Source organism: Amblyomma americanum, chromosome 5, assembly GCF_052857255.1.
Source record: "Amblyomma americanum isolate KBUSLIRL-KWMA chromosome 5, ASM5285725v1, whole genome shotgun sequence".
NCBI classification, from domain to species: domain Eukaryota; kingdom Metazoa; phylum Arthropoda; class Arachnida; order Ixodida; family Ixodidae; genus Amblyomma; species Amblyomma americanum.
The window spans coordinates 46,921,988-46,994,076 of record NC_135501.1 but is presented as its reverse complement, the minus strand read 5'-3'; the positions used below and the strand labels follow the sequence as shown (position 1 = coordinate 46,994,076).

Genomic DNA, 72,089 nt, shown 5'->3' with positions numbered 1-72,089 from the left:
TCTCGGATTTTACAGGCCGCACATGTAAGAGAAATAGGACGGTAGTTGGAAACAATGGCTGGGTTTCCTAATTTATGTATCGGAATTACCTTAGCTATTTTGCACATTTTTCATAGTTCTGCAGTTTCCATTGATCTCTTATATAAAACCAGCAAGTATTTGGAAATCCATTCAGCGTAACGTTTCAGGAATGCATTCGGTATATTGTCAGGACCGGTCGATTTGTTTGTACCAGTACTGAGAAGTAAGCCAAATGTTCTTTCTTCAGTTAATTTTTTTTCCTCGAGTGTATTGTTGTTGCCGTTAATCTGGTGTTCTATCGCATAGATGGTGCCAACATAAAGTTTAAACACAGATTTAAAGTAATTGTTAAAGAAAGTAGTTGTGAATAGTCCTCCGTTCGGATGAGATTTACTATTTCTAGTCTTTGAGGTCATGTACCGCCAGAATTTATGTGGAGCGAACTACATAAAATTAGATAATGTGACGTTCATATATTCCTGCTTGGCCGCTTTCGCAGCTTGTTTGAGTGCCTGCCAATGGCTGCGGATTTTCACAGCGTATCTGCGGAAGTGATGTCTGTGTTTCAACTTTCTTAATCCAGCAATTCTACGCATAAGATGCATATTTCCTCTTATTATCCATGGGCTTCTACGATGCACTGGCTGGATTTTTGTTTTATATACTTAGATAAGCAATCTTTCACGATAGTTACAAAATATGGCTATAACTGGTTGACAGACACTGTGGGAACTTGAGAACTAGAAAAAAAATTATGACAGTTCCAAATGGTCAAGAATGCGGGTAAATCCGCTATAGACAGGTCAGAAATCTATGCTTTCCGTCTTTGAACAGAACTTTGTGTTCTTAATGGGAGGACACATAATGTAGCCTTGTGATCTGAAAAACCATCTGCTACCTCACATGAATAATTTGTAAACTGAACTATGTCACTAATAAACGTAAGATCAAGAGTACTAGTACTTGTTTTCGTAACGCGCGTTGGGCCGCAGATGACTTGAATGAGAGCAGAGTTAAAAGATATAAAGCAGTGCTTTTGCGCTAAGTATGTCTATGTTATCATCGTGGAGGGTATCCCAATTTATGCAAGCGTGCTTAAAATCGCCTGTAAGAACAACGTTTTTAAATAATCTGGACTTCCAGAGCGTGGATGTCATTTCAATCCCGCTTAGACACATCGCCAACCTTTATGTGGGATGAACCATGTTGATTTTGTTTTTCATGTCCGTTTTCCCCTTCTGTTTCAGGCTTTCAGTGTTACTTCATCTCTGTGTTGTGCACTTGTATAACAATGAATATTTTGGTTTTCCATTTAGTTTTTTAAGTGCAGTTGTACTTCAAGAAAGGCTGTGAAAAACAAACAAAAAACAATAGTGTTTCAGATATGCGCTGTATGCCTCGAAGTTGCTCCTGATGTAAAGATCGCTGGAATGCCGTCAAGGTGCCGATAGATCAGCGTTTTCTCCACCCAACTATTTTCGCTCCTCTTTACTCAGTAGTGAAAATAGACATGACTATTATTATTATAATCTACCATCAGACACAACGTTTCGTCGGTGCCGTCAGGTGGCCAGTACCTCGTGCCTAAGTGAGGTAAGCATTGACCCATGGTGATTTCCCACCAAAGCGCATGAACGTCGTTGATACCTGGGATGGCCGCTGCGTGTATGCTATCTTTTATCAGGATTGCCACTCCACCGCCACGTGTACCTCGGTGCTTAGGCGTCATGGTAAAGCCAGGCGGAAAAATATCCGCATCTGATATGCTGGGAGAGAGCGAGGTTTCTGTTAAGGTGATAACGTCAGGGCTATGTTCGATTATAAAGGCTTTAAGTTCAGTTCTTTTATTCACAAAGCTTCTGGCAGATATGTTGGTTATTGTTAAGAAGTAGAGTGTGTCGTGTTTGCTCAATTTTTTCCTTCGTGTTCTTTTTTTCTTTCTTACAGCTACTTTGGTTAACTGATCATCGCCCCAAGGTATATGCACATCGTTAACTTTAACCTTGTCAAAGGCCAAGGAAACTTTGTTGCCTTTGTCCTTTTTTGGCTTACATCTGTCCCAAAGCTTTTTTTGAATGTTACAAAGTCGTGGTGAGAACTCTTCGCTTACTGATATTTCGGAGTCCTTCAATTTGTGGCAGTTTTGGTAGATTTTTGCTTTGTCTCGAAACTCACATAATTTTAGATTGACAGGTCGGGATTTGTTGGCCTTTGCCGCGCCTAGGCGATGAATTCTTTCAGCCGCAAGATTTTTACGCCAAAGGTGGTAACTATAACGCCCTCAATTACTTCAGTCTCAAGGTCTTCTGTAGTTTCTTCTTTTGATTTTTTTATACCTTATCAAATTACGTTGGATCTCCTACCCCTGTTCTCTGGATCGTTAAGTTGATGTAGTAATTTATTCATGCTGCCTTTAAACACGAAACCTTTCCTTCAACGCCAGCAATTCTCGACTCAAGAAGGGTTAGCTTGTACAACTTAGCGTGGATTGCTTCTAATGATTCATTAGTAGCCTTGTTTTTGTTTTTGATCCCATTCTTATCAGTAGCAATCTTTGCTCTTCACTCAACACATCTTGAAAAGTCGGGCCTGGATTAGACTCCACGTCATCGGCTAACAACAGCAGGCACTTTAAACAGGCGAGATATTCAAAAATGGTAGAACGCATTTGCCGTGCGCACCGCAGCCCCTTCACAAATATGTCATTACTTCGAAAACATTTCTCAGAACGCTTTCTTACCTGAACGAAGAAAACGAGAGGGTTACTGGTCATCATCTTTGCAGTGCCGCCATGTCCAATGCCGGTGTGGGGCGTGTCGCCGTATTTATAGGCAGGTGATATCGATGCCGTTGTTTTTCTTCGCGCGCTTCCGTGTGGCGTGCAGCCGAGAAATTCTAGCTGCCCGAGCATTCCGTCGCAGGTATCCTGGTCCCGTGAATCGCTGCAGCGCTCGTTGGTCGGCAGAATGGATGGTGTCAGCACCACGTCAGAGATCCGGACGCCGTAGACAGTCTGGACGTAATACAGCACAAGACCAAGGGCCTGAACGAAGAAAACGAGAAGGTTACTGGTAATCATCCCAGCAGTGCCACCGTGCCCAATGCCGGTGTGGGGCGTGCCGCCGTATCTATAGGCAGGTGATATCGATGCCGTTGTTCTTCCTCGCGCGCTTCCGGATGGCGTGCAGCCGAGCAAATCTAGCTGCCCGAGCATTCCGTCGCAGGTATCCTGGTCCCGTGAATCGCTGCAGCGCTCATTGGTCGGCAGAATTGATGGTGTCAGCACCACGTCAGAGATCCGGACGCCGTAGACAGTCTGGACGTAGTACAGCACAAGACCAAGGGCCTGAACGAAGAAAACGAGAAGGTTACTGGTAATCATCCCAGCAGTGCCACCGTGCCCAATGCCGGTGTGGGGCGTGCCGCCGTATCTATAGGCAGGTGATATCGATGCCGTTGTTCTTCCTCGCGCGCTTCCGGGTGGCGTGCAGCCGAGCAAATCTAGCTGCCCGAGCATTCCGTCGCAGGTATCCTGGTCCCGTGAATCGCTGCAGCGCTCGTTGGTCGGCAGAATGGATGGTGTCAGCACCACGTCAGGGAACCGGACGCCGTAGACATAGTCGTGGACGTAGTACAGCACAAGACCAAGGGCCTGAACGAGAAAATGACAGGGTTATTGGTCATCATCTTAGCAGTGCCGCCATGCCCAATAAATATGAAATATATGACATTTAATATGAATGTATGACGTTCAATATGAAAATATCTGACATTTTGAACAATTAAGTCCAGCCATACTGCCCTGCCATCTTGACGAGCTCAAGGCACCAGATGAGTTTCTGAGACGAGTTGACCAAGAAATTTACGTGTGGTATGTACGCCTTAATGGTCCAGAACAACTGAAACTCGTAGTACGCACCTAATGTAAACTGGGTGCTTCCGTCATATTCGTGTAGTTCTTTTTCCTAATTGGTTTTTCCTAGTTACGGCGCTCTGTGGTGCTCTTTTTTTGGACATTTCGGCAGGCGCAGAGTTTGATCGCGTTGGATTTAGAGTGCTGGAAGCAACACAGTGAGATGTGGTGTTATGGCGGCGGGTGGACAAAAGAATGTGTGAGAGTTCGTCTGGTTTTGTCCAGCACACACTGCTCACATAGCTTGAAACGTCAGGTGACAACCGCATGAGTGGTGCCTGGAAGCAGTAAAAATACGGGGACTTTAACATTCTGCTTCAGGTTATGACTCGGTACCTTTAATGGCTTCCTTGGCCGGTATTGCTAATAGCTCCTTTCATCAGTATAGGAAGCCATTATGAATTTTGATATGACGGTCAGTGTTCATTATGTTATTATTAATGCAAATGCGTTAAGAAGCCCGTGCCGCAGGGAAGCCGGCATCGGCATTGTTGGCCGTAAGCAAAAAATCTACGAAACGTTCCGAGAGAAGCATCTTAGGTGGCAAGTAGGCATCCTAGGTGTCGTGACCTTGTGGCATCATCCAAACCTGTCCATTGGATTGTGAGCAAACTTTGGTTTAGGTTTAAGGAGTGTAACGTCGCAAAGCAACTCAGGCTATGAGACGCCGTAGTGAAGGGCTCCGGAAATTTCGACCACTTAGGGTTCTTTACCGTGCTCTGACATCGCACAGCACAGGGTCCTCTAGAAATTTGACTCCATCGAAATTCGACCGCCGCGGCCGGGAGCGAACCCACAGACCCGCGTCTTTCGGGCCAACAGCCGAGCGCCATAACTACTCAGCCACCGCGGCGGCGATTCTGAGCAAACTGCCCACCCTGGCAGGTGAAAGTTGAATACATTGTTTCGTCACAAGGGATAGCTAGAAAAGAGCAACCTGGGTCTCAAAAGCTCCGGTGGCAGCACCTGAAATCGCTTTGCTTACCGGCTGGACCACTGGGCCAGCAGTGGTTTTAGGTCTCTCAGGCCCTCAGAGATCCCTGAGACACGGGGGAACTGAATGTAGAAAATCATCAATTCAACATGTATAGAAAACAACCCATTAACTCCATTGCCTCATAGCCTTACGGATTGGCTTCAGTGTACTATATATTTTTTCTTTTTTTATCCTTCTGTTTTTCACAATTTTCATGACACAGGCCACACACGGCGGCCTCCCCTTTCCACGTCGAACGAATGCGCAGCAGTGGCTGAAAGGTATCGTGTTTGACTGCAACCAAACGGTTATGGATGCTATAGCCAAATAATGTTAATAATATTAGCCTCAGAATATTGTCGCCGAGAAATGTAGGGCGACTCAAAAGGGGCTTTTAATCAAATGTCCAAGAAAAGAGCAGCGCGCATCTGAGCGGAAACATCGTCTTCCTCGCTCACTCACGAGCCAAGTAATACCGCTCGGCCGCATAGCGGCGCGGGCAGAATGTGATCAGTGTGGCATTGTCCCCCCCCCCCCCCTCTTTTCTAGAGGCATCGTCTCAGTGCCACCGCCAAGGGGGAAACAGTATACAGGCACCGAAAGTGCAAAGGTACGTGTGGCGTCGGCACTGAATGTGAAACCCCCCAGGGGCTAACGGGAGTAATACGGTTTCATGAGACGACACGAGGACGACTTCAGAGTTGGGCGGTCGGGAAGAGCGGACAGTGCCTTGCGCAAGCACTTCATAGTTCACCTCGCTGATTTGACGTAGCACCTCGTAGCGGCCGAAGTAGGGGCGCAGAAACTGTTCAGAGCGCCCGCGCAAGCGTATTGGGCTCCATACCCAGACGTGCTCGCCGGGACTGTAAATCACCTCCTTGTGGCGGAGATTGTAGCGCCGGCGTCGGTTTCCTGCTGGTGTCGAAATCGGTGTCTAGCAAGATAGCGAGCGGCTTCTGCGTCGCTAACAAATTGGTCAGCGCCCGCGACAGACGAGGGGGCACAACCGGGAAACAGCATGACATCCAGCATGATCAGGGTGTCACGGCCACGCACCGAAGAGAACGGAGTGAAGCGCTTCGTTTCTGTTAGGGTAGTGCATACGAAAACGTGATATAAGGAAGTATCTCATCCCAATTGTGACGGCCATCGTCGACATACATAAACATCATATCTACAATGGTCTTATTCAGACTCTCAGTTGATTCGTTTGAGGATTGTAAGCAGTCGTTTTTCTATGACTGGTGCCACTGAGATTCAAGACCTCATGTGTAAGAGCCGACGTAAAGGCGGTTCCCCGGTCAGTTAATAGAACCGTGGGACGCCGTGGCGAACCACAATGTGGTGAACAAAGAACTGTGCAATTTCAGCCGTGGTGCCAGGGGTAACAGCCTTGGTCTCACAGTAACGGCTGAGATAGGCAGTGGCAACAACATGCCGGTTACCTAAGGACATAAGGAGTACACTGGAAGTGGGCCTATTAAGTCCATGCCGACCTGCTGAAATGGGATTCGCGGTGCATCAATTTAGTTCAATGAGGCCGGCCGGTTTTTTCGCAGTATCTTGCGGTGTAGACACTCACGACAGGTTCTAACCTAGCATTGGACAACCGCAGCAAACCGGGGCCAGTAGTAGGTGTGGCAGAGGCGTCCCAATGTTATTGAAAATCCGAGGTGGCCAGAAGAACGGTCGCCGTGGCAAGCAGTGAGAGCTTACTGACGAAGCGCATATGGGACTACAAGGAGATACGCAGTTTCGGTCGGGCCGTAGTTTCTCTTGTAGAGGACTTTATGTCGTAAACAAAACGATGAGAGTCCACGCGAGAAGAGTCGGGGCGGAGACCGAGCGGTTCCTTCGAGGTACACGATGAGAGGCAGCAGTTCGCAGTCGGCACTCTAGTATTGGGCGAGGGCGGATGTGGTCACAGCGCCCAGGAAAGAAGAATCATCTTCAGACTCATTCGGTGGGCACAGAAAGGAAGCTAGGGAGAGACAGCGTCACTATGCATCTGAGTGGACGTATACATGATTGTGACGTCGAACACTGGGAACCGAAGGCTCCATCGTGCAGGCCGCCCCGATGGATCTTTCATGTTCGCAAGCCAACATAAGGAGCGATGATCGCTCACGACTCGAAACGGGCGGCCGCATAGGTACGGACGAAATCTCGTGACTGCGTTGTCAGTAGCCAGACACTCTTTTTACGTGGTGGAATAATTCGCTTCGGAACTGGACAAAGTGCGACTCGGGTAAGGGGTCACGCGTTCTACACCGCCTTGCAACTGCACAGTCGCCGCACCAAGGCCAACATTGCTGGCATCTGTGTTCAGTTTTGTGCCGGCCTCAACGTCGAAGTGATAAAGAATAGGTGCAGATTGGAGGCGGGATTCAAGTTCAGTGAAAGTTTTTTCCTAATCCGGGCCCCAGAAGAAGGGTTCGGAGTCTTTCGTCAGGCGAGTAAGCGGCTCTGCGAACTTGTAGAAATTTTGAACGAATCTGCGATAATTAATGCAGAGTCCCAGAAAATAAGGCAAGCTTCGTTTATCTGTTGGCTTGGAGAATGCAGAAAAGGCAGCCGTCTTTTCGGGGTCAGGACTAATGTCCTCAGCGCTCACAATGTGGCGAAGTATCTTTAGCTCTCTAAATGCCATGTGGCACTTTTCAGGCATGAGAGACAGAAAAACGGAACGTATTGCCTCCAAAACAGCACGCAGACACTTCAGGTGCTCCTCGAACATGCAGGAGGAAATCACGACGTCGTCGATGTACAAAAGGCAGGCCTGCCACTTCAGGTCAATTATCATGGTGTCCGTCATGCGTTGGAACGTTTCAGGGGCTGAACGCAAGCCGAAGGAAAGCAGCTTAAGACGAAAAGCGCGAACAAAAAAACACACGGACGCAAGAAAGACGCTTTGCGCTTGTCTTTCGTCTTTCTTGCGTCCGTGTGTTTTTTTTCGCGCTTTTCGGCTTACAATGCATTAACAACTATCCCGCACCTATACCTTACGAAACAGCTTAAATTCGTACAGTGCGTCAGGAGTGATGAAGGTGGTCTTTTCTCGGTCACGTTCGTTTACCTCGATTTGCCAATACCCACTACGCCGGTTGAATGACGAAAAGTTGGTAGTATGGCGGACGCGGTCTAACGAGTCATTAATGGGCGGCAATGGATAGACACCATTTTTCGTAACGTTGTTGAGACACCTCTAACCCACGCAGAATCGTAGGCTGCCCTTTTTCTTTGCTACTAGAAAGAACGTGATGCCCAGGGGCTAGTCGATGGTTTATGACGTCGTTGCGTAGCATTTCGGCAGCTTGGCGGCGGATGGAATAAAGACCCTGACATAGCGGCCTCTGGTAACTATCGACGATAATGCGGTGCTCAGTTATTGGCGTCTGACGAACCAGGGAGGTTGACGCAAAACAGTCGCGGAAAGATTCAATTAGGCTTTGCACGCGGCGGTTCTGATCAGCCAGAAGGTCAGCGTTCACGTCGGTCCTAATGGCTGCTGCCGTGCCCTGTTCCGCATCGGGGAGGCTTGCCCGATGGTGCCTTCGGTTGCAAGTGGCCGGAATACTCACCAAGTTCTTCAAAATGGGCAATCACTTTGTTTTTCGTCAAATGTTGGGGATCCCAACTAAAGGTGATCACTAAGAGCTCGGTACGCGCATCAGCAAGGTCGACAAAGGCGCGAGTAATGCAAAATTGCCGAAGCAGTAGCAGCGATATGTTCGCTTGGGCAATGCCCCGAGTACCGAAGCTGGTATCACTCTGGACTGTGACAAACTTGCTTGCTCTCGACGATATCGTTATATAGTCGTAAGAAATGCATAGTGCTATGCGACTCGAGGTCAGTATCAACGGCTTGTTATGTCGAAAACGATACCAATTGCTCCTGCAGGTTGATGACCGCCCCATACTCATTAAGGAAGTCCATGCCGAGAATCACTTCTTTGGAGCATTTTCGTAGCATGGCGAAGGAGCGAATAAAAATTGCACCGCGGATCTTTATACGGCTGTGTGCAGGCGCTAATCGGCATTATCACACGGCAACCAGCTGTGCGTACCTGGTGCCCTGGCCAAGGTTTTACAACCTTTCTGAGCGTCGTGGCTAGCTGGCTTCTCATGACAGTAAAGACTGCTTCCGTATCCACTAGTGCTGTCACGTCATGGCCTTCGGCGGCAACTAAAATTTCGGCGGCGGCAACAGTTCTTTTACAATTCATCGGTGGTGTCGTCGGTGTGGTCATCGGTGTTGTCGACGGTGAGATCGTCTTTGAGGTCGGTGGGTGAGGTCTTAGGCGTGTGGGTCGTCGCATCAACTAGTCGGATGGAGGCTGTTCACTATCTGCGGCAGCGGCGGGACGTGCCTCTGAACTGGCCAGAGGGTAATGCGCGACTGGGCGAAGGAACCCGTCTGAGACGGCGACCTAGACTGACGTCGTGGAGGCGTTGAGGGCCGCACATAATCGGCCAGGTGCTGTTCAATGTCCCGCTGTCTCTCACAATAGCGCGGTCGAGGTGCGCCCGGTGGAAACCCTCTTAAGCCCATCCGCCGATATGGGCAGTTGCGGAGGACATGACCTGGCTCCCCGCGGTGGTAGCAGAGCGGCCGGTTGTTGGGTGTGCGCCACACGCCCGATTTTCGTAGAACAGGGCGCAGGTCACGCAACTCGACGGGGAGAAGGTACCCCTACATTGCGTCAGCAGCAAGACGGTATATATGCGGCAACGAGATTGGTTTCGTTAGTGCTTCGCTGTAGTTCATGATTTACGGCTCCCGCTGTGGATTCTGTAGGGCTTCGCTGTAGCTCATGGAGTACGGTGCCAGCTGTGGTGGCGGTAGTGGCTGCATAGCTTGCCGAATTTCGTCACGGACGACATTGGCTACAGCTGCAATAATTCCAGGTGGAGCAACTAAGCGGAGGTTGCGCAGTTCTTCACGAACCACACTCCGCTCAAGCACCCGAAGCGCCTCTTCCCCGGCGACAGGCAATGACGCACACTAGTTGTTAGCTGCAACACTTCCCTGACGACCGTACGGCGCACTGTGTTCCTGGAAAGAAAGTTCAATAGCTGTGGCTCCTTTGGCGAAGTCGCCGACGGTTCTTGGAGGATCGCGTATGAGGCCAGCAAAGAGCTGCTCCTTCACGCCATGCATTTGGTGGCGACCTTGGTTGCCTCGGGCATGGCAGGGTCAGCACGATTGAAGAGGCGCTTCATATCTTCGGTAAACATGACGACGTTTTCGTTGGACTGCTGTGACCTGGAGCCAAGAGCGATTTCGTCAATTTCTTTTCGTTCGTTTGTGCTCAAAGTGGTGAGGAACTCACGGCGGTACGCTTCCCGGTTGGTAAAAGAAGCCTCATGGTTCTCGGACAATCTTTGTCGAGCCTTTAAACGCGAAATACACCTTTCGTGGCATTCGCTGGTTGTCCCACTGGTTGAAAGTGGGCACACGATCAAAGCTGGGCAACCAGTCCACGACATCCTAGAATATATCGCTGTGGAAGAATGGCGGCGTGCGAGGTGTAACGAGCACAACCGGCGAGACAGTGTCGAAAGGCTGACCTGTCTGTCTGCCGGTAATGGATGTCATGGTACGCACTGGCTTCGTCAGTGGCTGAACTCAGGTTCCAGGCCTCGCAGTCAGCGGCTCGCCTTGTGGACGGGTGTTGTTTCCAAGCTTCGGGGATCAGCGTCAAAATTGTCTTCGTGGTGAGCGTGCACGGGGCGTTACCCAGCGGCTCCACCAAAATGCCGCCGACAAACGTAGGGTGACTCAAAAAGGGTTTGAATCGAATGGGCAAGAAGACCAGCCGCGCGCAACCTAGCGGGAACGTCGGCTTCCTCGCTTCCCCTCGAGCCAAGTCATGCCGCTGGGCGGCATGGCGGCGCCTTCAGAATGTAAGCAGTGTGGGAATATTTTCAGCGAATTTCCTTTTCTACTTCCTTACATGTCATAATCACATTTCAGTCACGCTACGATGTCATAATCATAATTTAAAATTTGAATCTGGATTTTCCGCATAGATCAGCTACGACGCCAATTACGTCGGGTTATCCGCTGAAAGGAACCCATAACACTATCGCTTTACAATTGCGCGTAACAGTTGATAGTCGCGGTAGCTAGGCGGCCGCTCGTTAAGCTGAGCAGTTCTAGTGGACGCTTTTATTTGCCTCAGAGCCGAACGTATCTCTGAGAACGAAAAAAAGCGTATTTCTTCCCTACCGGTGCCATAGAACGCTTTGCGGTAAAAAAGATTAGCAGCGGACGAAACTTTGCAACTGTTGTCCCCACAATATGATTTGCTGCACTCGAAAGGCAGGTTCAGAACAGTGCGCGTGACGTGGCCTAAGGTATCAGCAGCAGTGATGTTTTCTAGGGGTCGTATTTTTCATCGCTTCGTCACTTTTTACTTTCATTCCGTCTCCTGCATTGGTTTACGCTGCTGGTAACAAACGACGTAAGGGACGTGATCGCCTTGGTCGTGGCGAAAAAAAGCCAATAATGCCTGTGGCATCCATAATGCTTATGCCAACACATGCTCATGCCAATGCGGTGGAATAACTAAACTGCACTTTAACGCGGCTGACGAGGCTTTTTGGTGTCACGCATTCCTCAGGGCAGAAAATACGCAATAGTTGTATGATGTCAGGGAGGACAGTCTCTCCGACAAGACCGATTCGATGCTTGGCGTAGGACGGTCCAGTGCAGAGTGCTCATCTTGAGCAGGCGTGGTCTTCATTGCTTCTTGATATCCGCTCCTCATGATGGCATTAACGCGGGTTGATGACATTCTAGTCTAAACCAAGAGGAAGAAATGGTCTTGGGCAGGGCATGCATTGCCAAGGCAAAATAATCGCCCCTACTTAAGAGTAATAGAGTGAATTGCAAGAGAATGCAAGTGCAGCAGGGGGCGGCAGAATATTAGGTGGGCGGATCAGATGAAGGCATTTGCGAGGATACAGCAGCCGCTGCTGGTAAGGAACAGAGTTCATTGAATTCGCATGGGAGAGGCCTTTGACCTGCAGTGGGCGCAGTGATGCTTCTGATGATGATGATGACTGGTATCTCAACCAACCGAAAAAAAGATGCGAAAGTTTACAATACATGGACCCTGATTTGTTGATACGAGAAAAAGGTGTGTCGAAGACACAAAGTTTTCATGAAGCTTCAGTGGTTGATAATGTTGCAGAAAAATTTATTCGCGATTTTAAAATCTTTGATGCGCCTAATCTGAATACAGCATTCCTCTCCTACACTTAGATGCCGCATTCTGGAAATTGGGTTCAGGCTTCCCATTCCCTTTGTCTCAGGAATAATACAAAGAGCGTATGACGACGACTATAAATTGTTCAAAAGAGCTGACAGGATACCATACGACTTGTTTAGACAAATGCGACAACTTCGACATTTAGCTTCTCGGTGTCGCTAGTAGCTGACAGGGATCTTGTTCATCACAATGGCTCTGTCGCCAAATTCTTTGGTGTTGCGGTCGCCATGCACGGCGGGCTGTTTCCACGGCGTCTTCCCCATTACAAGCTGAGCACGAAGGAACCAGATTCGACATAACGCACGTCTCAACGCTTCGAAAGCAGCAGCACAATTGACCCTATGTGACGCGGAAGCAGGGACGCACACGGTGATGACACTGTAATTTATTGTCGCGGCCGTGAGAAGCCCTCCGGGCACCCTTAACACGGTGACGTCACGGCATGCGTCAGCCGGAGCTTCTCGTTACGAGTGCCGGGCTTTCCGCTATGGGCGCTGTGGAAGGAAAATTGCAGGAAAAGCGGAAAAACGACAACGGCGAAAGTGGTCCATAATGGTTTTGCAATATGAGAAACAAGCTTCAACAGCTTGTCCTTTGCCTAGAAGTAGCAATAATTACAATAATACGCCTTTTGCCCATGATAGCTTTAACAACATCGCTCACTTAGCCGCGCCCTATTGTGTAGCATGTCCACAGAAGGAGGTTTCTGTTTTTCCCTCTGACAGATTCAGCTTGATAGTAACCTCATTGGACAGGATAATGCAAACACTTTAATAAGGAAAGGAAAAGAACAACGCTGCCTCTCTCTCGAACACGGGAGTAGGTGAGGGGGGAGGCAAGGGGTGACTAAATGATTAAGGGCACAGGGTAAGGTAAAATTAGAAAAAAATCGTTTTTTTTTTCTTTTGGAATTTTAGAAGTTCAATTCTTTCTACACATGTTCCATGATCGCACTTTCCTCAGAAAGCCATATTTACGGCTGAAAAACGCTTTTTCCGCAACCAAGTAGTGAGCGGCCACGCCCCCTTTCAGGATTAACGTCAATTTTTTCAACCAAAAATCCACCACCTGATTTCAAAACTTGTCTAAAATCAGCTACATATAAAAAATTGTCTGTCAACTATTGTACAGCTCCTCTTTTTTAGCCAAGACAATCCTGAGACGCTTTGCACGTTTTTCCACGTTTCTGCAACCTTCATGCAGCTGCGTCCGAGTGCTATCCCTTTCGATCAGTATTGTAAATCGTGCCGGTGTTGGTTGCTGCTGATAAGTTGAGATGCCCAGGGCAAAGAAGGCCTTCGTCAGGCGTGTATTTCACGGCAACCGCTACGCTCATCGCGAAAAAGCAAAAGGATGTCCACGACCGAATGAGATCCCGAACGCCGAACGCGCCACCTCCTCGACATCGAAGCTTTCAAGATTTTCTCTGTGCTTCCAGGAAGAGGATGTGCTACAGAGCAGCAGCCAATATGCCTTAATGGACATGGACGGCATTTGTGCCGCAATTACACAGATTTGTGTGTGCAGAGAGTGCGGTGGAAGTGTTGAGCTCATCGAAATTGTGACAAAACGGGTAGGTGTTGCAAGCGTTTACAGTTTGAACTGTGAAGTGTGTAGTGCCGCACAACGATTTGAGACGTCGAAGAAAACTACTTCTGGCCTCTATGAAGCCAACCTCAGGTTACTGTATGCCTTCAGGTTCATTGGTAAGGGAATGGCTGCAGGAAATATACTCTGTGCTATGCTAAACCTTCCTAAGCCGCCGACAAAGTTTGCGAAATACAATCAAGAGCTTCTAGGTCACATCGAAGCTGCTGCACAGGAGTCGATGAAAAGGGCAGCTGACGAAGCTGTGCAGCTGAATGAGGGGGATAACGACATCGCAGTTGCTCTTGATGGAAGCTGGCAGAAGCGAGGCCATACTTCCAATAACGGCATAGTCTCTGCGACCAGTGTAGACTCTGGGAAAGTGCTGGATGTGGAGGTTTTGTCTAAACGTTGTCCAAAGTGCAGCATCAAGGGTACAAACAGTGACCCCCTTCATAGAGAGGTGTGCCAAAGCAACTACCAAGGCAGCAGCGGTGGAATGGAAGTCGCAGGAGCACTGAAACTTTTCGGCAGGAGTGAGGAGCTTCACGGCGTTCGATACGTCAAATACCTTGGGGATGGTGACAGCAAGGCTTTTATGGCTCTGAAGGCACAAATGCCATATGGTGATTCCGTTGAAATATCCAAGGTTGAGTGCATAGGGCACGTGCAAAAAAGGATAGGCACAAGGTTACGAAGGCTAAAAAAAGGAAACAAAGCAGGAAAACTCTCTGATGGAAAGAGCCTCTCGGGCCGAGGCCGACTGACTGATGCAGTAATAGACAAGCTCCAGACGTACTATGGTTTGGCCATCAGAAGAAATGTAGGAAACCTGGATGAAATGCGAAAGGCCGTTTGGGCAACCTTCTTCCACTTATCGGCCACAGACGATGACCCATGCCATGGACTTTGCCCAAAGGGACCTGATACGTGGTGTGCCTTCAACAGAAGTCAGTCAGAGGGCAAGCCATTTTTCCACAAGGAGAGTTTGCCTGCATCTATCTTGGAGGCTATCAAACCCATTTATAGGGAGCTATCGAAGGCTGAGCTCCTAGAGAAGTGCCTGCATGGGCGAACTCAAAATGCAAATGAGTCGTTCAACCATGTTGTTTGGGAACGCGCGCCAAAGAATGTGTTTGTTAGGCTTCGGACCCTACGGATGGCAACACTGGATGCTGTTCTTTCATTTAATGATGGTAGCATCGCACGGGCCAACGTTTTGATGGCGTGTGGATTGAACCCAGGGAGCAACACCATCAAGTGGCTGAGGGAAGCTGACCATAAGCGCATGTACTTTGCGGACCGAGCAACACGACAGCTTACAAATGAGGCCCGACAGTCAAAACGACAAGCCGAAAAGCGAAAAAATGACAGCGACAGTGACTACGAAGCAGGGGCTTTTAAACCAATTACTATGGAGGCGTTTCTGCGAATAAAGAATGGTTTTTCACATCTTTTTTCTCTTTACGCTCTATTATCTCAAAACAGTGTTTTTTCTTACAAAGGTACCATTATTTCCAATGCCTTTCAAGACAGACGGCTGATTATTTTTTTGCAATCATCTACATAAGTGTTGCCAACTACTGAACTTGAATTAAGCAATTTCACTGAGCAGTTATTCTGTTATGAATATTGAAATGCGCAAAGAAAGGCCAGATTTGTGTACTACCGGAAACAATTTTATTAAAAATCGAATTTTCAACACATTTTAAATATTCTAATTCAGTAAAAAGAGCACAAAATTTGGCAAAGAATGATATATGTATTATTAGGCTACTGTTATTAGTTAGCGAGAAACATGTACCTCAACATGGCCTAAAATGCATGGGAAGTATAGGGCTTACCCTGTGCCCTTAACAGAAAGAGGCGCCGCTTGGTAAGGCTGCTCTTTACTTTCGAACACTTGGGTGGCATTTACGGGGCACAGCGCGTGGCGTTGATTTCCATTTTTTACCGACTAAACTGTAAGCGCTGTAGACTGAGTTTTATTCCGCATCCTTGCGCCGTGACCATTTAGCCACCACTGCGGGCGCAGCGTAAGGTGACAGCTGCACGAAAGGAGGGCAGTTTAGTTAGTTATAGTTGCATACAACTTAAGTCTGCAGTGAAGCTCCGCCCATATTTAGGACCGGCGCACAGGATTCCTCCACGACAAAAAAAGTAGTCCGTTGTTAAATCTTCTCACGTAATCTAAACAAGAAGCTAATCAGGAGAAAAAAGTTACAAGCTCTAGAATTTTCATACCTGGCTCGTTAAATTGATTCAAACATTAAAGAGCTTATTTCGTTTAATTTTGTGACTGGCTAGCGGAGTGATGCAGTACGCCGCGGATCGTGGCCCAGTGTTAACAACTGCTGTTTATTTTAGATGTATCTGGCTAGTTCGTTGGGAACAGGCCAAGTTAGTGGGAAATGAGCATTGCGAGTATGAAATAATGACCCTTTACTATATGTGTTTTTTGTGTGGTCAACGGTTCCGAATCGTTTTTCATACACAGAATAAATAAATAATGAACGGAATCCGGAATCTTTGGACGAAAAAATATTGTTTCTAAGGGCGCCAACTTGAAAAGAGCTCTGAACGACTTGTGGGAAATATAAGTTCGCATGACATCGATTTAGAGACGTCACAACTTCCACGCTAAAGATCGGCAGTTTTCTTTTGTAGGCGTATCGTTGTCTGATGTCAAGGCCAATTCTCTTTTATTACTTATGCAGTTCGTTCCTTTTTAGCAAAATATACATTCATTCCTACTTTCATATTGTCATTCTTTCCCTATGCAGCTCAGAAGACTCGTTCGGTCGAAGGTGCCTACTTTACCTGCTGTGCCTGCTGTGGATTTTGTTCTTGGCCGCTGTGCTCTTCGTCATCGCCGCCACCTTAGCTGCTGGTACGAAGCAGTTTCGGGTACTTGCGTTGCCTACCCACAAGTAGCGTGCTTTCTTTCCCTGATAATAAAGGTATTTCGTTTCGCTCGAACATAGCGCTTTGCTTCGGCTTCATAACGGCCAGCAGAAACAAAGTGTTTGCAGAGAAAGCTTTCATCTCTCAGAGCTTGCTCAGGATATATTTGAGTGCTTTGACATCACATATCACTTAATTCGTTACACCAGCTAGCACGCAACCTCCAGAAGACCTTCCACTAGACGTACCCTGTTGAGAGCACTGAAACGGGAAAAAATGTGTAATGAAAAACTGATTAAAACTCTGAAATATCGAAGAAAACGTTGCAAATGAATTCTTATTCAAATCAAACGGAGTGAAGTGTTCATTTGTCCATATCTACAATATGCCCCAAGGGAGGCGAATGGAGGCCTACATCCAGGCTTACGTATCATGACACAGATTAGCAAACGTGAGCACACATGCACAACTCTAAAAAAAACGCCTTTCAAAGAAATAAATTCCTACTCTATTCTAAGAACACTAAAGAGAGAGAAAAGTTAATGACACTCTTATAATACCAGCAAAATCTCAACTTCACAAACTAATATTCGAATTCCCTAAACAGAGAAAACACGTCCACAACTAGCCAACAGGAGAACAAAATCTTTTGTAAAATGAAAGTGGTTGCTAGAGTACCAAATGTAAAGGCATACGGTAAAATTTCTCAACCTATATAAAAATTGACACAAGACGTACAGAGCTCATTGCAGCGGCAAAATGCAAAATAGGAACGAGCAACTTTAATTTCCTCTTTGAAGCGATAACATTATCACTTTATTCAGCTCTTTTTGTTAAATGTAGATGCACATTACAAAAATTGCATTTTTATTAACTGCACTTTGTGTTCCATATTTGTTCTCGGCCACGTAGCAAATACGGAAACCACTCGTAAATGATGTGCTATGAATATAGTTATTGCGGAAACAAATTAAATCCCCTTCGATCTTATGGAACGTGTAGCTCACTAATCTGTATTTGTAACAGCTAAGCAAGTTGAGATAGGTAGATAGATAGATAGAGAGGAGGAGGGAAAGGCAGGGATTTTAACCAGAAAGGCGTTCCGGTTGGCTACCCTGCACTGGGAATGAGGGATTAGGGGACGAAAAGGAGGAAGAGACAAGGGGAAAAAAGCATATCACACACACACGGACAACGCTGTCACAATCTGTCACTCAATCCAGTCGCTTTCAAGGAGGCAAAAGTGCCTTGAAATTTAAAAGGTTTGAAAAAAACTTTTCCCCCTGTTGTGCTTGTACATCAAGCACGCAACAATCTTTTATGGAAGAAAATAATTTTAAAATACCATAAGTGACAGTGAACCCGAACAAAATATGATTGTTTTTTATCTTGCTTTGGCAGCACATATCTTATACCATGAATCACATATAGGGACGCCAAGGACATGAAAAATTACAGACCGACCATGACCGATTACGAGAAAACTTTCGGCTCAGTGGAAACATCAGCAGTCATACAGCTATTGCGGAATCAGAACGTAGAACTGTTTCATGTCAAATGCTAGATAAATATATATATATATATATATATATATATATATATATAGCATCTGCACAGCTACCATAATTCTTCATAAGGTCAGCCATAAAATTGAAAAAAGGAAGTACGTCAGGCAAGGAGACGCGATCTCGACAATGCTATTCAGTGCCTGCATACATGAGGTATTCCGAAGCCTGAGTTGGGAACAGTTGGGGATTACAGTTATGGAGAATACCTAAATAACCTGTGATTTGCTGATGACATTGTCTTGCTGAGTCACTCAGGAGATGTATTGCAAAGCATGATAAATGAGTTAGGCATAGAAGAAAGGTGGGCCTAAAGGTTAACATGCACAGAACTAATGTAGAGCAGTCTAGCAAGGGAACAGCAATTCAGAATTGGTAGCGAGGTGCTGAAAGTGTTAAGACAACACCTCGTTTAGGGCAGGAATTGACCGCTAAACCGGATAATGAGATTGAAATAACTAGAAGAATAAGAATGAGGTGGAGTGCATATGGCAGGTTCTCAGAGTTTATTAATGGCAGCTTATCAATATCTCTGAACAGGAAAGTATACAACAGCTGTACATTAACAGTATTCACCTGCGAGGCAGAAAAGGGGAGGCTAACGAAAAGGGTTCAGCTTAAGTTGACGACAACGCAGAGAGCCATGTAAGGAAAATTGATAGGTGTAACGTTAAAAAACCGGAAGCGGGAAGAGTGGGTGAGGGAACAAACACGTGTTAATTATATCCTAGTCGGAATCAAGCGGCGGAAATGGGCTTAAGCAGTACATGTAATGCGAATGCATGATACCCGCTAATCCTTAAGGGTAACGGAGTGGATTCCAAGAGATGGCAAGCATAGCAGAGGGCGGAAAAAGGTTAGGTGGGTGGATGATATTAAGGAGTTTGCAGGCATACGGTGGGCGCAAATGACAAAGGAAAAGCTTAATTGGAGAGACATGATAGATGCCTTTGCCCTGCTGTGGGTGTAGTAAGGCTGATTATTATTATTATTATTATTATTATTATTATTATTATTATTATTATTATTGTTATTATTATTATTATTATTCACTTGCTTTGTCTACCCTGCACCACTGTTGAAATACGAACAAAGAGAACGGCACCTATCCGTTCCCTCTATTTTTTGTGTTAAACTGTATTCTTATGTTATAGTCTATTTTTAAATTTTGGGTGGAAAAACAAATTTCGTCTTGGAGATATTCTATTTGAATAAGAGAGAGCTAAATCAATAACTCTTGAAGCCAGGCATTTGAGTGCAGTTCAAGAGGTGTAAGGTTAGCACATGTATCATCCTGATTCAACACAGCATAAGTAGTGCATGGAATGTCAACAATTCTATCCACATATAAAGTGAACAAAAAACTTGGCAAAATTAAACCTTTGTGACCACAAATTGCGTAACGCGATGAGTTTTTACATCATATATCCTTGTGTACTGCCTCGGGGCACATAATTTACTCTCTAATAATGTACTGATAAGTGCACTGATTCAGTACATCTCTTCTTCCCTCCTTCAGTACGTAACTCAGTATAAAATTGATTTTCGCAATATTGAATTGATTGTTTTAATGTACAGTAGTGCTGTTTCAGTTGATTTCTTGCTTTGCGTTGAATTTGCCCACATAGCGCCTTGTAGTTGTAAATAAGTCATTTTTCATCAGATGCTTTTATTTTGCACGATCCATGAGCGCTGGATAAAGTACGTAATGCGTATAAACTCAAAGAAAACAAAGTTTCTGCTTAAAACCTTATCATACAGGTGCTGCTGTAGTTGAAGCATGGCGTTGCATAAAATCATGTACTCAAGCATGTGATATCACTATGAACACCTGATATGCTTTCATTAACAGAGATGTAATGAGATGAAGAGGAAGGTAAGGCTGCGCAGGTATCGGTCAGGCATGTCGGTGCAAATAACATCTTAAGGCTTTCCCTCGCGTTTTTAAACTACAATCACTCCAGTAGCTTAAATAATGGTACATCCGATGCTATACGCACTGCTTCTGGTGAGCAGTTTCGAAAAAGGCTGCTGTAACGGTTCTACAGACCAGTCATTACATAAACGCAAACTCGTTCAAATGTGAACAGCGTGAATCAGTAATCGTACACTGCTCTCTACAGGGGAGGGCTAAGTGCTACTCAGGAGTAAGCGAAATGAACGCAAAGAACTCAAGGATGCGTTGACTTAAGCAGTGCAGTAAACTAAGGATTGTGCTTTTTGGCTTTGCTCTTTTTGTTTCATCTTTGCACTCCTACATGTGCCATTAATAATAAGACTTGGATCAAGAGAAGAAACTTTTACCGCAGCTGTGGTCCACCGGTTCGAGGATCAGCGCCGCCGGGCAACGCCGGCGATACAATGAGTACAAGCTTCCTCCTCGCTTGGTGCTGAGCTCCTATGATATGAAATGCTTGAAAAATAGAATTTTGTCCGGTCCTGTGTAAAAAAAAACCTCGTCCCAGGCGCCATTCAAATTCTACATCGTTAGAAAACTTTTCAATGCTATTGCGGGCAAGGTTCTAATTCCCATCAATAAAAACCCCATCAATAAAAACTCACAGAAATTTGCATTAATTTACAATCATATGCGTTAAATGCACCGAAGCGCACTGCTCTTCAAGAAACTAAGAAAGGATGAAAGCATCGCCAGCCTACCTTGTCGTCCTCACCTGAAATACCGAGCTGGGCTTCTCTGCTTTCTTGAGAAGACTAGTAGAACAGCGTAAGGGTTTCAGCGCAGTCTTCAGGGCTTGATGCCAGGGATTCTCAGCACAGCTACACTAGTGGCCAAATGCACGGGGAGAGAGCTGTGAAAAAAGGGAGCACTCTCTGGCGTCCAGTTTAGCCGTAATGGCTTCAAAGCACGATTCTTCGGAGCTTCTCTCTCAGGAACGTACGCAAAGGTATGCCTCGAACAACTATGTCGTTCTCAGGGTAATGGACGCAGGAATACCCAGTCATTTCTTTCCACAGCACTAAAAGATTTATTACAAAAATGCACTGATGAAAACCAGAGTTAGAGAATGCTTGCCACAGAAAACTCTTCCTCAACTGCCGTGGCCGTATAGTGATTTGAATCACTTGGTAATATCAGTGTGTCATGACGTCACATCTACATCTTCCATAAGGGGCGGCCAGTTGCGGCCGTATGGCCCAAAATTGCGAAAAAACATTTATCCTGCTTATTCTTCCACAACATACTCAGCATTATCAGACAACAATTTTGAAAATTGGAAAATTTTAAGACAGTGATATGAAACTGTTTCTTTACAAATCCTCTTTTTAATGTTTTTCCGCCAATCGCATCGAACAGTTAAGACTGTCATAAAAAACCAATGAGGAACGCTTTTTTAGGATAGTAAAAAGTTAGAAGAAAGAAATAAAAGACTATCGTCAGTGAGAGGGGGATATAATCATTGTTATAGCTAATTCGTCTACCTATATATGATAAAACTGGGTTCATAAACGGTATGCCACTTAAAAACGCACTTGTTCAAAATTGTTCGGTACGAGCGTGTCGTATTCCTTATTTTTAGCACCTGTACTTTCATTTGCATTAAAAGCTACAGATGCAAAATACTCGTTCAGCATCCGTTAAAGAAAGAAAAATGTATTATTATATTCTGGCAGCTCGACGGCTAACGGTCGAACAGTCAAATTTTCCAACGCGTAGTTTTTTCATAAAAGCGTTCGAAAGTTCCTGTAAGACAGTACCCACAAGGTAACTTCTCAGGCCCTGCTTTATTTCTTATCTACACAAATGAATCACGCTGTGATAGTATATCAAATGTTTGACTATTTGCTGATGACTTAATCACCGCCAAATTAATAATCCACATGATATAACCATCCTTAAAGAATATCTTGCACATGCATAGGAAGGGAGTATACCTGGGCTCACATGTCTATAAAAAGTGCTAACATATCTCTTCTTTCTTTCTGTCGTCGGTGCAACAACCAGAGTACTACCTACATAATTACCAATATCACTGTTAGGCCTACCTCGGTTCGCTCCAGCGAGTACATTAACAAAGATACTTTATAAAGATTTAGCATGGCGTAGCTTATTCATCCCGCCAATACTTCTGCTAATCAAGTTTAGGCTATTACGTCGTAACCTTTCGTTAGACCCCCGTTCCACAAATCTTCTTGCTTTCCTAACATCTATATGCTCAAAACTAGTGTTCGGATTATCCGGTTATGATCTGTACTGCCCTAACTTCACCATGCTCGAATCTGTCCATAACGCGCTACTAGATTTATATACTCCTACTAATCCATTTAAGCTAGCGTTGCGGTATTAAAATCTCAGCTCCATTGCTTTCACTCACCTAACGTCGCAAAAGAGTCTGTCTTTCTTTGTAGCAATTTTTGTCAGGCTTCTAATCGCGAAGCTCTCTGTACCGCTCATTGGATTTTACGTAATTGTCACCCAAATGGTGTCTATCTCAAAACAACATGCACAGCAACATATCATTAGTCTTTTTTCCTTAGAACAGCCAGCGACTAGAATGATCTTTCTTCCGACTTTTGGGAAATCACCCTCTTCATGCTGATACCCTTTTTTAGCACACCCGTCATGTAATATACCTTGTGGACTTTTGAGGGAAAATAAATAAATAGCTATAGGTGAAGTGAAGGTGCCAACAGCCGGAATCAGGTTAAGAACATTAGTTATGGCGATTTAGTCTGTCACGAAACAGTGCTAAATGGGAGCCTTCAGAAGATTTTGGAAACTTACAGGAATGCCTTTGATGCCGGCTGAGCCGTTTTCTTTTTGCTCATGCGCCACGAAAAATTAGACTTTAGAACCTGCAGAAACGAGACCAAGGGCGCTTATACTACCTTTGAGAATAAGCCAGCTTTTTTGCCCACAATTAATGGACCGCTTTAACACTGCAAGGCCGTTGTATTCAGCAGTGTAGTGGGACAAAGAAATAATAGTACCACGCATGCACTATGAGCGCTGTGTGGGCGGATAATATCTGAAATTGCTGGACAGATGATCGAAGCGACCTACAATATAGAGAAAGCAAGCATCCCTGTACGTGACGAGTTCAAGAAAAAATATTACCTTGATATTTCAAGCAACACTCCGAGACCAGCGTCCCTATGATGAAGTACATGTGATGTCTTTGTGATGGCCTGTTTGTTTTGATTGTATTACTGGAATAAAATTTTTCTTGACTCTGCAGGAAAAAGAGAAGCCGTAAAGGGCGCGAACTTCACCAGAATTACCAGACCTGGTACACCGGATGAGAGCACAACAGAAACGACTGCTTTAGGTACCACACCCCCTACAATTACTACAACCACAACTACTACCACCACAAAAACCCCGCACATATACCAGGGCCACTGTCCCAGCCTCCCGGCCTTTGCAAAGCGTTTCAGCATGCTGTTTTCCTTTCTTCTGCGCGTGTCTTGATATAAGACCGATGATTTCAAAACACATGTTTGAGGCGATGCTGGTACAGAGGCAGTACATTAGCTGTCAACACCGAAAGTGCGGAAGGTGAGATAAACTAAATGGCTTTAAGCAAAGCTACACAGAATTATTCAGTTAGTGCGATCTGCCGGTGAGCTTAGCTCTTCACGTTTATGTGTCTGGCAATCTAAGCCATGCGGAAATTGAAACACTAGTCGCCTCAGTATATGACAGGAAGTTTGGCTCGCAAATACTGGGAGCGTCGTTACGCAAAGGAACAAACGCTTGTTCTAATGCATATAAACGCCTCCTTTCAAGCCCTAGTGGACCGTCAGGGCCTGTAAAGCCTAAAAAATAATTTTACACTCAGGAGGCTACTTATCCTTGCACTCTGCCACGTTCTTCCTGCATTCGGCAGACAAAAAAATTCCAAAGGGTGAACCTATAAAACAGTGCGCAATTAGTATCACTGAAACTTAGCTGCTTGACATGATATTGACGGGCACACCGTGGCTACCAACAGAATGCGCGTGAGCACCTGCTCCATACCGTCAGTAATGTCCACGGGACAGGCTGGAAAATGTCAAAACACAAAATACAATCTTGTCGTTTTTATGAATTTTTTAAGCTGGAGTCTTTTTATATGTAATGTGTATGTGTGTCAGTTCTCGTACTTTTGTTGTACGATTGGTTATTGCGTGTTCATTCCTTGCTTCAGGCCTCAAGTTACTCATCTGTACGGTGGGCCCCCACGCCGTACATGCGGAGATGTATGCTCCCGATGGCGTCTGTCACTACATGTACTACACGAACGTCTTCTTGGACGAAGAAAACTTCATGGCAACTGAGCTACAAGTCTCATTCCAGAGGTTCAAAGATGTCTTGAAGATGTACTCGAAGACCAAAGGAGGCTTATCCTTCGATATCAAGTAAGTGCACTTGTTTTGGATATTCCATCCATCCCATTCAGAAGAGCCGGAAGCACTCACCGATAGGCAATACAGCTGGTTTGGACGAAGTATTTGGGCTTTAAAAACGTTACTTTCTTTGCAACTCAACATAACTTCTGCCTCTGGCGCGCCAATCTGGACGTGCAGTGAAGTTTTCCAGACGCAGTAGCAAAGTAACGCGGGAATATGAAAGAAAAAATTAAAACTGGTTTTGAGGATGGGAATGTCGCAGTTATTGTCTCAAGTATCTTGGTGGACACCCGAACCACGCCGTAAGGGAAGAGAGGAAAGTGGGAGTGAAAAAAGAAAGAGAGAGTCGTAGCGGAGGGCTCCAGAATAAATTCGACCACCTGGGGATTTTTAACGTTCACCGACATCGCATAGCACACGGCGCGTTTTGCGTTTCGCCTCCGTCGAAACGTGTCCGCCGCGGTCAAAGGCACTTTTGTAAAATTTTCAAACTGAATTTCTCATACTTTGTGAACCAGCGTTAAGCTGTTTGTTCAATCTCCCAGCTCATTCCCCCGCCTTCGTCCAGCCCCGAGCAGTCAGCCCTGTGATCGGGGGCTTACATTTCTTTGTAGCAGTTGTGGTATTCTTCATTAAAATACCACTTGAGGGAAATTTTTCATTGGGGGAAATGTCTTCTACAAGTCATGGTGATTCGGCGGCTGTGACTTTCCGCTGTAGCGACTGATGTCAGTTGTGCTATTCATAGCTCTCGCCATCGCACCCGTACACTCATTGCCGCATAGAGTCTTGTACAGCCTGCCAAAAAGCCTACGCTTGGCTTTTTGTTGTAATTTCTCACACTGGAGCATCTGATAGGTGCCAAGTGTTTCTTTGCCTTGTTATCTGTCATAGATATGTTGACCTCAACAGCATCAAGCAAAGTAAAACTGCTATCTTGACACTTGCGTCCAACAACATCGGCAGTTACGGATTTCTTAATATGATAGCGCCCATCGACATTTTGCAAGGCTGGGTGGAAAAAGCCAAGGACCTTCTCAAGGTGAGCCTTCTAGTTGAGTGAAATCTACTACGTAGGAAACCCCGAGCTTCGTGGCATGGACGGATGCTCTGCTTCGGGACGTTTCTGGTTGCTGGCTGCGTGCTAGAAGGTCGCTTGTACGGTGCGGCGGTAACTTTTCAAACTCGCTGAACTTGAGCCGGGAACCTTTTAGACCGCTGAAAGAACGTGCGTGTGCCGTTGTTCGATGGTACTATGATATCAGTAATTGTAAAAACTACGACGCGGGTAATTTTATTCCTGGCATATTGTGCGGCGTGCGGCGCTACCGCTCGCTGCATTCGCGACGAAAAGTCAGCCATTTTCTCAAAGTAAAATAATGCGTGACGCCGCTGAGAAGGTAGGGATGTTGGATACGGGTGCTGATGACGGAGGTCGAGAGATGAAGTGCGCAAGTGTAAATTCGTGCAGTTGCCTTAAGCGAACACTAGCGTTATGATCGCTAAGGCACCACTGGGATCCTGGTAAGTATGAGATTTTTATGTCGCTTCACTATTGGCTTGATCTAAATCAACGTGCTGCGCTTTTTTCTGAAAGGAAGCTTTAAAATAATGTAGTTCATTTTTTTGTGAACGAAGTCCGATCGAATAAAATAGTTGGAATCGCGCAAGGCCGTCAAAGTGAGAACAAGGTAGGGACAAGGTACTCAGTTACCAATGATTTTATTTAGCGTTTCTTGCTTCTTACATCATATACCTAGCAGAAAATTTCCTCTGAAAACGCACAATAAACACGAACTCTGCGCATGGCAATGGTGACATATGAACAAATGTGCAAATTTTTTCTGTATCTTTTAGAAAACGAAGTTCTTTTTTACCGTGCTGTCGAGTGGGTGCTTTGAAGCCCTTGAAGTGTGCTTCGTCGTGAAAGCGCTTCCTAAGGAAGGTATACCTGCGATGGGACGTTGAAGGCGACTATCGCAAGTCGACTCTTCAGAATCGCTTTGTCGAGAACTTTTGCGACTTTTTAAGCGAGGCTTGAGGAATGAACGCTGGTGATAGGATTGAGCGGGTGCAGCTTGCCTGCGCTCCGTGGATTTCTCGTCCTGTGCGCGCAAGATCCATTCGCAGTTCCACATTTTTGTCCGTATCAGACGTATAACATCGAGAATTACTCGTGGACACGCTTCGATCCCAAGAAATGACTTTCTTGGCATTATGCGGGACTTTAAAGCCCAAGCCAAAACGTGGGATCGCTAAGCCTCGCAAGCACTTCGGCACCGGGCCCGGCGTCCTTTGCCGCGTTCGGCCTGACCAGCGAGCAGCTACTCCGCTACGGCTTCGACGATGGATGTGGACCACACCCATGGCTACGACCCCGAGTCTGTAGGATTCGGAAGTGTTCCGAGCTGCAGCAAACAAGGCGAGGGGACCTTTGATAATTCACAGCCAGAACCTGGATGGAAGACGATATACCTCAGGGCAGGACAGCGTGCACAAGGGCACTGGGCACCGAAGACATACGATGACGACCTGAAGTCACCAGCAGCGGATCCCACGAGCCGCAAAAGGCCCCCGAGACTGCCTGACCTCGACAAGTATGAATTTAAGGGCACAGGGTAAGGTAAAATTAGAAAAAAATCGTTTTTTTTTTCTTTTCGAATTTTAGAAGTTCAATTCTTTCTACACATGTTCCATGATCGCACTTTCCTCAGAAAGCCATATTTACGGCTGAAAAACGCTTTTTCCGAAACCAAGTAGTTAGCGGCCACGCCCCCTTTCAGGATTAACGTCAATTTTTTCAACCAAAAAGTCCACCACCTGATTTCAAAACTTGTCTAAAATCAGCTACATATAAAAAATTGTCTGGCAACTATTGTACAGCTCCTCTTTTTTAGCCAAGACAATCCTGAGACGCTTTGCACGTTTTTTCCACGTTTCTGCAACCTTCATGCAGCTGCGTCCAAGTGCTATTCCTTTCGATCAGTATTGCAAATTGTGCCGGTGTTGGTTGCTGCTGATAAGTTGAGATGCCCAGGGCAAAGAAGGCCTTCGTCAGGCGTGAATTTCACGGCAACCGCTACGCTCATCGTGAAAAAGCAAAAGGATGTCCACGACCGAATGAGATCCCGAACGCCGAACGCGCCAGCTCCTCGACATCGAAGCTTTCAAGATTTTCTCTGTGCTTCCAGGAAGAGGATGTGCTACAGAGCAGCAGCCAATATGCCTTAATAGACATGGACGGCATTTGTGCCGCAATTACACAGATTTGTGTGTGCAGAGAGTGCGGTGGAAGTGTTGAGCCTATCGAAATTGTGACAAAACTGGTAGGTGTTGCAAGCGTTTACAGTTTGAACTGTGAAGTGTGTAGTGCCGCACAACGATTTGAGACGTCGAAGAAAACTACTTCTGGCCTCTATGAAGCCAACCTCAGGTTAGTGTATGCCTTGAGGTTCATTGGAAAGGGAATGGCTGCAGGAAATATATTCTGTGCTATGCTAAACCTTCCTAAGCCGCCGACAAAGTTTGCGAAATACAATCAAGAGCTTCTAGGTCACATCGAAGCTGCTGCTCAGGAGTCGATGAAAAGGGCAGCTGACGAAGCTGTGCAGCTGAATGAGGGGGATAACGACATCGCAGTTGCTCTTGATGGAAGCTGGCAGAAGCGAGGCCATACTTCAAATAACGGCATAGTCTCTGCGACCAGTGTAGAATCTGGGAAAGTGATGGATGTGGAGGTTTTGTCTAAACGTTGTCCAAAGTGCAGCATCAAGGGTACAAACAGTGACCCCCTTCATAGAGAGGTGTGCCAAAGCAACTACCAAGGCAGCAGTGGTGGAATGGAAGTCGCAGGAGCACTGAAAATTTTCGGCAGGAGTGAGGAGCTTCACGGCGTTCGATACGTCAAATACCTTGGGGATGGTGACAGCAAGGCTTTTATGGCTGTGAAGGCACAAATGCCATATTGTGATTCCGTGGAAATATCCAAGGTTGAGTGCATAGGGCACGTGCAAAAAAGGATGGGCACAAGGTTATGAAGGCTAAAAAAAGGAAACAAAGCAGGAAAACTCTCTGATGGAAAGAGCCTCTCGGGCCGAGGCTGACTGACTGATGCAGTAATAGACAAGCTCCAGACGTACTATGGTTTGGCCATCAGAAGAAATGTAGGAAACCTGGATGAAATGCGAAAGGCCGTTTGGGCAACCTTCTTCCACTTATCGGCCACAGACGATGACCCATGCCATGGACTTTGCCCAAAGGGACCTGGTACGTGGTGTGCCTTCAACAGAAGTCAGTCAGAGGGCAAGCCATTTTTCCACAAGGAGAGTTTGCCTGCATCTGTCTTGGAGGCTATCAAACCCATTTATAGGAAGCTATCGAAGGCTGAGCTCCTAGAGAAGTGCCTGCATGGGCGAACTCAAAATGCAAATGAGTCGTTCAACCATGTTGTTTGGGAACGCGCGCCAAAGAATGTGTTTGTTAGGCTTCGGACCCTACGGATGGCAACACTGGATGCTGTTCTTTCATTTAATGATGGTAGCATCGCACGGGCCAACGTTTTGAAGGCGTGTGGATTGAACCCAGGGAGCAACACCATCAAGTGGCTGAGGGAAGCTGACCATAAGCGCATGTACTTCGCGGACCGAGCAACACGACAGCTTACAAAAGAGGCCCGACAGTTAAAACGACAATCCGAAAAGCGAAAAAATGACGGCGACAGTGACTACGAAGCAGGGGGCTATTAAACCAATTACTATGGAGGCGTTTCTGCGAATAAAAAATGGTTTTTCACATCTTTTGTCTCTTTACGCTCTATTATCTCAAAACAATGTTTTTTCTTACAAAGGTACCATTATTTCCAATGCCTTTCAAGACAGACGGCTGATTTTTTGCAATCATCTACATAAGTGTTGCCAACTACTGAATTAGAATTAAGCAATTTCACTGAGCAGTTATTCTGTTTTGAATTTTGAAATGCGCAAAGAAAGGCCAGATTTGTGTACTACCGGAAAAAATTGTGTTAAAAATCGAATATTCTAGTTCAGTAAAAAGAGCACAAAATTTGGCAAACAATGCTATATGTATTATTAGGCTACTGTTATTAGTTAGTGAGAAACATGTACCTCAACATGGCCTAAAATGCATGGGAAGTATAGGGCTTACCCTGTGCCCTTAAAGTGATTATCAAGCCGAAAGACCGTTTGGACCAAAGAATGTGGGGTGGGAGTGTACACCCATTTAAAGTCGCGTTCGAAAACGCGTTACGTGGCAAGACGCTACGCGCCAAACCTTACATCAGAGTTATTGAACAGCAAAATATCATCATCGCGGCAACTTTCTATGTCGAAGACGCGACAGTACTTGCGAAGATCGTTCACATCAACCTACACGGGAAAAAGTACCACCTCAATGCCTACGTGAGAACACCGCGAGACTCATGCAAAGGGGTGGTGCACGAGATTGACCCCAACGCATCAGACAGAGACCTAGGGAAAGACTTTTCCTCAGAAACCCACAAAATATTAGGCATCCGAAGGCTCGGCAGATCCAACTCGGCGGTGATACTGTTCAGTGGATACAAAGTCCCTTTCTTTGTTACGTACGGATGGATCGAGCGCAAATGTTTTCTTTATAGGAAAACTAGACCGCTTTGCGTACTGTGCGGCAGGGAAGGACATAGACCGGACGTCTGCCTCAGCCCAGCTGAATCGAAATGTGACTCGTGCGGCAAGCTGAATCCCGGGGAAGCTCACGATTGCACCCCAACTTGTGCTGCATGCCAGGGGAATCACCACACCTACTCAAAGGAATGCAAAGCAAAGTTTCTGTATCCCATCAATAAGCCTAGGAAACATCAACATTTCGATCATCAGGAAGAGAAACCGACAACCAGTGGCACCAGCAAGAGCTACGCGTCCGCTGTACGCACCAGCCGAAAAGAGCATTTCGACAAGAAGGAATCCATAAGAGCGGCCTCCAATTCTACGTCCAGGTCCAGGTCAAGATCTAAGTCTAGTCAACGTCGCAACTCATCAGGCCGATCTGGAACGGAAGAGTCAAGAAATCATAAAGAGCAGGGGACCACCAGGTCGGTCTCCTTTGCACCTAAGGGGGATCCACCGGCACTGGCGACGCCACGCACCCGAGAACGCGGACCGTCTTCGGAGAAACAAGAAGACTCAAGACACATCGTAATGGTGGACTATACTGGGTTGCCTCCATCCCTCCCGGAAACGCGATATTTAAGGAGTTTAACGACCTGAAAGCAGAAATTATTCAGCTAAAAAAACAGAACGAGGCGTTGCGAGCTGAACTTAAATTGGTCAGGCTGCAGTCACAAACAACTCACGACAAAACACCCGAAGCCCGGCCAAACTCACAGTCAGTTTATGAGCGCGTCATTGCAGAGCTGAGGGCTGACAGAGAGGAGCAGGATAAGAAGTTCCTACTAGTTATTCAGATGGTCAAAAACGAGCTCGCAAACGAGTCCGCCAACACTAGGAAATACATAAACTCTGCCATTGCCACACTCCGAGACGTATTCAAATCGAAACTCAACGAGTGCAACTTCAGAAATAGGAAATCCAAATATGCCGACAGGCACCCCCTTCCTGAAGAGGACGAATAAGGACCATGGCACATAGGGGACATGAAACAATTATTTGGCAATGGAATTGTCGGGGATTTAAAAAGAAAAAAGCAAGCCTTCAATTTTTCATCGACACGTCGGAGGCGCCACCTGCTGTAATAGTACTTCAAGAAGCAAATACGGTCATCAGCATAAAGGGGTACAAAACTTTCCAAGACGAGCATAGTCTAGGAATACTTGTTCACAAGGAGATTACCGCAACGCTCCAAGAACCGCTAGCCGAAAATATAGAACATGCTTACATTAAAATTCTTCCCAAACACAGGGGAAAACGCAGTTTGGACATACTGAACGTGTACAGTCGCCCCAGGGACTCATGCCGTTAGATAGCCACGCTATTTATTAATTTTGTCAAGAGGGCAGGTAAGGACCCCCTCGTCATAGCCGGTGATTTCAATGCGCCCCATCAAGCATGGGGATATCACTTTAACAGCCCGAAAGGTAGGAGGATCCTTGAGATCGCTAACAGAGAAGGGCTCACAATCTTAACGGATCCCCTGCAACCCACCAGAGCGGGTAATAGCATCAGCAGAGACACCTGTTCAGATCTCACGCTTGTGAAAAACTGCCTGCAGTCCAGATGGTCTAACACTGGCGAGTCCCTGGGCAGTGATCACTTCATCATCTCCTGCACTGTTCAGGGAGTTAAATGTCGGAAACCATTTGGCAAGGTTAAGATTGTGAACTGGGACAAGTGGAGAGAGGAACTCGCACGTCTCCCGGACGAAGAAATCACAGATATTGAGGAATGGACAGCGCTGCAGATAAAAACTGTCTCCAGGCATTCTGCGACAGTGAACACCACGGAGGAAACTCCGGCAGTTGACCCGCACCTGTTACATCTGTGGGAAGCCAGGAGATCTCTGACAAGGAGGTGGAAAAGACAAAAGTTAAATCTCAAGCTGAAGACCAAGATTGCAGAACTCACCAAAGAAGCGGATGACTACGCACATAACCTCGCTAACCAACACTAACTCAAGCTGTGTGATGAGCTCAACGGTAGAATGGGCACAGCTAAAGCATGGGGACTCCTCAGATCCCTTATCGAGCCGAACTCAAACCGGAAAGAGCAGACACGCTCTGTAACGCCTTGCACAGCTATAAAGGGGACAACGAAGCCCTCATTGCAGAACTTGCACGGAAATTCCTCGATCTGGGATCCTCGTACCCTCTCCCTGCGTACACCGGTGCACCCAATGGACGAGATGGACCAAGACGTAACGGTTGAGGAACTGAGGGCGGAGCTTGACGTCATGCGTAAGAACACCGCTCCTGCACCGGACCAGATAAACACCAAGATGCTCTTTAATATGGATGACATCTCTTTAAGAAAATTAGTGAAATACTTCAACACGCAGTGCTGGCACAAGGGCCAGATCCCCGACTCCAGGAAATTGGCTTTAGTGCGATTTATTCCCAAGCCCAATAAGCCATGCGATATTGATCATTTACGACCGATCTCCCTGACGTCGTGTCTGGGTAAACTGTTCTAGAGGGTCGTGAACGCCCGACTGAAAAGACTCCTGAGGAAGACTGATATCCTCCCTGACTCGCTGTACGGGTTTAGAGAAAAGCTGTCTACACAGGATTCTCCTCCGTATCAGAGAGGATATTCTGGACAACCCCGGCAGATGTCAGGTCAAGGCCATCCTTGCGCTCGATTTAAATGGGGCATTTGACCATGTCAGCCACCAGGGAATACTGGATGAGCTTAACAGCATCAACTGTGGTGACCGCACATATAATTACGTGAGGGACTTTCTCTCCAATAGAAAAGCGTTAATAAGTATTGGTGATCGGACCTCCTCTCCGTTCTATCTAGGTTCCAAGGGCACCCCGCAGGGAGCGGTCTTGTCTCCGCTTCTCTTCAACCTGGCCATACGTGGGCTACCATAGAAGCTAGACCGCATCCAAGGCATTGAGCACGCTATATACGCCGACAACATTACGATCTGGTGTTGCAGTGGTAATGAAGGGGAAATTCAAGGCCGGCTTCAGGAAGCAGTGAATGTCGTGTGCCAGCATGCGGCGAGGCATGGGTTAACGTGCTCTCCCGAGAAATCAGAGTTACTCCTGATCGACCGTGGCAAGAGGCAGAATACGGGGCTTTTGCCGTCCACTCCTTCTGTCGCCATTACGGCCCAGGGTATGAGCATTCCGATCAAGAAAGAGATCAAGATCCTGGGAGCCATCATACCCAGCGGCAACACTAAAACCACTACAATCAGACAGCTCCAGGCCTATTCCGAACAAGTCTCTAGAATGCTACGCCGGGTAATCAAGAAAAGAAATGGGCTAAGAGAGAAGGAGGCCCTAAGATTAGTTCAGGCTTTCATTCTCTCTAAACTAACATACGCCACCCCGTACTTACGGCTTAGCAAAAAGGAGAAAGACCAACTAGATGTTATTATTCGAAAGGCTGTTAAGACGGCGCTTGGACTCCCTTTATGCACATCCACTAAGCGCTTACTACAGCTGGGGATCCATAACACCATCGACGAACTAATAGAGGCCCACCGTGTAAATCAAATTGTCAGGCTCTCAACATCTAAGCCTGGCAGGAAAACATTACAGAAGCTGAGATTCAGTCCACCCCGGGAAGTCGCTGACAAGATCGACATGCCCATGCAGATGAGATCACACATCACGACTCGCCCCATACCAAAACGCATAGATGAGGAGTACAACAGAGGACGGAGACAAGCCAGAGCTAGACACCTCTCTAAGCGCTGGGATGGAAACAAGGACACGATCTACGTCGATGCGGCTGGACCCGTTAACGGAGTCGCGGCAATTGCAGCAGTTTCACCCCGGGGGGATATCGTTGCAAGCAGCCTTATCCAAGCGGTGGATACCACAACGGCTGAAGAAGCAGCTATCGCACTAGCGATATCAAAGAACAGCGAGGCGACGGTTATGTTTGACTCACAAGCAGCAGTACGCAATTACCTCAGAGGCCGCGTTCGCGCTCCGTGTTGGGAAATTTTGGAAAGGTCTAATTCTTCCAAATACAGATCTTCTGGACGCCAGGGCACCTCTCAACGACGGGCAATGAGGCGGCCAACACAGCTGCTCGAGCTCTCCTCCTCCTAGCATCTGGCACGCAGCCTCTCTCTGACATAGTTGACAACCCCTCACCCTTACTAAGCTACGCAGAAATTACGGAGTACTATAAGATCACAAGAAGGGAATATCCTCTTCCTCACAAAACCCTAAGTAAATATGAAGAGCACATAATCAGGCGACTACAAACTAATACTCTGCCCAATCCTTACCTAATGAGTAAATGGTACCTAGAAACCTACAATTCGTCCTGCCCCTTCTGTGGAGCAGTTGGCACACTCTTTCACGCGGTTTGGGAATGTCAAGAAAACCCAGACTTGGACAGCAATCCCGATCCGACTCATGAGCGCTGGGAGGCAACCCTTCATTCGACCAGAAATTGCTGGTTGAGAGGGGCCGGATTATGATGACGACCAATTGGTTCTCGTACTGAACCCACCCAGTTTTGTGCTCAGAATAAATGTTTTCCCTCCTCCTCCTAAGCGAGGCTTGTCTGCACTCCTCCTCCTAACTTTGTTCCATATCCCCTCTCCCTTTCTCATTATGCCTAATGGCAGACATCTCGAATATAAAGCAAGTGGGCCACGAAGTGGATGGGAGCTTCCATTAGTTCTCTTGTTTTGTTGCGACTTTCTGTTAACACCTCGCAGTGGCTGAAAATCAGATAGCATGCTGCTACCCTATCTGCCTTTATTTTCTTTTGTGCAGTCTCTGCAGTGAATGACCAGATCACGGGCCACAAAGGACCTCACGTTGTTATTGTGTTCCATTAGACTGGGAGGCGTCTGGCCGCACTTCTCGTGTACTGCTTGTCATGAGGAAGGCATCCTGCGCGCAGCCTCTAGCACAAGAAGCAAATCTGTTCTGGGGTGCTTCTTGGTGCAGCCCATCTTTTTAGTGTTGCAGGAGTTTACAATGTTGCATATCACTACAGCCTTTGGGGTGGATAAAAAGCAATCACATGCGCACCTTAACCCACCCTCCTGAAGTTGCGCGATAATGATGCCGGTAGGGCATAACGCGACCTGCAATTTTTCTTCTTTGTGTTTTACAGTGCTCCCTCCGCGCCCTTGACTTGAGCACTCGCTGAACAAGTTTTCTCAGGGAGATTAGTCGCATATTTGATACCTTGCTGTCTTCGGGCGCTCTACCTGATTTTCAAAGTTGTCTTGTAAAGCATGACTGCACGATTTTCGAAATGTGTCGCAAAGACATAACTTGACAGCTGCACTGTGCATTGTTTTGTATATGCACAACAGAATTATGTGAGAGGCTTCTGGCTCCATAGCTCGTGTCAACAGCACAAATGACAACGCGAGAAATGCGGGCAGAGATCTAAAACTTTCAGTCTTTCTTCTCAAAGAAATTTGACGCGTCGAAACGAGCTGTGCAAGGCGCTAGGAAAAATCCCACAAACTTGTGAGACCACCGCTCCGGTGATAGCTGCTGTAGATTTCATAAAGACCAAAAAGTCATCAGCAAACCTAAAACAACGCACCACGAGGTCTTCTTCAAAAAGCCTCTCATTTTGAGCGAGCTAAATGTCAGTTAAGGACGGAGCTATACATGAGCCAGTACAGACGCCTATATATATATATATATATATATATATATATATATATATATATATATATATATATATATATATATATATATATATATATATATATATATATATATATTGCAAGTAAATCAAGTCATTCTAAGAATAAAATATTGGGTATAAGATAATAGGAAACTGTTGAAATTTGTACAGTCAGCATTCTGGAATGCTGCAGAGGGCAGAGTCAGGCTCATGATAATTAGGAAGAATGGTTAAAAGCTTCAGCTTGTTCTGCAGGAATACAGGCAAGCTTTTGCCATGTTCTATCTTCAGTCACGCTTGCGCGAAGAGGACAATCCTGCTTAAGCGTTCTTGCTGACCAAAAGATTCTCAGCCATGGCTCAGTGCATTTGTCTCCAGAATTGTCATGCTTTTAAAGGTTCATTCTTCTCACAGTTTTCGTGCCGGGATTGTTATCTTCGGCAGCAGAACAAGCAATTTTTCAGGTAACACGATGAAGCCAGCTTTACCTGCCAGCAGTGAAGCCGGTGAGTTTTTTATAAGGTATGGTAAAGCGAATTCAACCGGAGGTTTACAACTGGGGGGTTTACACTTACAAACACATCGGTCATTTTGAAAGGGCGCTGGCAGGTTGGTCTAGCAGCTGGCAGGTCATATACCTGAGACCACTGCCGCCATTTCCTTGCAGTATTTGTTGAGGACGAAGCATTATGCTTGCGTGTTCTGTAGATACAAGATTGCCTGTGCCGTTCCAAAGGCAATATCTTGCATATACTTATCCTGTGGTTTCTAGAATGTCGAAATCCCGACAACAATGCCATTATCTCTGGTGGCAGAACTTTCGCTCGAAGGCAGTAGGAAAGTTTACAAGCGCGGCACACTGAGAGGGCGGAAAAAAGAGCCAAGCCGCACGGTTTCAAATTGAAACACTACAGAGAATGCACGAAAAAAGAAGAAAGCATGCTATCTGTTTTTAAGCCAGTGCGAGGTCTTAACAGGAAATCGCGACAAAACGAAGAAATAATCTCAGCGCACGAGATCGAGAACACCAAGACAAACTTGTAAGCACCTTCTTGGTAGCACTGATCGAGCAGAAGCATAGTTTTGTAAAAGATGTAAAACCGAAATTGCGCTAAGTCCTCCAAATGCCACCATTGCCATGCGCATTGTTCTTTCCAGTATTTAAGTCATTGCGGTTCGCATTTTTTCTGTAGTATATAAGCCATAGCCAAAGAACCAATAAAATCAGTTGTAAGCCATCCCTCTAATATGTCTTGTCTTCATGTACAGTACTCACGGATTGAAATAGGACATTCGGAGCGCGTGGCCGTCGCTTCATGGAGCGCCGCCCGTAGACGCTCATGGAACCAAGGTGGTGCATTGTGGTATGGCGTGAGAGGGAGAACATCTACAAAGCAGAATTGTTCCTTCCAGTAGCCAATCAGCCGGCCTGTGGTTTACCACATGCCTGCGTGGCACTGCAAGGCTAGCGCTCCGAATGTCCTATTTCAATCCGTGAGTACTGTACATGCCTTTGCGCTGTTCCGGTAATATCACACCAACTCGCCCGAGTTTCACTTTGATCACATACACGTCTCAATAAAGCTGAGCGAAGACATGTGATGCCAGATATCCTCAAGTAGAGCCTACAATGCATCGGTGGTCACGTGACGCCACGCGAAGCATCTAGGTTAAGCATGCAGTCTTCGTCTTTATGGCGTACGTATCAACGGGATGATATGAGGAAGCCTAATTATTTATATATATTATAAACGCTGAAAGAATAAAGTCTTATACAGAAATGGATCACTAGACAAACAGTGCAAATGTCAAAGAACAAAAAGTACAATGAGTTTCAATAATTATTCTGAGCAAAAAGAAAGAAGCGAGCAGGCAAACAGCTCAGCGACGTAATTGCAAAGAAGATAAAAGAAGATAATGTTGTGTGAGAGAGTCATCGGGAAAAACTCAACTGACAAGGAATGCAACAGCGACAAGTGCAGACTTGAAAGATTCGACGCTGAACAAAAAAAAAGCATACCAATGCAATAAGAATATTATGTAAAGGTATGCGGTGGGGATATCAGCCAGTACTTTTTTGAACCGCGAAAAACACAGGCTGTGGATGAAGTCTTGAGGCTGAAAACAGCTTAACATTAAATCTGCTTCTGGCGCCTACTCCTACTTTCAAGTCGTGTTTGCACTGACGGCTTGGAGGTTGAGGTGGCTGCTTTGTGAGTCTTACAAAATTCATACAATTACTGGTTTGTAAGATATTGCGGTTAAAATGGCACACGGTCATTAGCGCCTACAAGTTCAAAGTCGTGGCTCAACACTGCGTTTCTCAAACGGGTATGCATTAAGCACTCATCCACACTCGAAATTCAGTTTGGTGTGAAGGTTCTAAACTTCTAGTTGTCGTTAGGAGGAGCGGCTGACTTGAAATAACACTTTAGTCATCTTTCCAGGAATTGAAAGGCCTTCAAGGCAAGGACCCAACCAGAAGGACCATCATAGCGATCGGCACGTTTCGGTACAGCGAAGGCGCCACATGGACGAAGTACAAGGATCTATTCAAGACGGCCATCGCAAGAGAGTGAGTTCTCCTACTTTTGCCACATGCGAACCTGAACACAAAAGGGAGATTTCGCAATGATTGCTACTTACCAAAGGCAGATAGCGCTCTGTGGTTTAGGATGAATAATTTGGGGGGTGTTTCAATGGAATCGTGTTAAGCGTCATTTTGAGCGAAGGACTCTGCGGGCTAATGGCAGTTCGAAGAAGTGCTTATTGGTCAGAGGGATGTCCCGTCGCAGGAAGAACAGCGCTATTAAAAAGGAATTAAACCACTAAATAAATTGTAATTATATGGTCGCAACATGACTCGAACGTCACTCTAACTTGTAAGAATGCAAATAAATTCGGCGGAAAAGAAAATTCCAATCATTTGATGGGAATCAAAGCCTTGAGTCGCAAGTCGGACGCGCTACTCCTATGCAAATCAAGGCACTTTCCGTAGACTTCGATACAAGGAAGCCTTGTGTGTTTTGTAGTAACCAAAAATAAGAATGAGAGTAAAAGTAGGAGAAGAAACGAAAATAAGTAAACATATTAGGAGAACACAAAAATAAAATAAATTTCAAAGAAGGTGGCCGAGATGAGGTGAGTGATAGAGCACTATTTATGTGATGGGGAAAGAAAAAAGTGTCCTGGTGTGCGTGAATAGATATGTAAAGAGAAACCCAACTCGCTGAAGGCACACATTAACCCTATCGCGTCAGGCACTTAACGCGGAGCGTACGTGTCCCTCCAGTTATTAAAACGAAAGCGTTATATGGCTCATCGGCAAGAAAACCCGTGGTCGGGCGTGATTTTTCAAGCTGCAATGGTCGCAAAAACCTAAGATGACGTCAGAGTGGTCTCGCATGACGCCCGCCCTACACCATAAGATAAAGTGACGTCCTAAAACCCATTGACGGCGTCAGCTAAGAAAGGTACACTAGGCGATCGAGGCGGTAACATGTACCTATGCCATCAATCGAAGAAGGCGGTCCCGCGCATTAAGTAGGGCCACGTGGCTGAAGGCGGACTTCATAGCCAGCTGCCGGACAGTGAAACCTCGGGCGCCGGCTTGAGCCATCGCTTTACCATCTAGGCCCGCGTGTGCGGAGGTTCAAGGAAAGTTGACACATTGGGATGGAGGGTGTCTTAGGAGGAGGGACGCGGAAGGAAGGGATATCCGACTCGCACCTAAATTGTGGATGGCTGGTTTAGAATCACTGACAATGGCAGTAATGTCGGCAGTGGTCAGTGCCAGAGCGAGGGCTGCCTCGTCCTCCTCCTCAGAGGAGGAGGTGCGTAAAGTGACAGCCGTTTTATGGAGGCCGCTGAAATCAATAGCTGAAAGGGCAAAGGAGAGGCCGGTGCGATATTCAGCTGCGTCGACATGAGCCCTAACTTGGCATATGAAAGGCTTTATTAAAGGGCTTCCGCCTGTTCTTGACCTCGTTGTGGACAGTAAACAGGGTGAATTTTCTTTGGTAAAGGTAAGTAGGCAGGTTCTTGGGTATGTGTAGGCTTTGGTGAATATGCTAGGCAATAATGTGTTTGGACTGGGTAGTCGAGATAAAATCGATTGGCAAGGACTGAAGTATAAGGAATAATCACTGACGCCACAGAGGCCGCCATTTTGCTGTCTACAGACCACTTCGAAAGGCTGCAGGCGTGTCTAATAGGGTTATGGCCTCCGGCTCCCGCCAGCACTGTTGAAGCTACGTGCTGGAAACAAAACGGCGCATGTGATGTCTCATGAATACCCTCTATATGCCGAACACTGGGGTGGGTGCTGTGCTGAGGAATGCCGCTTCGAAGAAGACGTTCGGTGCATGCATTACAGAGATACAAAGAGATTATTTATGGACACGACGGAGAAAGACGCCCACGGCGTCAATTTCCGCACGGCAGAGGTAAATAAACGGTAGTGAGCCCTTCGCACTGCTAAGGACAAACACCAGGAAAATACGAAGCTCCGACTCACGGAGACCTCCTTGCTTGTTGGACACGCTCCCTAAGAGGTGGAGGGTGCGATCGACCGCTCTACGAAGGGCCTCAAAGAAAAAGCTGAGAACCCGAATTTTAGGGACCTTGTGAATGGCGTGATTAGAGTGTCGATAACGGCGGCATGAGGGAAGAACCAAGAATTCTGATTTGTTAGCGGCACAGTGCAGGTTTACGGTGGCAATATGCTCTACTACCATGTTTGTAGCTATTTAGAGGGTATCTTGGATGTGACCACCAGACCATCCGAATACCCAGAGAGAAATGTCGTCAGCGTAGCCAGAGAAATTGAGGGAGGGGAAGAACGAAGAGAAGTAGGTACGGACAACACAGCGAGATTTAAGAAGAATGCTGAAAGGACAGAACCTTACGGAGTACCGAAACTTCTCATGGTGTAGGAGGGGCATTGTATAAAACCGAAGATGAGGGTAGCCGTACGAGGTGAAAGGAAGCCGCTTAAGTAACAATAGGTTTTGAAGCCGCAAAAAATATGATAAGACCAGCATAAGTGGTAGCAGAGGCCTTATTGTTAAATGCGCCATGTAGGTCGAGACCAAGTATGGCTCGTGTATCCATGCTGCCATTGGGGACAAGGATGTCGAGCTAAAGACAGAGCATGGCATCTAGGCATAGAAGAGACTGGCAAAAACCAAGAATTTCAAAGGTATAGAAGAGATTATCCGCCATATTTGGTAAGGCGCTCAGTATAACATGCTGAAACGTCCTAAAATAGGCCGAAAGCTGTGAAAATTGAGAGGTTTGTGGGTCTTGAGGATGGATATGACCCTGCCGTCCTTCCACCAGGGTGACCGGTTGCCAGTGTCTAAGCAGTAGTTTAAATAGTGACAGCTTGGATAGAGGGGATATAGAGATTTCGGAGGATTTTATTGGTAATATATTCAGTGCTTTGTGCAGATGTAGTTTTGAAGTTTGCTAGGGCGCATTAAATCTCTGTCTCTGGGAGGGGGCATCAAGAACCTCGTTAGTGTCTCCGGCGTAGGAAGGGATAGGGGTGTGATTTGTCCGTGGTAGGTGTTGGGTACTGAGGGTAGTGAAGAGATGATACAGCTGATTAGTATACTAGTGAAGAGTTTAGTGATGTGGTCATCTTTTACGTACTGTTCGTAGACATTTTCCTTAGTTCTGGAAGCGCAGCTAACACTGCTAAAAGAGCTTCGCTTGACTTCAAGACATTTTGTGCGGGCCAAAATTTTGTTGCATGTGTTGTCCCTCTAAGTTGGGAACAGAAGCACGTTCCTTAACTTTTAATAAATACACCAACATTTATTCCGACAGTGGTATTCCTGTGCGTAGTTAAGACAGATTTTGCGCGCTGCATCCTCTGCAGCTACGGTGCGGACGTTGTCATCGCTGTCACATCCACCCACATCCAAGAAAACATCACCAATTGCAAAGTGCTCCCGCCGGCTATTGTAACGGCTGTAGATGGCAACTTCCCTTCATTCGTGAGTATACGCAAACCTCCTCTTGCTACCATAGGTAGCGTGAGTAGCAGAGCTTCACATATTGAAAGAGTATAATGCGAAAAACTTGTTCGGAATAATGAGAGATCTTCAAGCCGGGAGACAGCCAAGTTCACACACAATGATGCGAAAGCTTATGTGAAGAATTTTTTCCTCCTGGCAAAAAGACAGTGTTACTTAGATGGGAATCTTATGCTTTCCAATGAGCTTTAGAAAACTGTTTGCAGGCATTCATAATAAGCATGGTGCTCAGTGATGGCGTCTAGGCACTCTTAAGTACCTGCATCTAGAAGCGCCACCATCGGGATAAGCAGGAAGCACACATTAACTGACTGAAACATACCTGACGTGATTCAAATAATTTATTTGGTTTGCTGCTTGTCGATGCAAAGTAGGTAAAAAGCTCAATTTATACTGAGAGACCTCCTGCAGAATTACGAAGTCTCATTTATTGGATCACCGATAGAGTTTTTTAGACGTGATCCGCTGAGCCCGTGACGCCTAAACATAATAGCCCTCTTGAATATTGGTGCAAAAAACCTTTAGGTCCGAACACTTATTAGAGCAGCCACGCTTGCCTCTCTGTCTGTCGGCAACTCCCCTGGTTACTCCATAAGATGAAATGGTGATAAACGCCGTGCTTAAGAAAAAACAACAAGTTTAGACAAAATTCTGACAACTTTTTGTTTTCTACACCTTTTCGGTTCCCGACCAGCTCATCTCATCAGTCTGCTGTTCTAGGCGCCTGGCGTCATCGCTGACTCTCTCCTCAGGCGGCACGTTTCGGAGCAGCTGCCGCAAATTGATCGTGCTACATTCTGCTATACTCGCCATATTTCTCCTCCTGTTTTCAAATAACCACCCCCGAATGTTTTTTGTGGTAACCACCTTTTAGTTACGCATTCCTGCGCTGTCACTCTACTAGCCTCCCTTTTCTACGGCAACCACCCTACAGGCAAGGTTTCCTATGTGTTCTCTAAACTACCCTTCCTCCACGGTGAAGAACCTCCTGTACTACCGCCACATTTTTCCCCTTCCGAGGTAACCACCTTTCGGACTGTGAAAATGGTAACCGCCCTCCGTTTGCGCCTTCGAACGTTCTCGCCATGCCCCTTTTTCGGTGTGTAATCCTCCTTCTCCTACAGAGTAACAGCCACCAGGGTGATCTGAAAGAGAACGAGGGATGGAAAACCTTATGGTCCTTTCCAACTTTTTTATAAGATATTTCTTCGTCTGCGGAAAGCGCTCATTATTTTGTCGTGCATCTGAAACGCATCCCCCACTGCGGAAGGCGAACGCCTAGCGCGCAGGCTCAAATAAGACAAGAAACAGATCAGACAAAAGAAAACGAAGCCGTATTTATAATTCAAAGGAAAAGAGCCAAAAAGAAACGAAAAACACACACTCACCACGCATAAAACACTACAGATAAAGGAATATGTTCACCAGATATTGAGCGTCCCAGTTAAAGCGGGGATGCCTTGTAGACAGGACGGACGCGGGTAGATGAGCTGCAGGGCGTCACTGGCGTTGCGTCGAAGGAAGCGACAGAAGAGAGCCAGGTGGTAGTAGGAGCGGAGACGACCACTGGGAGGCGCCGGTGGACTCCTGTCCGCAGCCCCAGGAACCAGGCACCAGTAGGAGAAGCGAAGCTAGAACCCGTCGACGGCGTCGGAAAACGCCGTAAGCTTAATGCAGGCTATCTAAAAGAACCTCTCGGCAACACGGACTCTCTGTGCATCGGCTTCCACCTCTACGCTTGAAAGCAACCCAGGAGGCTCGCGCCGGTGATGCAAGGGAAGTCCACGGCAGCACGGACCCAACGTCCGGCGGCTGCCACGTTCATGCTTGAATGACCCTACCTCAGCTGCGCTGTCTCCTTCCACACCTCGGTTTTCTTACACTTCAGCTCTTCGCTCCTCGTGCTCGTCACGCTTCTCGTTGTCGTCACCTTGTCAACATCATTCGCACGTGCACTCGTGCAACGCTGGGCTGGCACGCGCAGCGCTCCGCTGTCGACGAACCACTGTCAACGCACTCCCCGTGTCCCGTAAAACATGTACGGGTAGGCCTCGGAGCTTTCCCGCTGGGGCAGGCATGTCTTGTGCGTCTGCGGGCTTTTGACAGACAAGTACGACCACCACGTTATTCTCAGCTGGTTCAAGCCTGCATGGTGTTGAGCACACCACTTCAGGCACAACACTCTCTGGCTGAACACAACAAGACGACTGCTTCTGTTTTTCATGCTTCCTTGAGCAGGAACTTACAATATGCCCTCCCTTTCGGCAATAAACGCAATAAAGCTGTTTGACTTAGAGCGACAGCCGGCAACCCTATGTCCAGGTCGATTACAAATGAGGCACCTTCCCGACTGTCTACTTGATCGAACATCCTTTTGTCTCGAGAGGCACAGCTCAAACGCTTCTTTGAACGAAGACACGCTTTTTTGCCGCTGGGCATCTAGAAATTTTTGTGCTGCCTCAGCCATTTTATCCAGCGTCTTGCACCATGTTTCACCAAGGAAGATCTCCAGATGACGATAACAATTCCTCATGAACTGTTCGGCCACCTCCAATTCTCGTAATTCGTTGTACGTTGTGGCTGTACCGGACATCTTGGCCCATCCATCAAAAAGACTGAGCAAGCGCGCTGCCTATTGCTTGCCTGTTTCTTTATCAAGCAGCTTGCATTTACAGAACCTTTCGCGATAACTTTCTGCTGTGAACCGAAAATATTGGAGCAGGGCTAGTTTTGCCGTATCGTAATGCATTTAATCTGCTCGAGACAATCGACGTAACACACGGAGAACCTCCCCAGTCAAAGACATACTGAGTGCACTAGCCCATTTTTTTCTTGTGCCTGCTATGCCCTGCTGCGCTACGCTCAAAACGTTTGAGGTATGCACCCAAGTCATACCTAGGATCGTCAAAAGGCGGGAGAAATTTGTGTGGGCTAACCGCTACTGAAGGCAACGGTGTGGGTTCTCGATTACTTTATCAGCTTCTGCGAGCCTTAATTGGATTTCCAGTCTACGCTGTCCAGCTTCTGCCTGAGTATTCTCAAGCTTCCGTTCAGCTCGCGTTCAGCTGCACTTGCAACGCGTTATTTCTCCCGCTCATCGGCAACTCATAAATGCAGATTGGCATCTCTCCACCCCATTCGTTCACCGCACTTGAAGAAATCCTTGAAGAAGGGTGGATGCAGCTGGCAAAGGATAGGGTTAATTGGAGAGACATGGGAGAGGCCTTTGCCCTGCAGTGGGTGTAGTAGGGCTGATAATGATGATGATGATGATGATGATGATGATGATCGTATATTTCTACGGACCCACGAAAGGAAACAAATAAAAACACGGCCACGTCCTATCGCAGACGCCAGTTGTGAAATTGTCACGCATCCCCAACTGCAGAAGGGTAGGCTATCGCGTGTACAAGACAACAAACAGATCAGACAAAACAACACGAAGCCATTTTTATGATTTAAACAAAAGGAGGCAATAAGAAATGAAAACACACATAAAACACACACTCAACACGTGTACAACTCGACAGGTTAAACGAAAATGTTCTCTAGATAATGAGCGCCCCAGGTGAAGCTGGATGCCTTGTACACAGGACGGACATCGGTGAAAGAACTGCGACGCGTGGCTGGCGTTGCGTCGAAGGAAGCGGTGGGAGAGAGCCAGGTGTTAGAGGAGCGAACAGGACCACAGGGACACGCCGGTGGACTCCCGTAAGGAGTCCCAGGATCTTAGCTGCAGCAGGAGAAGCGTAGCTAAGACCCGCCGACGGCGTCCTGAAATGCCGTAAGCTTAATGCAGGCTATCCAATAGAGCTTCTCGGAGGCACGTACCCTCAGTCCAAGGGATGCCACCTCCACGCTTGAAAGGGATACAGGAGGCTTTCTTAGGTGATCCAAGGGAGGTCCACGGCAACACGGACCCAACATCCGACGGCTGCCACCGCCACGCTTTGATGACCCGATCTCCACTGCACTGTCTCTATTCACACCTCTGTTTTCTGACACCTCCGCTCTCCGCTCCTCGTGCTCGCGACGCTCTTCGTGGCCGTCGCCTTGCCAACGCAATTCGCACGTGCATACGCGCAACGCTGGGCTGGCACACGCAACTCTCCACTCTACGACGCACCGTACTCAAAAAATCTCCCGACGATTTGGTATGCACCTAACATATTGCCAGGGTTTAAACAGTTTCAGCCCTCCAAGGAGGAAGATCTTTTGTGGGCGAGGAGGGTGTGGAATGAGAAGGGCGTTAGGATGGGGAGTGTAATCCTTGTTCAGTCATGATGGCTGCTAAAGTTGATCAACCAGCCGACCTGCAAAACTGTGAAAAGAAAAAGGCCAGCTGAGCAGAAAGGTATCCGGTGGTGTGGAGCATGGAGAGATAGCGAGCGTGGGCTTGAAATGCTGTGCGTCCAGCTGGGACAGGCAGCTTGATATGACTGGCTGTGTTGACTTAAACAACTAAGGAGCAAAATTTGCCAGCATCGCAGTACGAAAAGCCGGAAAAATAAAAGTACAGTAAAAAAGAGAAAACATAGCGAGTGCAGAGAAAGCCTGAGAGGGGCTCGAAATGAATGCAGAAGCCATGTTCTGAGGAATGACGGCAATGAAGCAGAGTAGAAGCTAAAAATAAAATCGAACAAAGAAAACAATAAATGACCGTCGTTAAATCTGCCGTCCAATAATCCAAAATCGAAGTAAATTTTCTTGACACTACCTTTCGTTTGGACCAGAAAGCTTAAAACCACCCTCTGCAGAACGCCTACAAACCGACAGCAATGCTTGGATTTGAGTAGCCATCATCAAAGTCCCTGTAAGGAAGGCTTATTTGAAGGATAGGCAGCGCGCCTGAGAAGATTATGTACCGACAACTATTTGAAACACATCCACTCACTAAAAATTACCCTAATTCGTAAGAAGCTCCTTAGAAGTAACCTAATATTGTTCGCCAACGAGAAACTACTCTAAACGAATTGATGTGCTTAAAAACGAACAAATGCGAATAGCGAGCGGCCTCCAGCAGTTAAAACAAAATAATCGAACGTCCTTGTGGTCGTAAACAATATTCCGCGGAAATACCACCCTATTCAACTGGCAATGATCGTCTTAAGAAATGGTTTGCCGACGCACCAAGGGTAAAATAGAGACGCAACACAAAGCTGAAAGACATTTTCGTACACGCTAGGCTCGATATCAAACACCCGTAGACAGTGAGCCTATGCTCTCGACGTAGAGGTAAGACATGTAGGCATTTACAATGTGACACAACTGTTAGAAAACCTGCAAGTGACTTCAGTTTCGTTATAAAGACTAGCTTAAACTGTGCGTCGTCTAATGTTTTCTATAGGATTCAATGCTGCTCTTGTCAGAAACAATATATTGGACAAGCCGGGTCATCAATGAGCGCCAAAATAAATTGTCATCGAGAACCTACAGAAGGCCGTGGCGGATCATTTTAATGAACGTGGTCACAACTTCGATGAGCTGAATTGTTCATAATTCAATCAGGCTTCGAATCTGCAACACATACAAAATACAGAGAGGCTTTCCTAATCAACAAATTTAAATCCTAACCACCAGCAGGGATTACATATCCAGAGGAAACCTAGAACCTCTCAGGTACATTGAGACACTGGCGTGATTCTTTAAACATGTCTTGCACTTGGTCAAATCATTTACCAGCACTTCATACCTCCGCTTTATCGTTGCTTTCACCCCACTCTTCCGTTCCGACCGGTTCTTTGCCTCCCAATGACAATTTTTTCTCTCTTTTTGTTCAATTTTATCTTTAATTTGTGCCTTGCTTCTCTGCTATCTTTTCTCGGGAACACTCGGCTGCCACATTGATTTCCGCCCCTTCCTTTTATGCTTTCTATGAACTCATCCTCGTGTTTTCTCTTTTTGTTTTTTTCTAAATTTTTTTCACGGTATTTTCATTTGCCATGCTAATTGCTTATCTGAGTTTTTCAGGTCAACGCAACCAGTCATACCAAACCACGTGTCCCAGCGGAACACACAGACTTTCAAGACGATGCTCGCTATCTCTAGGCACTCCACACCTCGGGATTCCTTTCTGCTGAGCAGTCTTTTACTTTTCACAGTTTTGCATGTCACAGGGTTGATCGACTTAAGCAGCCATCATGCTTGGACGAGATCCACTCTCCCCATCCCAGTACCATTCTCACTTCACACCCTCCTCCCCCTCACCGGGCTTTCTTCCTCGGAGGGATGACCGTATTTAATCCCCGCCAATGATGAACGCTTTGACCAGACGGACACAAGTCTCGTTGTCGATACCTATGCAAGCACCCTGAGGTTTTTTCTTTTTTGTTAAGTTTGTGATTATCAAGCACCATCTGACCAATCTTTCTTTGCTATGAACTTCTCTAAGGGTGGCTCTAGTGGCAAATACCTACGCTTCCGCCTCCTTACGCTCTCGTAATCCAATGCTCCAGCTACAATGGCCATTTTCTGTTTCTGTATTCCACCGCTCTCGCCAAACCCTTCTCCTTCCACGGCAACTACTATCCGGATTGTTCCCGCTTTAACGCGATACGGTTAAGACTCCCGCTCTGGACAAAATCCTAAATCATCGGTGCTGTGAGCGAAAAATGCTCGGACAAGGAAGTTGGTTGGGCCACTCAGGTGACGTAACCTTGTGGCGTCATCACATCCTGCCCACCTGATGGTGAGCAAACTAACTACCATGGCAGCTAGAATTTACTTAAATGATTCGTCTTGAGAGGTCGCTCCATAAGAGCAACCTGGGCCGCACAAGCTCCACCAGTCGCAGCTCCTGCCATTGCAAGGCAGTGGAACACCGCTTAACCGCTGAGATATGAAGACTTTCAGGAATCTGTGAAAGCAAAGTCAGGAGTGATCATTTCCGCTGCGAAGTCATAACCGTAAGGCGGAGCTTAATTGTCCTGTCCAATTTTAACAAACATTTGGTAATGCCTTCCTACACTCACGCCACACCATCCTCCTGCACAACGCAGCTACTATCAAGGAGGTCCCAGTGGAAGCACCTCTCGGTGCGTTTTCTTAAGCTCTCCCCATAAACCCCTCCTTCCGTGGTAACCATCGTCGATTGTCTGTAGTAAACACCCTCGTTGTGGTTCCCGTGGCAAATACCAATTGGTAGCGCTCTCACGCCTCCACCATACACTAATGAAAGCTTAGTAATCAGCGTCATTCTTTTAGGGTGTATACCGTTCAGGTGCCTCCTGTGGGAGCCACCCACCGGTCGCGCCTTCTTACATTACCGTCATATCGCCCTCCTTCCCAGGTAATCATCCTCGTCTTTGCGAAGTAGCTGACCTCCGGGTAGCTCCCGTGGCAACAATCAAAACTGGTAGCACTTTTTTAACGCGATAGCTTAAATGCCCCCTTTATGTAGATAACCCGGCGTCGTCAGCGCTGCGAGCGAAAAATCTTTGGGGAGACTACCTAGGTAGACCACCTAAGTCATGTGACCTTGTGGCATCATCCGTGTTTGCCCACAGGATTATGAGAAAAGTGACGACCATCGCAGGTGCCAGTTAATGACTGGTCGCGAGAGCTAGCAGTCTGGTTCGCATAAGCCCTACCGGTGGCAGCACCTGCAATCGCAGGGCAGTCCCGCCTCATGTAACCGCACAACTCTGCCATGGGTGGTATGATGACTTACAGGGATCTATGAATTGAAATTCGAGAATGACCAATGCCGCCATACGGGTTTTATCCTATTAACGCTGTCGCGTAATACCTTTACAGCGGAGCTCAACTCTCAACTTTTCATTGCGCTCTTCCTCTATCCTCCTCTTTCCACGATAACAAGTGTCCTTTCTGGTTAAACGCCCACCAGGTGCGTCCCGTGGCAACCACCCACCTGCAGCGCCTTCTCATGTTCTCCTCATATCCTATTTTTTCAGGGTTGTAATTTTTGGGGTCCCACCGCAAGCGCCCTCTTACACTTTTGTCATGCCGTCCTCCTTCCATGGTAACCATCTTTCGGTTCAGGATTCCTCAGCTTCGCCCGTACCGTTCACCTGGTGCAGTAACAATCGCCTTCCGGGTAGCTGCTCTTCGACTCTTTCCCGTGGCAACCACACACTACTTGCGCCTTTTCATGCTCTTGCTATACCTTTCTGCTTTCATGGTAACCATTCTTCTGTTTATGTATGCCACCCTATCCCAATACCGTCTTTTTTTTCCGGTAACAACGCTACTAGTGGTTATAAGGCAAAGCAGCAGAACAGCGCACTACTACTACGACACGACACCCAGGAGCGCGTGCTTAGCAGCTTTTGCTGTAAATAAACCATTACTTTTTAGCATATAAATTAGAACCTGTTGTATGCGTTTCCTTACGAGTGTATGCTAATGTGTTGGTGTGTCATTTCAATAAAAAGAAAGCAATCTTTAATGAACTTTCGCAATGCAGCTCCAGTGAATCCTTTCGCATTCAAGGCACGTAAGAAGTCTTGAGTGCCTTCTGCACTTTTTAACAGCGTTCGCTCCTACTTCTCGCACTCGAATGTTTCTTATTCCTCCGACATTTAAAGATAGCGGCCGGTCATGTCCTCAAACATGACAACCACCACGTGACAGCGCGAGAAGTTGTCGGGCCGGCACGGCGGCCGGTTGCCCCGCTCTGCTGGTGTTTCGCTATACATTTATGAACCATCTGAGTGGGTGCCAAAACAAGCACCACTTGAAGTCACCAATGGTGAAAAATTGTGGCCAACGCGCTTGGCGCAGAGGCTTCGGAGTGGCAACGAACGAATGGGCCCACAAAGGTGTTATTCGAGTTGAAGCCTGGAATGTGTGAGGGATGCGTACCTGCGACCTTTGGACCTCGAAACCGTAATGCGGGCAGATCTTCGGAGGGCCGTGGCGGGGAACAAGGGGTCGCAGAGGCATGCGGGTTGGTATAAAACAAATCGCCGTTTCGTCATGTACACGTTAGTATCAAAATTTAGGACCTTGAAGGAAAATTCGGATATAACCAGTTTGAGTCTCAGATGTATTATAACGAAGATGCACTTTAATAATCATCGTTAGTAATAATGAAAGCATAGTCGAAAGCACAGGGGAAAACCACTTATCTAACGCTCTTCATTTGAGTTGCATTCGTGAATCATTCTTTAATATTTTAAGTAGTGTATCATATCTGATTATATCCACCTCGATTACACTTTGTTTTTATATGTGAGTGAATAATTTAAAACGCTGCATGCTGTCGAAACCGCGTAGATCCGTTTCATGAAGTGTTTATTAGAGGTGAGCATATCCTTTCATATTTTATGTTCTGATCAGAAATATTATGCAGTCGGTCTTCGCTGACTGACAACACCTGTACTGAAAGGCATGAACGTATCATAAGTAGGCTGCTCATGACGCTGTTTTCTGATCTGCAAACACTTGTGACGGTCTCCAATTGTGTAGAAGTGAGAAAGAGAATGACTCGTGGATTGTGTCCTGGTCTAATCAGGCGGCAACCAACGGTTTCTATAATGTTCCCAGGTCTTCGAACTTCAAGTAACTCTCACCTTTATGTTTTTACCTTGTCAGTGAGAATTAAAGCTCAAAACTTCAGCTACAAATTCGTGGAGTTATTTACCCTCCGTCCTAGGACACCTGTAGTTTCGTATTACAGCTCTAACAGCGGCTGCTTACTAAAAAGAGAAACATTAGGATTCAGAGAAGACATAGCTAGAGTATTAAAGGTTCGCCTCCTCGTTCAATGTTTTATCCTTGCAGGCCCAAATTAGGGAGTTTGTGACGGAATCTTATCCTCACAGCAACGCACACATTATCGTCGGCGTGTCGGTGGAGAGCAGCGCTTTGTCATACAAGCACACCGAAAAGATAAGCCACGTCAAAGATATACAGCTGTACAAGAACTGCGATGAGTTTACGTTGACAACCCTTGACGTGGTAAGCAATGGTCGCCTCATCTGGGTTGTAACTATTGAATCATTAATACATGTTTGATATTGATTGAGCAACATATAACCTCGTATATAAAATAGACATGAAAAAGCGCTTATATTGAGTAATTCTTTTGGAAAATAAGAGGCACCTTGCAAAGGAAGTGTACTCTCGTTAACCTAACGTCTCTTGTGAGCCTAAAATGAATACATGTATACCTTCCCTGCCGCTCTAAGCAGAGCGGCAAGCTCTGACAAGAGGCGGCCGTGTCCGAAAATCCGAATGGGGGCCATGGCTTGCGGAATTGGCAATGGGGAGAAGTGGGCGGAGTGAGCTTTAAATTTATCGGGGACGTCATCAGGAAGGTTAACATTCCGCGAGGTTCAACTAGTCCCATTAAAAACAACTCGATCGAAAATTGTAACAAAATCATTAGCAATAAAAACAGTGTCAAAGCGTGAGAAACGCTCGCAGTTCCTTTTCGCTGCTTGTCTGCAGGAAGTCGGCGAAGTGAACAAGAACAATTAATGGGACATCCTCAGCTCTGTTTCGATAATATGCTGTTCATTAACTTCACAAAACAATTTCATACAACGTATGGGGAGGACTCGGACGCCCGAAATGAAACGCTAATGGGAATGATGCTTACACTGATTAAAATCAAATTTGAATGGTCTCGTAAAGGAAAACCAATGAGTGGTGTGTTACAAGGCGCTATAAGCCGTTACCTCTTCCGAACTCCTCTAGCTCTATCTTCTTAAGACAATACTTTCTCGTCAAAAGGCCATGCAAGCCTCAAGAAAGCCGATTTGGTTTTATTTCGTAAAGCGAAACGATCACTCTTACTATTCGAGGGCATCTAAAGAATTTTGACAGTGTGTCCCAACGAGTGAGCATAGTAATGTTGAGATAGCAATGCTTGTATGATTAATCCGCTTCTTTTTCAGAATGCTAGGCTCTTAGAAATGCAAAAGTTATTGCAGCGGCTTTCGATGCTGCATACGCTTGTCTCTTGTTACAATTCCTTTTCCAGAATCACTGCACTTTTACAAAGTGCACTCTCTCTGCAGGAGTGGATATCCTTCTATTACAGAAATTCTAAAAAAAAATGCACCCGCGCGAAAAATCGACCCGCAGAATTCTTTGTCTCTATACGGCCGCACTATTTCATAACAGCGCTGGAACGAGCGTTGTTCAGTTTTAACATATATACCCCTGATTTTATTCCGCAAGAGTTTCCTTCCTGCGTTTAGTGACATTTTGCTGTTCAACTCAAAGACCGCTACCCCGTTAGAGTTCGCACAACTCATTAAACGATAAAAGTCCAGGCAAGAGCTCCCCAACACAGAAAATCTTTGCTCGGGAGAAATTCATGGTGCACGATATGATGAAGGTTCACCCTTCATGAGCCAGATAACTAAGTCCTGTTGCTTGATGATTTGAATTAAAGTTGATTTTTATCCTAACTTAAGCTTTTGTCGAGTGTTCACACCATTGAAGCAATGCAATATAAAGAATTTAGGTTGATGATTTGCGGCCAATCGCGAAGGAATATAAAGAACTAACAAAAGTGTTCTCCTTGAACCAAAGCGTCGTTCGTTTCTGCGATGCAATCTTCGTCACAAGTTTGCTGTTTGCAAAATGGATGCACGAAAATGTGACACATCGGGAGGGCATAAAATATTGTCACTTGGCAATAGGGCTGTAGTTATTTCGTACAAATTTTAGACAGTAATAACAAAGCCCCTTCTGATGCAAACGTTGAGAAGCGTATGCTTTACCTGAAAGGGACTTACTAAGAAACGTCGCACAGGTGTGTCGCTTGTTGCCACTCAAAATAAAGCTACGTTCAGTGGAATGAGCGACCGAATTAGTTTACTTAAGTTGCGGGTCAAAACTAACCCTGCAGCTGTGCTTCATTACTAAGATGAAAATTAACGTCCTTAATCTCCTACTGACAAAATGGGGAGTGGACTGGTAGTTTTACTTTTCGGCGATGAAGACATTTCACGCTTTAGAGAATTCGGGCGCCGTAAGTTGATGCTAGACAGCATAGCAACCAGTACACCCTAACTGATAGAGGACCAGATCTAGAGTTTACCGTGGTCACGAAATGAAGCAACCGCACGTTTTCGAGAGGTAATTATTTCCCCTACCCCTGCCCGCCGATACTAACCGGGTTCCTAAATTGGGTACAAGTCATCGCACGGCCTGGTACTCAGCTTCTCACTGCTCATAGTTTGGAAAGTAGCGTGCTCGTTCAGGTTCGGTTTCCCGTGGAGGTTCTTCTCGTGGGAACCACCACTAGGCTTCACCATCCTGTCCAACACAAGTGGAGAGAGAAATTTTCTTCTCCACTTAGCCCGTCACCATTTTTGGGAGGTGGTTCTGTGCACAAAATTTTACACATATCGTCACTGCCGGTACTCACAAATTTGGGCTTCTAATGCGAACGCATTGAATGCATATGCTTAACTATTGTCTGCACATTGAGCGCGAAGGTTAGCTTTTCTGCATGTGGATATTCACGTGAGTTCAAGGAGAGCATATTGTTTTATTGCGTTTAGTTAAGTGGTGCAGGGCCGAGCAGGTTGTCTTAAGGATATTCTACACGGTCCCGAACATTCCACTCTCTTTCGCGTTCACCAAATTGACGACCGTGGGGACTTCAGTGAATGATCTCATTTCCCACATGTGGCGCGGTCTGCGTCTTTCCACGCTTTTAATTTTTTTCAGGCCTGCGGTGTGGAGAAGACAGACTCGACGTCGGGATATCTCGCCGAGCAAATTGCAGTCGGCTTGCAGAAAGCTTCCGACCGGTATTTCGTTCTGTCCGAGACCACTGAAAGCTTGTCTGCTAAAGTAAGAACATCCAAACATTGGCGTCATTGGCTTTGTCAGACTGTGTGCATCAGCAGCTATTCTGGACCGAAAGGTCTTTTGCAACAATCCTTTGTTTGCGTTTGCTTGAAAAAAAATACAGGAAACTGAACGCAGTTTCATCCATTCACATGGGCAGCACAGCGTGACACTGAGATCTTTCGTCCCAGCATTGCATGACTGAGAAGCAGGAGCTCCGTACAGATTCGCCTATGAATTACAGAAATTTTTAATGTTCTCTTGATATTGTAATCTTAAAATGTGCCCCATGGAAATAGATGGAAATATCGGTTCTTTTAAAGCATTGTGCTATATCGGTCTCTCTTTGGCAGAAAATGTTCTAAATTTTCCCGCTATTTTTTTTTGCCGTCAGTGAAATTCACTAGATATTGGCTCACTTGAAAAAATGAAGTATCGCTGATGAGTACAATGGCTTTAATTACAAGAAATAAAAATAATGACATTTGCAACAATATTCTTTATCGTCAGCCGACCTTCTGTGCAAAAGTAGCCAATCTACTCTATGGCTTCAGTTTTTCCCCAAAGCCTGACTATTCAAACGCTCTCAGCGTTTATTTTGAAAGAGAAACACTTCTATCAAAATGGTCGCAGAAATATACCTTGCATTTCCTTCAGCAGTCATGGAAAGTTGGGTTGTGCGCGGTGTTTTCCACCAGAAAAAGATTTATGAAGCTAACTTCCCGGGCTGAATTATTTCTGCGTTCTTGAATTCAGTTTACCGTCTGCCTTGATACGCGAGCCGTGAATTACACAAATTAACAACACCGTAATTGGGTGCAGATCTTGACCACCAAGCGTTATTTACTTGTTGCAATCGTTACTCGTATTGAATCTGATGTTTTGCGTTAAAGCGATGTAAGTAGCTTGACTTCCCCGTGTTAAGAGCGGAATCATGTATGCTATGCCTTAACATCTCACGTTATTATGGGACCTCGGCAGCGCTTAGCAGTGCAGGAAGGAGACAGCTAGGAGAGAAAGAACAGCTCTGTAAATTTTATGCGAAGGGCAGACTGCGCATTCTACATCTATAAAGAGAGGGAGCTCGGAAACGCAAAAGAAAAATTAGCAGGAGCTAAACTCTCTAAATAAAAAAAAAATTGAAAGAGAAAACAGGGAAGTAAAAAGCTAAAAACAAAAACGAAATAACCGAAGCCAGAGTACAATCATAGACAAAGTCATGTCACAGTCAGTCAAAGCGCAGTGCGCAGACCACAACGAAAAGCAGGAAAGTCGCAGAAATGAGATAACCATTGTCACAGCACAGTCAAAGTCTGCGCAAACCTTCTAGGGGCGCTGTTGCACTGGTATTTTAATACTAAATGGACCTCAAGACTGTCTTCCTTTGGTGGAACCGACATTTACAGTCTTCCATTCCTCGCCAGAGGCTCACGCCTGCCTGTAGCAAACATATTGTTACCCAGACTAATTTAGGTATGAGTTTATCGCAATCAAGGCATGTATGCACCTTCCCAAGACGCCAGTGATCGGAAACTTCCCCAACGCATTTGAAGCAAACAGACGCCACAAGCTTTTTGTGCACATATGCGCGTCGCGAAGCGGTAGTAGGAAGTAATTCAAGGCAGTAAGTAAAAGGAACAAATTTTCTTTTTTTGCCGTCTCGGAAAGAAACAACAGTTTACAATTGCACCGAAGTGCTGGAAGTGGTATGCGAATACGTCTACTTAGGGCCGGTAGTGGCTGCAGGTCGGGACCACGAGAGTGAAGTAACCGGAAGAACAAGAACGGGGTGGAATGCTTTTGGCACGTTCTCTCAGATCCTCAATGGCAGTTTACCAGTATTCAATAGAAAAGCATATAACAGCTGTAGCTTGCCGGTACTGGCCTAAGGACAAGGAGCTTTGAGGCTAACAAAAAAGGGTTCGGCTTAAGTTAAGGACCATGCAGTAAGCCACGAAAAAAAAATTATAGGCGTAACGTTAAGCCATAGAAAGAGGGGGTCAGGTATCAAGCTCTTGTTAAGGACACTCTAGTCCAAACCAAGAGGAAGAAACTGGCTTGCGCTTTGCATGCGATGCGAATGCAGTAGAATGCGATGGTTCATAACTGTAACAGACTAAATTCCGGGAAGGGCAGCGTAACAGGGGGCGGCAGAATGTTAGATGGCCGGATGAGACAAAAGTTTTCGAGGCTAGGTTGGCCGCAGCTGGTACAGGTCAGCGTAATTGGAGAGATGTGGAAGATGCCTTGGTCCTGTGGTGCGCGTAGTCAGACAGTGCAAGCTTGGAAGGCTCGTGGACATGGAACTGTTTTTCTCCTTTTCGGCAGGCCTCGAATATGTAGTTTCGTGCATGTAGCGAGCTCTCGTCAAAATGAGAAAAATACACTTGGACAGAAACCAAAGCGCAGAGATTGCTTATTTCCAGCTGCCGATTTGAAGCTTTTTAATGATAATCTTCAAAGATGTATGGGTGAAACTCCAGTTACGCCACACCTTCACTGAAATTTGTTGTCTGCATTTAGCTCACTTCCAAGAAACTGCCTGCCCATTTTAATTTTTCTGTATGCCATTCAAACTAAGAAACGCAATCGCACATTCGCAGGTGGACTTCATCAAGTCGCTGCCTCCCTGGCATCGCTTCGCTTGGCTTGCATACAATGTGCACATGGTCGACGCCAAATTTATGTGCAGTGGGTCTGATACGGATAAGCACAGGATGCTCAACAATCTCAAAAGACTATACGGAATTGACGCTGCTGTAGAGGCCATTTAGATAGTAAAACATGGCCCAAAGTATGTAGGACTTCGTTTCAACAGGGTCTGAATTCTTGCGTCAAACTCGCGCCTCAATTACTACCTTCGCGTGGGCCATTCCTGTTTCATTTGTCCCTATGTCGTCCTTTGTTTTCTTTGCGCGACACCTTTCCATGATAACACTTAAAACATCTTTATCTGCTGTAATACTGTTAAATGACAAAGAAGAACTGCTAAATTGTCTATACTGTACGACACCTATATATTGCGAAGTTCACTGCGAGACAAGTGTTAATTGGACATTCTTGCGGGCTAGTTGGTGATTGTTCGAGGACGGTTAAAAAGTGCGCAAAAAGATTGTCGTGTGGTGATATGTTCCTATCTCTATCACCTGTATACATCCTTAAGCGCACTGGTTTAACCATCCCCTCAGTGTAGAGATTGATGGAGGTGAGGAGGATGTAGTAGTCCATCATATGTCAGGGTGCGGTGAAGGGCACTGTGGTAACCTCCTACCTACGTAGCACACGACATTGGCCCAATGCAAGAGTTCTACTGGCAAAACAGCGTGGCCCTAAGTAGGCCCAGACTTACCAAACTGTATCTGATATGGACAGTGCCAGTCGTTACCGCACTGAGTATTCGCCCAGGTTGGCTGTTTCTTCCCCAGTATTGCCTGTACCATCATAAAATCATAGACAATGATATCCTAGTGTCATAGCTCTAAAATCTAATGCAAATCTTGGCAATCCAGATACTCAACGTAAATTAGCCTGGCTCCTTCTCTACCACACGTTCTATCATTTTCCAATTGATAACAGCGTTATATCTGCCGCTCACCGCCATGCATCCCGGACCAGTCATTCCAAGTCCGTATACCCGCCGCATGCGCGCACATCATCGCATCTTCACTCGTTTTCTCCACAACGAGCGAAAGACTGGAATGATCTGCCTGAAGAAGCGGTTCACCACTCCAGTGCGATATATATCAGGACAGCCATTGAAAATTTTATTTTGTGAAGCCGCCCACCCCTTATGTAAAACCCCCGTCCAAGGGGAATATGTGGAATAAATAATTTAATAAATAAAATAATGACAATCATGCGCCAAGTAAGCCAGATTTTCTCCACTCTTTGCCACAACTGGCTGTGCCACTGACAAAAGTTGCCAAGGTTGTCTCTATAACGTCTCTATACGTTTAATCTATATTGGCTACCGTAGGTAGACATTGGGGTGCCTGTTGAACTTCAATGCCAACATTCCATATTGTGACAGCAAAGAAAACCAATTTTATTCATATGAGTACAATGTGAGCTATTAACTTACGGGATCGTATAAAATTGAGGAGCTCTCTAAAAAGTGTTTCACTTGTATAGCCCTGTGTCATCTACAGAATTCTATATTTAGTGGCAGATGTCTCTTAACCGCACTAGGTGTCAATTTGTCTCCTTTACATGTAAACGCAACCCATCTCTGTTTAATTATAATTTACACGCTGTACAGCTGTCGCAAGTGAACGAATGCAAATATTTTGGGGTTTATTTTTCTTCCAAACTAACCTGGAGTAAACACGTCGAATACATAAGAGCAAGGGCTTGGCAAAATGCTAAATTTCATCAAACGTAATTTCAGAAAAGCGCCTGCAAAAATTATAGAAATACTTTACTAACGTAAGGTCGAATTTGGAGTGCGCCTGTGCGGTTCGGGACGCCCATATTAAACTTCTTTCTGACATGCTTGAAAGGATACAAAAGCATGCAGCTTGATTTCTCTGCAATAATTCTAACTTGACGTGTAGCGTTACCTTACTTGGGGATGGGCTAAAATGGGAACTGTAAACAGGCGCAGAAAAAATTTGCGGTTAGAAATCCTCTACAGATTGTATTTCAAAAGAGTTAGAGCAGACAGAAAAGCTTACTTTTTGCCTCCTCATTTTGTGTCTAAGAGGTGCGATCATCAACTCAAATTAAGAGGATTTTATTCTCCGACCAATGTCTTTCGTTATACATTCTTTCCACACACTGTGAGCGAATGTAACAGACTTCCACTGAAAATTGCCGAATGTCACAGCGAAACAGTGCCAGTCGTTACCGCATTCAGCATTCGTCCAGGTTGGCTGTTTCTTCCCCAGTATTGCCTGTAGCATCTTAAAATCAGACCTTGATATACTAGTGTCCCAGCTCCAAATCTAATGCAAATATTCGCACTCCAGAAACTCGACGTAAATTACCCTGGTGTAGTTGCTTGCGCGGTGCCTTCGTTTAGTTTGCTCGTTCATTCCTTTCAGTTTTTCTTCTTGTTTGTTATTGAGGTGTCTTTTCTTTTTTTCTTTCCCACACAACGGCTTCTCGCAAACAGAACATGTACTTCCCCCCTGCATTAATGCTTTCCGGCGCTGCAGGTATTTTCAATACATAAATTAAATAAATATTAGGAAACTATAAAGGGCCGCAACTAACCTCTTAAATGTCTGAAAATGTCTCGCGAATTCAGCATTTAATTAATCCGTGCTGGCGTGGCTCAACTGAAATGATTCATGTAATTATACAGAATATTTCACGTAAGACTTCCAGCAATATTTAAAAACAGAATTTTAAAATAGAAGAGTGCTTTTCTCGTAATAGCATTATCAGCTATGTAGTACATCAAAAAATAGCTTAGACTTCTCATCACCGTGAGGCTTATAAATTATTTAAAGGCGTGTAGCTCACCGTAAGGAATAGCGATATATTTTTATTTTAGAAACGCGGTTAGCCTTGGCGCTCTGGCCCAACAAATTTGGCTACATCGCGCCAAAATACACACGCTTTTGAGAAGCTTCAAGGCAAAGCAACCCGTCCAGTTCAAGTAACTCGTCTAAATGGCAAAAGTTTGTTGTAACACAGCGCCGAGGGCAACCGCATTTACGAAATTACAAAATATGATATGAATATCACGGTTGGCTAAGCGCTGCTCAATAATTAAGGAGACTAACAATAATTGCTGAACTGTTAACCCTTCAATACTTGCGCAAACACCTGATAGTTCCATATGTTAGCTCTATTCTCATGGACTACTCCGCTGACAATGCTATGCCGAAAACAGCGCTCTTTGAAATCAAAAGTGGTATTTTTAAAAATTGAGTAAAGTCTTACGTTAAACAGCCTGTATATGGCAGAACAAAACGGGCGTTAAAAAGTTATTCTTGACACATCTCCAGATCACGCTGTTGCCCTTGTCCAATGTTTTGGTATAATGACCCGTCTACATTTGTCAGGTTTTCAACGCTCTGCACACGCGCGTATCTGAAGATCTGCCCGAAGGCTCTTCATTTTCAGCCCGAAATAAGTTTTATTTTATTAAATAATTTACTAAGACACTTTTTTGCTTAATTCTCGAGAATTAACTTCTACGCTGCCCAGCGGGAACCTGTGAAAGGGAAATCCCGTGTCAAACGTAGTAGCTGCAGGTGCATTGACCCAACCGACTGTGAGCAGTATCAGCAATGGCCAGAAAAGAAGCATTGGCCTCCTAATATACCAATATTTGTTGTCCACTGCAAAATATTAGGTCAAAGTCATAAAAGAGGTTTGGAAGAGCGTCGATTTGGGCTTGATGGTGCATACTACTTGTGATGGCGCTTGTCCAGCGTCGTTCTTCCGTTGTGGCTTCATAAATTCACGCTGTCACTTGCTACCAGGGGGTTCCTGCGCTGGCGCGCGTCGTGCCCTGTGATCACGCATTTTCCAGTGTTCTTCAACTATAGCATAGGTCGTAATCTCAATGTCCTCCTTTAGAATGACTTGAAGAGTGTTCCATAAAAGCCCGGCATCACGACAAACACAAAGCAATGATCAACAATTTCTGGCGGCTGACCTAGGAAACAGTTGACTGATCGAGGTGCAAAATTCCCCTTTTTAATACAGCCACGCTTTGACAGGTAAGGTTGACGGCGAAGTTGTTGTGGCCGATTCAACACACATCAGTTGCATCCGCTTTAATGCACTGTTCTCTTTAAAGAGGAGATAAGGTTGCCACTACATCGGTGCTCGAAGGGTAGCTTGTTCAAGCGAAGGGCACCTAGAGAATGCGTTGCGGTGTGCATGGCTTAGTAACGTAACGTGTGTTTTGCACATGTAGTGATGTTATACTAAATTGAAAAATAAAACGATATATAAATTCGCTGATGAGGTGTTATAATTTTCGTGGAATGAAAAGGCAGTGTTATGGTGCTTCATTGTATGGAAACAAATCGTATGTATATATATGACTATGTAGTGGCGTAGTACATCGTGCAATGTAGCCTAGATGGTGATTGGTTATTGTTAATCTGCAACGTGGTCCGTAATTTTGATTGTAATCTATGACCGTGATCGGTAATGTATTTGTGGATTGAGAATCATTGAGAAATAAAAAGAAAAGGAATGAACATACAGAGAAGGCGCTATCCAGTCTACTCTTACGGCGAAGCTTAAGCGTCGTCCTACTGTTTCGTCCTTATTTTTTTTATATGCGTTAAACTTCAAACTAGACAACTGCATCTCGTCATTAGAAACTAGCTTTTGTGCGCAGGCGTACTTGATCACCATGGCTCTTTGCAGCCTATCTAGCGTGTTGTGTAAGAAATGATTTATGGTTTATGGGGTTCAACGTCCCAAAGCGACTTAGGCTATGAGGGTCGCCGTAGTGAAAGGTTCCTGAAATTTCTACCACGTGGGGTTCTTTAACGTGCCCTGACACATTGTGTAAAATATAAGCAAATGATTCCTGGCTGTACTTGAGAATGAATCTGATTACGACTGTTGTTGGACGTGAGTTACCCTAGCTCGTTTGCACATGCACCAATACCAGGCAATCACATCCAAACATTATTTTTATCATTTTGTCACTTTTATGGCAGCAATTGTAAGCCTGCTTAAACCAGCCTATGGAAAAGCCGCATGGTGGGTCGACATGCAAAGCCATCTCGTTCATCTAAGTCTCTGTTCAATGAAGACCGCGCCTGTGAATGTGTGTGTGTGTGTGTGTGTGTGTGTGTGTGTGTGTGTGTGTGTGTGTGTGTGTGTGTGTGTGTGTGTGTGTGTGTGTGTGTGTGTGTGTGTGTGTGTGTGTGTGTGTGTGTGTGTGTGTGTGTGTGTGTGTGTGTGTGTGTGTGTGTGTGTGTGTGTGTGTGTGTGTGTGTGTGTGTGTGTGTGTGTGTGTGTGTGTGTGTGTGTGTGTGTGTGTGTGTGTGTGTGTGTGTGTGTGTGCGCGCGCGCGCGCGCGCGCGCGCGTGTGCGGGGGGTTATACCACGCAGGATCAGCCGCCTGAATGGTTGTCGATTCTTGGCGCATGTATGTCTCCCGCAAGTGTGCCGTGCTCGTGGAGTGCAGTGTACGAACACATGAGAATGTGTGTTTGCATCGTGTCATTGTATGTTTGTAGGCAAAGCATTTGGTAGCTCCTCTTACAAGAATTTCCTTAGAGAGTCTATAGACTGTCCACAGACGTCTGTCTATAAAGCCTTTAGAATTTCTGTAGACAAACCCTAGAGAACAGTCTATAAGCAATATAAATGCTATAGGCAGTCTATAGACATTCAGTAAATTTATGGCCATATAATTTTGTTAGACTTTTCTCTATATAAAATCTTTAGACTATGACTAGGCAAAAATAGATGTTAATAGAAAGGGAATACAGTTTTCAAGAAGTCTACAGACTCTCTACAGGCAATTTTTGTAAGGGTAAGTGGGTTAGATTTCCATACAATAAAAAAAGAAAAAGAGATCCTTCATGACGTAACCGTTGCGTGCCCGCCTGGCACGCAGAGGGACTGGGTTTGAACTTGTAAGCCGGGAAATTTATTTTTCAAATGAGGTCACGTGAGAGGCACCACATTCTGTGGACACATTTTGCAGACTTCTCCGCAGAACTTAGAGACAATTTTCTTTTCGCATGAGGCGTATAATGCTTTTGCAATAATAGCTTTATATTTACATTTGGATCGAATAGAACCGCGCTGGAAGACCTGTGAGAGCGCCCACTACACACTGATGCGCGCAATATATAGCGGCAATCCTCCGCATTCTCCCTTAGAGTCTCTAGGTCACGGCTGGGCTCGTGCATGATCAGTATCTGGAATCTTCCATTCACGTGCAGCCGTACCATCGTTACGTGAACCAACGTAGAGAGGCGGCGAGCCCGCAGGTGCGGTCTCCTGGAAGACACCCTGGTCATAACAGCGTCAAGAACCTTGACTTAGCACCCCCGAACCAGTTCCTTGACTACAGTAATAAATATTCCCGTTGTGGCCTGGAAAAAAACCTCCCTAGCAGGTAATAAATTCTTTACTCACTTTTTACATCCTAAAGTCAATTTCGTTAATGGAATGCTCTCGATAAGTTGTCCTACCTATCCGGGCGTCTTTTTGGCCTACAGTGTTTAGAAGACCCAGAGCTCGTTTCATGTTGCCCAGCCAACATTGCTATTCCTCCATCAAGCAAAGACTCATTCTTTCAGAAGAGCTGAGATAAAGTCGACAGTTATACCGAACCGCTCACTGTAAAGCTGATGCCTTAGGCGGTGCGGCCTGGGCAACAAATGTTTTCTTTCTTTTTCTCTGCGCACACTAATATACGTAAAGCTGATGCGCTCATGAATGCCCACCTGCAGGGCATCACATGTGCGGTAGCACCGGGCCTGTGCTGGCTATAGATACATTTTAGGGCAAGAATTCAGTCAACTGCTGGTTTTCCAACCGCTTTGTCAGCAAAAATTTGTCCGTCCATCTATCCGTCCTACCTAGACCCCTCTTCTATGCACAAGGTGTTGCATGAACAAGGTTAAACAATTCTCACTCCCTCTTTCTTTTAAATGTAAGTCAGCAAAAGAATCAACTAATGATGATGATGATGGTGAACTTTTATGCCGTAAGGGCAGCTTCGTCCAAAGAGCGCCATGGCACAAGGGAGTTTTCATCGCGCAAGGTCGGGTCAAAGACTCGTTTCCAAAGCATTTCACCCTAAAGAAGCCAAGCACCAGGCAGGGGAAAGCTTGTACCCATTGTATCACAGTCGGTTACCCGGCGGCACTGGGGATCGAACCCCACACCTCCCGAATGTGAGGTAGATGCTCAAACCACTAGGCCACTGCTGCGGTCAACAGAATCAACTACCACGGGTTTTAATCCATCACCTACAATTACAACGTTGCGAAGACGTATGCAAGGCGTCACAAAAAGTAACTGTACTAGAAACAGAGTAAGCACTAAGCAATGTCCACGGTGAAGGGACCAGATGGCGCCACGTGTACGTGATCTGGGCCCAGGAATTCCTAGTCGAGAGCGATCAGAATCGCTGTAAGTGTGCCAGTAGGCGTCGCGCGCCATCGGGCTGGTTAGAGCACACTTGGCGCATCTTGACAAATCATCGAGTGAGCACTGTCGGCGCACTGTACGCTAGCGGTAGCGCTAAGAGCTACGCTCTTCATCCGTGTTTTGCTGGAGCCGAAGCTAGCATCCTCGTTTCTTTCACTACGACCTTCATCCCTTTCCTCACAGTACCGTTCCGTCGCCAGACTCCCAACAGAAAATCGTGCGCGTTCCGTGACACTCTCTCGGCCGTCGTCCAGGCTGAAACAGCGGCTCCAGCCTAGAAACATCAGCAGATGCCGCGCGCGCTTTCTTATGCGCAGGCCGTCAGGGGAGCACCTCAGAAGCAGCAGTCACCGAAACAACGGCAGCGCCGGCAGCGGCGATCCGGTCGCCCGGCGTTCCGTACAGCGCGGCTCGAGCCTGCAGCCGCTTCTCATGGCCAGCCCCTTGACGCACCGGACGCGGAGATCGCGCGCCTAAAGCTGGCGTTGCGCGCCCTCAGCGCACTTTTCCCGGAGGGCACCGATAGATACCGGGCTTGCTTGGAAGCAGCGGTTGCTCCCGCAGAGATAAGCCAGCACGATGGCTAGCCGCCGGACTCCCACCCGCATGCCATCCATCCTGCAGTGAAACGTGCGCTCACTTCCGGCGCGGTACGCCGAAATGCGATTTCGCATTGCACAGGAATCGCTGGAAGTTATCGCGCAGCAGTAGACGAGTGTACGTTAACATGACGGGGTGCCCCAGATGCGGCTACCTGGCTACATTGGCTACCACTCAGTCACCACGTGCGAGGAACTCACCTGTGCCGCAGTGCCTTGTTGTGACACATCTCATCGCCCCGGGAAATCAAGGTGCGCGATATATGTGCGGCAGGACGTTCAGCACACCCTCGGCGGCGGCGACATCTGACGCCCAGGAGTGTGTGGTGGTGACAGTGCGCGTCGGTGGTGTTGACACGTCGGTGGCCAATGTTTATGTACGTCCAGCTGTCGCGTGGAACGCGCTGTGTTTTCGTGCTTTGTCTTCGTGCTGTGCCCCGCGCCAAATTATCTGTGGTGATTTTAACGCCCACCATAGTGCTTGGGGCAATGCGCGCCACTCCGCCCGTGGAGACGACCTGCACGACGCAGCAACGCAGCTGAGCCTCACCCCCTTGAACACCGGCGAGCCCACCTTTTGGCGACGCAGAACAACCGGCTCCTGCATCGACGTTGCCTTCGAATCCAGAGGCATCGAGGAGACATGGCGCCGATCACCATTTCTCTGGGGCTCGGATCATTACTCCATCCTAATCGAGCCCACTGCGTCTAAGGCGCGCTCAAACGTGCCTACTCCATTATCAACTGGAGTGCGTTCAGGCAGGCGGTCGACGAGCCGGCGGCCACTGGAGCAGATTTCTTTCAAGTCTAGACCGAAGCGCTCTCACAGCCACCCAACGAGCAGAGGTAAGTGCAGGGCAGCCCACACCTGGTATGAAGCTGCTCAATCTGCGCGAGAAGAGAGATCGCGAAGATCGACGGGTGCGACGGACTGTCAGAGCCGCCGAATGGACTGTCTACAACCGCTTGGACGCGGCAGCGCGCCGCCACACCAACAAGCTATACCGCCGGCAGTGGGCTTCCCTATGCCAAAGGATGGAGGAAGATGTCAGCTCGCGGAGGCTGTTTGACACCGAACCACAAGCAAGCCGTCAGCTGCTGGCCGCTTGGCAGAGTGGTTTGCCGATCGGTTTGCGCCGCCTAGCCCCGCAAACGCAGGTAACATAGCTGCTCCTGAGAGCCTGTCACATATATTAAGGAGCCTAAATTATATTTTAAAGAAAAAAGGTATGAAGAAGACGCGAGTTAACCGAAGAATAAAGAAGAGGAAGAAGAAGCATTCGTTGAGGTGGAGGGAGATGATTGGTGGAGAAGCATTCGGTGAGGTGGAGAGAGATGATTGGTGGAGAAGAGAAGACGACGACAAGGCATACGTGGACTAACACCGAGGCTAAAAAAGGGCGAGTTAGAGCGAGGCCTGGGGGGAACAGCAGAGAAGCGGAGGCTCCGACGGGTCAGGGACACTGGCTGGAAGAGAGCGACGCCGGCTACTGCTCCGGTGAGCTCGCGTTCTACGACTCCGCATCGTGGACTTCCTGCCGTGCCAGCGCCCATTCCGGGAAGTCAACAGAGGACGCTACCACCTGCTACGGCCAGCGGTGTCTCCAGCGCTGTTGCCACTCACGCCAACAACACCGGCATCACCTCCACGGGCGCTTGGACCTGGAGCTTGTACGACGCAGCTAGCGACGCCAGCCCGAGTACGTCGAACACCGCCAGCGACGCCAGCCCAAGCACGGCGAACGCCGCCTCGAAGCCGCCTACTGGATTCATACAACGCCGCAGCCACACCAAACCAAGCGTGAGCACGAACGCCGACCGCTAATTCTAGAACACTAGTAGTAGACGCTTATAGCAGTGTGTCCGGGTTGTGTGTATTTATAGCCTTTGTGTGTTGTGTTAGTTTTGTTAGTTTTGTGTTCTAGTGTGTGTCACGTAGGGTGTATTAAATGCGCGGTTGTGTGGGTATACCCGTCACCTATTCCATTCTTTCGGTCCGAGTGTTCCCCGGAGAGATCCGTGACAAAGTGGCGAGCCTGTGCCAGGATACATTTCCTTTTTCCTTTTGCTTTGTCTCAGATTTCTCCGATCCCTCGACGGCAGAATGTATGGATTTGGCAAAAACGTTAGAACTGGCGCTCAAGCTGTGGTTAAGCAAAGAAGAGGCGATGCGTCTATATGACGACGAGGGAAAGATGCAGAAAGAGGAGGCAGATAGGCAGAGAGAGTAAAGGACGCAAGCACGCGCAGACGCTCGTGATGCAGAGGAACGCGAGGCGAAAAGAGCTCGCGAGGCAGAGAGAAGAGCTCGCGAGGCGGAAGAGCGAGAAGAGAAAAGAGCTGGCGAGGCAGAGAGAAGAGCTCGCGAGGCAGAAGAACAGGAGAAAAGAAGGATAGAACGGGAGAAGGAGCTTATTTTGTGGAAACAGGCGCATGCCGCGGGAGGATATAGGAGATCACGGACAATGATCAGCGTTCCTTAGCGGGTACAGAATCTCCTAGACCAGCCATAGTTTGCCCAAGGAAGCTGATGGCTTCTTTTGATGACAAGAGAGATGATTTGGATGCATATCTGCAACGATTCGAGCGGATAGCTTTGGGGCAAGGCTGGGAGCGCAGTGAATGGGCCGCGGCATTGAGCATGTGTTTAGTCGGAGAGGCGCCGAATGTGTTTGGAAGGATGCCTGCTGCTGATTCCATGGACTACGAGAAAGTCAAAAAGGCGCTCCTCCAAAGATTGAGGCTTACGGCAGAGGGTTTTCGTGAGAGATTTCGCACCGCGAAAACCGAGGATTCGGAAACCGCCAAACAATTTTCCTGCAGGCTGACCAACTATTTTGATAGGTGGCTTGATATGTCAAACACAGAAAAGAGTTTTGAAGGTGTGCGTGACAAGCTGGTCACAGAGCAATTTTAGCGTGTTGCGGCTCAAAGCTGGCGCTATTCCTGAAAGAAAGTTGTGTTCGTTGGAAGAGTTCGCCGACACTGCTGACCAATTCTTCGAGGCTCAAGGGTTAAGGAATTTGAGTAAGGCAAAAGAGGAAACCCAAAAGACCCTAGAGACAGATGCGGCAAAACCAAGATCATATGCAGTGCATCTAAGGCGCCAGTAAGATGTTTTGTGTGCGGAAAGGAGGGACACCGTGCAGCTGACTGTCGAACTAGTAGTGCTGCCCAAAACCCACAGATTGTGTGTCGAGGTTGTAAGAGAAGGGGTCATACTCTGGATGAGTGCCGATACAGAACACGGGACCGAGCTGCATGCGTTGTAGACTCTGGGGTAGAACTTGTCACGCCATCCGAAGTTCCACAGCTGAAAGGAGAGCAAACGCCCCTGGAAAATGAGGCAGTGAGTGGAGCACCCATGTCGAAAGCACCAATGCCAGTGGTGGTTGGGCAAATAAGAAACCTTCCTATTTTGGTGCTTAGAGACAGCGGAGCTAACACAGTCTTGGTTCGTAGAAACCTGCTGAAGGACAAGGATCTTACAGGTGAAGCGTCTGCCGTCACTCTTGTAGACAGCACAGTGAGGTACCTTCCTGAAGCAAGGATTCTAGTATCCACGCCATATTATACTGGACAGGTAGTGGCAAAATGCGCAGACCAACCCATTTACGATCTCATCTTGAAGAAACATTACGGGTGCAAGAAGTGTCGAATACCCCGATACCGAGTGGAGGATGCTCGCCGTTGAAGAACATCCAAAGGAGGAAAGGCCTGCGACAGCTCAGACGGGTGCAGTCAGTTTCTCGTCGGCAGTGGAGACAAGAGCTCAAGCGACAGCCCGAGCAACCGTGCGTCCGCTCTCTACTCCTGGTGCGATGTGCTTGAGCGTAAAACCGGGAGAAATTGCAATTAGGCAAAAAGAAGACCCGAGCCTGAAGACCTGCTTCGAAAGAGTCGGGGAAAGAGTGAAAAGAAAGAAGTGTCGTTCGTCATTCGAATATCAATTGGTAAGTAGTCTTCTGCACAGGGAGTGCATATTTAGTTCAGGAAGGCGGGTTCAACAGCTCGTGTTACCGAGAGATATGCGAGACACCGTGCTACGTTTAGGACATGACGCCATTATGGCCGGACACCACGGTGTTCAAAAAACGGTGTCTAGGATCACCGAGGAGTTCTTTTGGCCGGGTGTTCAGAGTGATGTTAAGCCCTTTGTTCGCTCATGTGACGTGTGCCAGCGCACAGTTCCGAAGGGAAGAGTTGGCCCGTACCTCTGGGAAAGATGCCAGCCATCGACCTACCGTTTCAGCGAGTGGCTATTGACATTGTGGGGCCAATCTCTCCAGTATCCGCCAAAGGAAATATGTGCTTACTGTGGTTGACGTGGCCACTCGTTATCCAAACGCTATTCCACTGAGAATATTGATAGTATTCAAGTGGCGGAGGGTCTTGTGGAAATGTTTTCGCGTTACGGGTTCCCGAGGGAAGTGTTGAGTGACCGGGGCTCGAATTTCACATCGGAATTATTGAAGGAGGTTAACCGCCTTTTGTCAGTAAGACAGTTACTTACGACGCCTTACCATTCCATGTGTATTGGGCTTGTAGAGCGGTTCAACGGCACCCTCAAAAATATGATCAAGAAAATGTGCCAGGAGAGACCTACTGATTGCGATAGATATCTCCCAGCTGTTTTGCTCGCTTACTGCGAAGTACCACAAACGAGTCTTGGTTTCTCGCCCTTTGAGATGCTATATGGGAGAACCGTTAGAAGTCCACTTAAATACTCAAGGAGCTGTGGGCTAATAAGGAGATTGCATCAGATCTCAAGACAACATACATATACGTGTTTGAGTTGCGGAAGTTGAAGGAAACATGCAGGCTTGCACATCGAAGCCTGGAAAAGGCGCGTGAACGCCACAAGGGATGTTATGAAAAGAAAGCCATTCACAGAAATCTGAATCCGGGCGACAGGGTTCTTATGTTGCTACCCATGGATCATAATAAGTTACTGATGCAGTGGAAGGGCACGTACCTTGTGACGCGGAAGAAAAAGGACATGGATTATTAGGTAGTGATAGGTGGCACTAAGAGGGCTTTCCATGTTAATATGTTGAAGAAATATGAAGAACGAGGTCCCGTACGGCGGTACGCCCCCAGGGCAGCTTGTGCGGTAGTGGCCGAGGAGACCGGTGATGCTGCCGAGGTGCCCACGTTCAGTGGGAAGAAAAACGCAGGAGGGGATGAGGTACTGAAGAAGCCCAATTTGAACGCAGACAGAGGATTACAGCTCTTCCCCAAATCAAGGGGGAGACGTTTTGGGGATTTGCCAAGCCAAATTGAGGTCATATGTCACAAATTAGACTTGTATAGAGATAGAGCTAACTGGTCAGCTCTGGGTGTCTCTGGGTTATATCATGTTGTTGCTGTGTTAATGTGTCTCTAGGATTTATCTTGTTGTTGTTGATGTTGTGATCATATAAGGGAGTGTGTTGTGGACACGAACATGTTTATTAAGGATTATGTACGGACAGCGGCAGTGGTGTGTTAGTGTTCTGAAAACGCAATTTGGTGTGCTGTGTTCGTGGTGTGCGTTTGGTGTGTGCTGGACCTCTGCGGTGTGTTGTGTGCTGGGGCCAGAATCGCCACAGAAGATAGTCGGCTGGCTGGATGGCTTGAAGATGAGGGTCACGTGAGCAGTTTTTCATAGAAAAACTCTTGAGAGAGAGGCTCTTGTCCCATATATTAAGGAGCGTAAATTAAATTTTAAAGGAAAAAGGTATGAAGAAGACGACGCGAATTAACTGAAGAATAAAGAAGAAGCATTCGTTGAGGTGGAGGGAGATGATTGGTGGAGAAGCATTCGGTGAGGTGGAGAGAGATGTTTGGTGGAGAAGAGAAGGAGACGACAAGGCATACGTGGACTAACAACGAGGCTATAAAAGGGCGAGTGGGAGCGAGTCCCGGGCGGGAGCAGCAGAGAAGCGGAGGCTCCGGCGGGTCAGGGACACTTTGGCTGGAAGAGAGCGACGCCGGTTACTGCTCCGGTGAGCTCGCGTTCTACGACTACGCATCATGGACTTCCTGCCGTGCCTGCGCCCATTCCGGGGAGTCAACAGAGGACGCTACCACCTACTACGGCCAGGGGTGTCTCCAGCGCTATTGCCACCCACGCCAACAACACCGGCATCACCTCCACGGGCGCTTGGACCTGGAGCTTGTACGACGCAGCTAGCGACGCCAGCCCGAGCACGTCTAACACCGCCAGCGACGCCAGCCCAAGCACGGCGAACGCCGCCTCGAAGCCGCCTACTGGATTCATACAACGCCGCAGCCACACCGAACCAACCGTGAGCACGAACGCCGACCGCTAACTCTAGAACACTAGTAGTAGACGCTAGTAGCAGTGTGTCCGGGTTGTGTGTATTTATAGCCTTTGTGTATTGTATTAGTTTTGTGTTCTAGTGTGTGTGTCACGTAGGGAGTATTAAATGTGCGTTTGTGTGGGTACACCCGTCGCCTAGTCCATTCTTTCGGTCCGAGTTTTCTCCGGAGAGATCCGTGACAGAGCCCCAGAAGCGACGCCAGTCCCTCGCCCGTCGCCTCGGAAGGTCCAAGTGATGCGCCGTTCACCCCGGCGGAACTGAACAATGCGCTGCAGCGCTGCCGCCGCCGCTCGGCGCCCGGACCGGACGGGGTGACATACCAGATGCTGCGAAACCTGAATGCGCAGGAACGACAGGTCCCCCTGCAGT

At 46.7% G+C, this 72,089-nt stretch overlaps 1 protein-coding gene across 1 annotated transcript; it reads left to right on the top strand.

Annotated features, from left to right (window-relative positions):
• The first annotated feature begins 24,403 nt into the window (after positions 1–24,403).
• On the top strand, positions 24,404–57,480 carry LOC144133831 (uncharacterized). Its single transcript, XM_077666913.1, has 7 exons — positions 24,404–24,603; positions 25,489–25,636; positions 38,339–38,466; positions 41,776–41,893; positions 51,677–51,853; positions 54,584–54,709; positions 57,310–57,480. Exons 1-7 carry the CDS (start codon positions 24,443–24,445, stop codon positions 57,478–57,480), a joined length of 1,029 nt encoding a protein of 342 aa, XP_077523039.1. The 5' UTR covers positions 24,404–24,442.
• The last annotated feature ends 14,609 nt before the right edge of the window (positions 57,481–72,089 follow it).

Excerpts from the sequence above, each read along its gene's own strand:
- LOC144133831 (XM_077666913.1), top strand. The coding sequence starts at position 24,443 with ATGTATGCTCCCGATGGCGTCTGTCACTACATGTACTACACGAACGTC. Across the intron at positions 25,637-38,338 it reads AAGCCAAGGACCTTCTCAAG|GAATTGAAAGGCCTTCAAGG; the intron begins GTGAGCCTTCTA and ends TCATCTTTCCAG. Across the intron at positions 41,894-51,676 it reads ATGGCAACTTCCCTTCATTC|GCCCAAATTAGGGAGTTTGT; the intron begins GTGAGTATACGC and ends TTATCCTTGCAG.